This window comes from Hemibagrus wyckioides, linkage group LG03, assembly GCF_019097595.1.
Source record: "Hemibagrus wyckioides isolate EC202008001 linkage group LG03, SWU_Hwy_1.0, whole genome shotgun sequence".
NCBI lineage: Eukaryota > Metazoa > Chordata > Actinopteri > Siluriformes > Bagridae > Hemibagrus > Hemibagrus wyckioides.
Window position 1 is genome coordinate 17,494,456 of NC_080712.1, and position 72,089 is coordinate 17,566,544.

A 72,089-nucleotide genomic window follows, 5' to 3' on the forward strand; every position below is an offset into this window, starting at 1 on the left:
GTTAGACACTCAGATACGAATTAAAGCTTGATTAGAGCTGTAATGGATGATCTAAGTTGTTATTCTATGGATATCTTTGAGGTTTATAGAACATTTACTGTTGATGTTTATGAACCATTTGCTTTAAATTAAGTATCTTGAACTGGATCTGTGTATTACTAAGTTATTATTTGTAGTCATACCTGTGTTTCGGGCCATGCACACAGTCTAATCACTTAACTGAAGTCAAAAATGCTGCTTATGCAAAACCTATGCATACCTAACACTGCTTTTGCTGACTACAAAAGTAAATATTTAAATATTTATAAGTGTTAATAGATTTGCAATTTACATTTGTCTATGACCTCGAGGCATGAATCAGTGACATTTGAAATAATTGTTGTTATACTGATAATCTCCAAGGGAAAATAAGCCAAACCAGAGAGAAGACTTGAGCAAACGACTGTGTCAGCCTCCACGTATTTGTGCCCTGATTGCCGAAAGGAGTGCCTTAGGGTAGCCATTAGGCTCTGGACCATAAAAGAGTCAAATGCAGTGCTATTGCTAAAAAGTTAGCATGTAATGTAGCAACTTATCACCCAAGTGCTCCCTGTGGAGAAATACAGAGAGCAAGGCATTATGGGAAAATGAATAACACAAGCACACACCCACCTTAGGCAAAAGGCATCTCATCCCTAAGAGTTATTCTGCCAAGCTAAAAGGATCATATAGTAATGGATAGGCAGTGTCAGTGCCAGAAGAAGACATTGTGCTTGTTTGATACATCTAATAATGACATTTTATAGAGGAACTGAAAAGCATGTAATTTATTTTTTTCAATTTCAGCCATAATATATGCTGTCTCTGTCCTTTCCAAAAATATGCTATATACTAATAAATTGATATCCTCAAATTGGCAAGTGATATTAATCACAAGAAAAACTGTATTGAGCAAGTTGATCCTCGATGGTGCAAATGTGATTTGGAAGCATTTTCCCATTTTAGACCCTTTTGAAAGCAAGAAAGTAAAGATGCAAAGGAGGTTAGAATTAATTAAATGACACTAATACAGCACGGAATAGAGGACATGAGGTCAGAACAGTTTGTAAGGTCTGCTAGACAAATGGTGCAAGTCCCTGTGGGGAAGAGATTATGATGGGCTTGGTGTCAGTCAAAGAGCACAGCACAATAAGCTTTCTAAACAGAGGATTGTGCACCCCAAGGCAGTGTCGCCTCTGCTGCAGCCTTTCTGCCACAGCCACCCTCTAACAGAAGGACCGATGAAACCTGAAAAAAAAAAAAGAAGCCTGGCCTAGACTCAGATCTGTCGCAGCCCACCACTATTGTTGGCAAGCCTGAAAAAGTGCAAGAAGAAGGATGAGGCTTGAGGATATTCAGGAGCCAGTACCGGGTAGTTATGGAAGGGGCTGGTTTGTGCATGTTTGGGGAGGAGTGTGTTAAATAGCTCTTTTGCTGTTGTCCACATGGAAATGGAAAGGACCTAAAACTTCCTTTTCTGTCTGTTTCCCTGGAGAGTAAGAGAGGAAGCAGGCTGTAGGTTTACAAACTGCAGATTGAGTGGTAAGAGAAAGAGCATTTGAGGAGATTATGTAAAAAAGATTCTGAGTAAAATGGGTGGAGCAGTGAGTCAGACAAAGGCTAAAGAGGATACTGTGTTTAAATGGGAGAGAGAGAGAGAGAGAGAGAGAGAGAATAAAAGAAAGAAAGAAAGAAAGAAAGAAAGATAAGGATGGAATAGCATAAGTGAAACAAGAGAAAGAAAAAGGGAAGACTTTTTCCATCCTGGCAGACATTTTTTTCTGCCTCCTCAAACAGATGCTGAGGCAGATGGTGGCGAATTAACTGAAAATGAGAGAAGGAGGAATGAGAAAGCTCATGACTGGTCCAGAGAGGCAAGACATTAAAAAATAAGAATTAAAGTGTGTGCATGTGAGTGTGTATGTGTGTGTGTGAGTGCCATAAGTGATCGTATATACTTTCGCAAGTCAGTGGGTATATGTGTGTGTATGAGAGAGTAGGAGGTGGGCTTGTCCTGTTAAAATAGTAGCTCAGCTGGGAAAGAGAAAGAGGATGGGTGGAGAAGCTGTGCTCAAAGCTAGAGTGTGCAATAATAATCAGAAGCGTGAAATTACAAGTGTGATATTTGTGGGACCCCAGGGTGTGGTGTGGGGTCTCGCCTGGAGCTTGCCCGGCCTCCCATCACCATCACGTCATACTAGTCCACTATCAATAATCAGTAGAGTGATTCACCTGCACCATCATTTCCTGGGTCATACTAGCATCTCGGTGTAGCACCAGTGATGAAGCTCTTTAGTTTTACAACACATAAAAATATAACAACCAGTCTACTATATATAAATATACATCATTTATTAAAAACTGTCACATGTATATTCAAAAAAAACAATATATACATACATGCATCACTGTCCACTTTGTTAGGAACACCTGTACACATGTATATTCATGTAGTTATCTAATCAGCCACTCATGTGGCAGCAGCTCAATGCAAGTAATCATGCAGATACAAGTAAAAAGCTTAGTTAATGTTCACATCAAACATCAGAATGAAGAAAAATTGTAAAACTGTAACTTTGATTGTGGCATAGATGATGGTATAGAGAAAGGCAGGTTTGAGTAATTTATAAACTGCTGATCTCCTGGGATTTTCACACAGAGTCACTAGAGTCTATATACTATAGTTTATACAGAATGGTATGAAAAAAATGAGTTAGTGATAGTCCTTTGTGTGGAAACACCTTGTTTACAAGAGATGTCAGGAAGGATATAATAAGGAGATAATAACTCATATGATCACTCTTTATAACTGGGGTGAGCAGAAAAGCATCTCAGCATGCACAAAGCATCAGATCTTGGGGTGGATGGGCTACAAGACTGCAGAAGACCACACTTTCACTTAGCCAGGAACAGGAATGTGATGCTGTGAGCACTGAATTTCTAGTCTTCAACTAGACACGCAAGACTCGGTATATGAAAGTGAGAGTGCTGTGTATGAGGGTGAAGCTGCTCCAGATTGCTCAGGTCTCAGTGAGGCCCATATTTCCCCTGTAAACTGCTTAATGACAGAGTGAAAAGCGTTTGCTTTGCTCTTCTCTGACAGCATGTTGAGTGAATATAATCAGATACTGACCAGAGCTGTGTATTTTTACTTATTTGAAGAGACCGAGTATTAACAAAGTACGTGAGTCTGTGGTTAATTTTAGGACAATGGTTTTAAAATAGATTTCCTCAATATTTGCAGTGTATTGGAGAGATGTGAAGGTGAGTGAAATGAGTCTGTAGATGCTTTGATAGCTGATTCGATAGCTGTGGGGATGATGAGATATAGAGCTATAATGCCATATTCTGCATTAAAAGATAATAAGACTCTGTCATTTGGCTTTGATGTTTCAGGTCCCTCACAAAGACTCCCTCCAGTTTGGAAATACCAGGAGACTCATTGGGGACCTGCTGATTAAGTGCATATTATAACAACCATCTTATCAGACCCACAATGCATTCCTGGAGGCTGGCGATTTTCTCTGGGATTAATGCCAGTCGGGCACTTTCTCTGTGGATGTGCTGTCATCTCAGGGGTCTGAATGACTGCCACCCGCTCTCGTAATCACTTCATGAGCTCATTCCCCTCAGACTGTCACCACCATTTTGCTGATGGAGGCATCTTTCACACAGACGCGGCATGGAGCACTGGGGAAAGAGATACTAAATGAAGAGCATTAGGCTGCAAAAGCTGGACATCCTAACCCTGCTGGACCCCGTAGTCATATCTGTGTCTGTTCATGACGCAGGTGAGGAAAAGAGGAGAGAAAAATCTTTTAGATGCATAAAATGAATAAAACTAAGCAATAATCATCACAGCTATGAGGGTAACATGGACAAAAGAGGACAAGAGGGAAGCATTCAAATGTGCTATTCACAGGGCTGAATAGAGTTATAGCACATAGGCAGCAGAATATTCTTTGTCTTTGGACATGAAACCAACCCAGGCAGTGTTACAATCCCAGCACATGTCAGGAAAAAAATTGCTGTTTTTACATTTTTTTTGCCCATAAGGAATATGGATAACAAATGGAATATTTAGGCCTATTGTCTGATTTATTTCTTTTATTATCCACAAATATCAGGCAGGCAGTTTAAAGGATAGCTTGCCTCATTCCAGGCCCTCTCGCTGGGGGCCTGACAGCCTATCAACTCTTCGTGCATAAACAGGTCAGGATTGTCTGAGCATTCCAATATGTTCTACTTTAAGATTTCAGCATGCAGAATTTCTAAGTAGAGACCTGGGAAGCAAAATTGTTCCTTGAGGGAACAATGAAAGCCACTATTTCTGATGGGAAGTTTAATTGTTGAATGTCTAAAACAGGGGGGGAGATAAAATATTACTAATTGTTGAATAATTAATTCACTTCTATATCTATATCACATAAAATGTATGTGATATTGTCTTTATGTTTACATTATTTGTATACAGTATACTGGGGCAGAATGCATCCCTCATGGTTGTTTATGCTGATGGCACAGAGGGGCCCATAAGCTGTAAGTAATTGACCATTAATGAACTAAAAAACACTGCCCACTGAGGAATCCCCAAAAGGGCCCCTGAGAGAGCATGAGGCAATGAAGGGGTGTGGCTCCAAACCATTAATGTTGTCTTGGGACTACAATGAGATTTTAAATAGCCAATTAATAAGAGACATCACAGTGTTATGCAAATGACATGGCTGCTAGATGATGAGTCCACGAGTAATATGAATTGTGTAGAAAAAAATATACTGTGTATTCTTAATATGATTAAGTGATCCTTTACAAATGATCTAATCATCTGATTTTCTACACCAATTTGAACATCACAAAGAACCAACTATGGGTAAAACGGTATCAGATTTTACCTCCATTTTTATAATGGCTACATTGTGAAATGTATTTTATCATATATTGCTGCCATCTAAATGGCATGGTGTGTCCTTGAAGGCCAAATAATAAATGGTTCATCATTGGTGGCCAAATGGCAAGACAAATTTATGATCACTGATCTCCCTCATCATTACCACAAAGTACTCAGTAAAATTTCATCATAACTTTCAGGGAAATAAATAAATTTGGCTCTGTGACCTTGGAAAAAAAAAGCTGGGGCAATGATGATGGTCTCTCTATATTTCTATCACCTCGGTCACTCATCTCTTATTCGCCCCGTGTTTCCAAACACACCCCAGCTAAAGATAGTTATTCCACCTTGAAGCGCTCCCTACTCTGCCCCCAGAGAGGGCAGGTCTCCGTGCTGAGGCGCTCAGCACTGTCCAATCTCGGGCTCTGGCAGAGAAAGCAAAATGACAGCATAGGAATATGCAGTGAGCTTCACTTTAAATCAAGATAAAAGACAGAAATGGAAAATAATAGGGCGAACAAACCCCTGGACAGCTAGGTCCTCTAATGGAAACACATGGCTGAAGGCTGAGGTGTTGTCAGCAGCCCGCACCGTGACATTCCTTTTTGATAATCTGGCCTGCCATAAAATTAGAATAGCAAATATCTCCTGACAAAGATGCATGTTCCCCCTCTATTGTGCCATCATAAAAAACTCTGCTGGTGACTCCAAACGCCACAAACTTCAATTTAAATTTACAGCGCTGAGAAAGGAGAAGTGATATGCACTCAAAAATTTTAATAACCTATTAAGTTACGACTTCAATTTCATTTTATGAATATTTTCCTTGGGGAGCCCAGCTATCACCAGAGAAAGATAGAAATTTAAAAAAGATAAATAGTGCCATTAATCTACAACATTTCTCTTCCATTATCCTTGAAAATGAGGAGTTATTTTTGCTCAGATCTTCATGTAATTAGCTTCTTTCACTTGATTCACAAGCCAGAAAATGACCATGTTCAGAAAATTAAAAATTTGTCATTAAGTGGAATTTAACATAATACCATTTATCTTTATATATTCCCCAGCTGCCAAGCAGCAGCCTTGGAAGTTGATCAGACATCAGTGGCTGAAGCTTACATGGAACAACAGAGCAGCTCAAAACAAAGAGGGGATCCAGATTAGCTGTACATGCTCCTGCAGTCGAGTAAGATTTATGAGGATATTCGCAGAGAAATCCGCACACTATTAGCAAACAAATATGTGTGGGACAATGTGCTAGATATATATGCTTGATACCAATGCACTAGGAGCAGCATTGCAGAGGGCCGTTTAATATTTGAATACTTGAGTAACCTTAAGAAATGTTCTGAAATTACAGAAAAAAATAAAATAAATTAAACAGCATTGAGCCTAAGGCCAAACTGTAAATATAACAAAATATCATGGCAATATTTATTTGTATTATATGTGGAGTAAAATAATCTATGGTTTTAAAAAAAAAAAAAAAAAGATCATGGGATAATGATGGCTTGATGAAAATATCAAACCTTTAATGATTCAAATAAAGTGTTTTCTAGTGTATTATGAATCTTCCAAATGAAAGCTAATGTATGGAAGTTTTTAAAATCTAGTTATTGTTTGTCTCTTGGGCATTAAACACAAATTTGGTAGGAATATGACTATGGCGCTCACAGCAGGCTGCTCCATAATATCTAATGGGTCATCAAAGGGAATTGTTGGTGGAGAGCGACCATTTACTCAAATAGTTATGGTAAACCCCATGAGGTGTCACATGACTCATTACCACCAAGTACTTTGCTTAGTTATCGCACTCATACAGCTATTAGAAATGCAGGTTAAAATAGACTGACTCTTGGCAATCTTTTCTTTCTATTCAAAGCATGGTGTTAATACTGATTGTAATGAACTGATGCAATTCAAATCATCATAACCATAAAATGTACTGGTAGTATAGCTATAAATACAAGACCTCATTGTTCGACAGGTAAATTGGTGCCATTTCATTCCATCAAATTGTGATTTATGATTGTCAGCCAATACAGATTACACCATAAATACTGAAAATCTTGATGTAAAGGAAGAAGTGAAGTTAATCTCCATTCAATCTGCCTGTTTATCTGGGGGAAAACGAGCCTTGACTGGTGTTCAGTGCGAGTCCTCGGCGCTTATTCTAAATACAAATGAGCAGCAGAAATACTCTGGTACTTCAGGCCTGTTTTATTACCACTGTGGCACCTACGTGAGCGCTCCCCCAGAGGAAGCAAGCCTGGGTGTTCCACTGTAAAGCCTTCACAGCAAAGTGTTTTACACAAGCTCGTGTCACCCATGCCTGACTTGCTGAAAATTGCATAAAGGATCTAAAACAGTGGGACATTACTAGTAGATTTAAAGCTAATAAATTCATTTCATAATAATATGTGCAGCCACGCTGGTAATCAATCATGATGCAGAGTTCGCATTCTCCTGATGTGGGATTGAGCCACTGACCCCAATCAGCCCACGTGGCAAATATTTAGAATTACAGTGGGGAGTTGATTAATTTCACACATGCCCTGTTTGAATGGAAAGGAAAATGTGCAGGCTAAAATGGAGATTTAGCTGCACTACCCTGATGTGGGCCACTGATACAGATTTAGTGTGGGTGGACTTGTTCAAGACTGAGGTAGGAAGGCTCTCCGTCATAATTCAGGGAGCAATTTTCATGTGTTGTGTCTCAGCACGTGGCGCAAACTCCATTATATTCTTAAACAGAAGCAATTCTATGAGACCTTTGCCTACTTTTGTAGCTAATTTAATCTGTGAAAATATATGATATATGTCAGGGTATCTTTTATTATTTATTTTCCATTGTGAATTTCCGAACACAGACTATTTTATTATTATGGTATTATTAAAAGAAATACTTATAGGCATAAAGAAATACAACAAACCTTTAAAACATAACTTTTTGTAAGAACAACTCCACCTACTTTCCAAGGCTCCAGAATGATTGAGATGAATGGAACATCCGATGTTTGGTCCTATTTACATTTTGGCTGCAGAAAATGGATTTTGATTTTTGTCACAGCTGCTGACCTTTTCAGGGCCTATTCAAGAAGCACTGAAAAATACATTCAAATTAAATCACAATATTAAAAGGCAGTAGATTTGGTATAACTAAAAATTTCTTCCATAGTTCAAAATGTTATTTCTAGCTTTGTTATTTTTTACATTGATTCAAATGTTTACAAACGATTCTCAGATTTCCAAAAATTATATTTAGATACTTATAGCCAGATCTCCACAACTTTTATTTAGTCCTGTTTAAGAAATATTATTCAGTTAAGGACACACAAATACATCTACACATATCTACAAAATAACAGTGTGCTACTTACATGCTACTCACATCGATTCAGCTCCCGGGGGCCCAAACCAATTTCTCTTGTTCTCAGCGCGTCTCCATGCCTGAACCTGCAACAGCCATCAAACCCATTAATCCATCCACCGAAGATGACTATGACTGATTTGGCCGCCAAACAATCAATTTGTATCTCTCTCACTCCCCCACTCACTCCCTTTCTTTTGTGGATGAACCAAATATCATGAAAAAGTGTCAGCGGTAACAGTTTCACAACAGAGAGGTAATAGAGTAATAAGGCAATCAGCACTTGACCTTGGAAGACAACTAATTCATCTGTCCATCTATCTTAATTATTTCACTTTTCAAAGCAGCAGGAAAGAGAAACTGTACGTCATTCATCCTTCTGGGGCAAACCCACATTTTCACAGTTGTTGGCTTTGTAGTCTACTGTTTTCTGGACTACTCTGGAGGAATGGAACATGCATAGAAAAGGAGACTAGCTCTACAAATTGAAGTATGTTCATTAGCATACCCAGCTTACCTAGCAACTACATCAAAAAGCATTTTTGCAATTAAATATGATCTATATTCTATATTGTAATAAAAAATATGGACTTTGGCACTAAATAATGACAATACCACAATATCATCTAACAACACCTCTATGAGCCAGTAGATGCTCAGAAGCAATTCCATTGTGGCTCATCAGGCTTCTGTCACTGGAAGAACATGAGGCCCAAAATCCTGCCTGAATAGTGAGGAGCAGAAGGTAGGGTCGGCCATGTCTGGGAAAAGCAGCAGAGGAACATTTGTCAACAGAGAGTGACAAAAAAGGAGGGGGGTTGTGCTCCATGCTATTCAGAGACAATTTGTAAGCACGGCTGTTGAAGTCAGGCCAAAGACTGGCGAACAGCTGGAGCCCCACCATGATTGATAAACGTGGGCCCCAAGAACTTCATTTCGATGTGAATGAAGACAAAAGCTCGACAATGTTCAGCGAGTGTGTAATGTTAGCGTCATTAAGTGGCAACTCTGGACATGCCCTGGTCCTCAGATGGGTTAGTGGGGGATGCCACGAGGGAGGTCAAGACCCATGCTAATTACCATTTTACGACAAAATGGTCTTTGTAGCTTAGCAATTATTGATTTATCTCTTAGGGAAGATCATTATAGAGTAGATAGAGTGGAAGACTGGATTTATCTGTTGTTCAAAGTGCAGCAGAGAGTTGAGTTTTACTCAGTTTCAGATCGCAGACATTCCATACACTGTCTTTGACTAAAGAAGCACCACTGACTCTATTCTCTTTGAGAAGAACGATTGTCAGGATTCATCTTCTCTGTGGACAACCTGCCAGTGAAGCATATGTAAGATCAAGTGGTAAAGTTAAATACTTGGTATTTTAGTATTTACAAAAATTTGCTCAATAATGCTATGTAACCATTAGTGACTGTTATTTGCTATGAGCCATGGATCTGTATTTCGGATTATGGGTTAAAATATAACGTAATGTTAAGAAATACTTAAAAGTGTGTGAAGTGTCAGCTGAATTCTTCTCTCTTGCAGCCAGTATTCCAGGGACATCCATGATGACCCTAAGAAGGAGGTCAAGCAGTTACAGAAGATGAATGGAAAAGTGAAGAGATGAACGAATTAATGTATGAATGAATGAAAAATGTAATTCATTCAGTCATTGATTTTATGATTCAGTCATTGAGTTCATTAAATCCAAATCATTGTGATATCTGGAAAGGAAGGAGACAGTTATGTGTGTAATGGAAAGTCACCCAAGCTTAGCCCAATCAAACTGCTCTGGGAGGAGTTGGACCAAAATTAGGATCGAGAGAGACAAACAAGCTCCACAAACATCATGCCCAGCAAAAGGTACAGAACAGTATCTCTGAAAACCAGGAGAACTCCCTGCTACTGATGTTTCTTGTATTAGTGTATAGATTTTTTAATATTGTCCCAAATAGGTACACACTAGGTAGTACCCCCCTTTGCTCTCAGAACAGTATCCATTTTCTTGCATGGATTCAACAAGGTGTTAGAACCATTTTTATTTATTTACTTATTTATTTATTTATTTATTTATTTATTTTGATTCATGTTGATATGATTGCATCACATTTGTGCTGCAAACCTCCCATTCTGTCACATCCCAACTGGATTAAGGTCTGGTGACTGGGGAAGCAACCGAAGTACACTGAAGACATTGACATGTTCATGGATCCAGTTTGCGATGATTTGTACATTGTAACACTGAGATTTATCATGCTGAAAGCAGCCATTATGAGATGGGTAAATTGTGGCCATAAAGGGATATACATGGTCGGCAACAATACACAAATAGACTATGGCATTCGCATGATGCCTGATTGGTATTAAGGGGTGCAAAGTGTGCCAAAAAAACATTATCCACTCTATTACACAACCACCTGCCTGAACTCTTGATACGTCAGGTTGGGTTTGTGGATTCTTGCTGCTGATGGCAACTTCTGACCCTAAAATCTACACATTGCAGCAGAACTTAATCAAAACATGTAATGTTTCTTCAATCTTCAACTGTCAAGTTTGGGTGAGCCAGTGCCCAGTGTAGACTCTGGGCAGTAGTTAGTGTTTATTCTTGTTGCTGGCCAACAGGAATGGAACCCAAAGCAGTCTTCTATTGTTCTAAGGCATCTTCCGCAAGTTTTAACATGTCATTTTGCCTCATAACCAGATAGATAGATAGATAGATAGATAGATAGATAGATAGATAGATAGATAGATAGATAGATAGATAGATAGATAGATAGATAGATAGATAGATAGATAGATAGATAGATAATTCAGTGTAAAGTCTAGATTCCATTGTGCATGAACATCATAGAATATACTGCAATCTTCAAACCAACCTGTCTGGCAACAACAATGATGCCATGGTTAGATTACATTCTTCCCCATTCTGATCTATTATATGAACAGCAACTGAAGCTCTTGAACTATAGTTGCATGATTTTATGCATTTACTGCTGAAACATGATTGTATAATAGCATGAATGAGCAGGTGTATTCAGTCTTCCTAATAAAGTGGCCAGTGATTGTACATGTTATGTAGGTAATCATGGTTAATCTATAATGCGTTATGTTTTAGCAAAGACCAACAATGGTCAGTTATTAATACCCTTTTTTAAAAGACAGGTGTCCATAAACTTACTCAGTGTATGAGTTTCATCTTTTCTGTGTTTAAATGGTGAAGAGCAGGACATCAATAGAGGTGTCACCTGGTTTATTGACAAAGAGACAAACCTTGTTGGCCCATTGCCTCTGTGTCAAAGCCATTTGCCTATTTTGTGACCCATGGAAGACCAGGTCACTGAAGCATTTTCTCATGGTTGATATTATTGACAGTATTTACTACTTACGGGATACCTGCTATATCAATTATATTAATTCTAAAATCCACACAATCCATCAAAACATAATCAATATTAAAACAATAATGCCTTAAAACATGCCTTTTCACTAAACACCAATTCACTGTAGCCTTGTCCAACACAATGGTAATGGAAATGTTCGGAACTCTGTGTCTGATTCACAAAAATCTCTTTAGCTCAGTCACATTTAAAGCTTAAGTTCAAAAACAATAAACTAAGCTAGAAAATATCTATATTTGCCAAACCCACAAAAACATCTCATTCAGTCTGAAAGCAGCAAAAACCGGATACATCTGTCTATGATCTATTAAAAAGCTGGGTACATCAAGGACCCACGGAGCAAATGGAAAAGTTTTCAGTCACTAAGTAAAATTTATAGCAGTGTCTGGAGTCTGTAAAAATTGAGGATTGTTCTATTTTAATTCTGCAACTCAATTTCAGACATCCTTACTGCGACAAAGTGGATAGCTAGGCCATCCATCCAGCAATACTTGGACGAATTTCAGCTGCCATGGTTCACAATGAATGAGTGAATACTGATGAACATGAAAGATCTACAGGGGCAATCTCTTTCCCCTCTTTGGCAGAGCAGGGGAGGAGAAGCCGCCACTACAATCCCAAGGGAGGAGTGCACCTCTCTCAATATTCAGAATATTCGGGATGAAGTTCAGAGAGAGATATCAATCTCACTTTGAAGTGCTGGGTCTTCATTTGTTTGTGAGAGATGTGAGGTGTTCACCAGATGACTGTGCCAATTCTTCAAAAGCCACTTACAGTAGCTACACACCCCACAGCATCTGCCTTTGTTGCCTAGGCTCATAGGTTCCTCTCAATCCAAGTAGAAAGGCCGTGATTGAACCTATGCTCCTATTTTATGTGTCAGTTTGTCAACAAACCATGTTCTGGCTTTTCACAATAACTGTGTAAGTCAATTTGTGGCTCTGCTTGAAATGTAATTATTAGAAACTACTTAATAGCATATACGTAAAATAACTTAGATAATGTAAAATTCAACAAAAATCAACACAATCTGCTTGTCATTATGATCGCCATTATGTCCTTTAGCTAATGGTGATTAATAATAATCAACATCCTAGCTTCTCACGAATGTAAATATCACTGAGGTATAAAATATCTAAGAAAAAAATAGTAAAAAGATTTTACATTATCTTGTGTTTAGACGATGTCTGTCAAACAGGACTTGCCTTCATTCTTACAATATTACTCACAAATGGACAAAAGTGCACTGCAAAAAATGTACATTTTAACAAGTGAAAGTCTTTGTGAGTAGTATCTTTGTAAAATAATTTTTATTGAGACAGGTTTAACAATCATACATGCTGTTTAAAATAATCTCATAATAAGAACTGTTAGATGAGTGTACCCATGTTCGAGATATTTTCACTTGCTAAAATATTATTTTTATTTCAGTGCATGACAGCTAAAAGCATATGTTGTGCTAAACATGTTTAATAGCTATTTGTGCATGTTGCATCTCTGTTGTGCAGTGAGTCCTGGGCATCCTGAATCCTGAAGAAGACCAAAAATGACATAATGTGGCAAAATAATTACTCATGCTCTGGATAATCTCCCATTCCAATGAGTTTCTGTGCTTTCTGCTGTTATTCACTGAGCAGCAACCCACTAGCCTTTACAGACACACATCTGTCAATTTACTTCTTATTTTCTGACACTTTTCTCCACAATGGGTTCTCTCATAGTGACATTACAAGCACGTGTGTAAGGACCCCGGCTGCGGTTTTAGCAGGGCAATGGCCCGTACCAGCCTCTCTGTGAGTTTGTTTATAAGGGGAGTTCTCACAGCCACCGGGTTGAGCCTGGTTTACCAACGCTATTGATTGCAGGTGATGTGCTGGATAAAGTCCATCTGACCTCTAAGAGGACTTAAATACATCATTGTCCAGGAGAAGAACCTCAGGAGACCTGTTGACCACAGTTTCTCTCTCTCTTTCTTTCTTTCTTTCTTTCTTTCTTTCTTTTTCTCTCTCAAACACACACATAACCACACAAAAGACATTATTTTGTTACAGGCATTGGAAACATTTTTACAGATATCCTCACTTTTATACATAGCAACATACTGTATATTCAATATTATTGTATATTCATATTAATATTCATATGAATTAGCTGTATAATATAATATAATATAATATAATATAATATAATATAATATAATATAATATAATATAATATAATGAAATATAATGAAATATAAAATTTTAATAGCTATTTTTATTTCAGTTGTTGAATTATTTTGGTATGAACAGAACGTAAGGGCAACATGCTTATAAAATCTGTCAGATGCATTAATGCAGTATTGTTCAGCTCTTCTCTTTGTATTCTCTTGAATACTAATTAGATTTCTTAATATGCAATCATGTTACCATTCAGGCTAATTTGTGCACCATGCATCTTTGTTTTCAAACACACCTTTGAGCAATTGATGGAAATCCAATGAGACATACGCTTACCTGCCATGAAACTACCTCAACTGCTGTCGACATGTTCCAGGGACTGGGGGAAGAACATTTCAAATTAATTTACATCAGACCCCTTGTAAGTATTCACTTCTGTAAACAAACATTTTAATGTGCTGTAATTAATTAAATCTGCCAAGCCACTCTCCTCTTTTCATTGATCATTCGTGACTTTACATTCTTAGACTATGGCAGCTATTTCCTAAAATAAACTAGGAGTGGGGCAGCTTTCTGTAATGCTGGATTGCCGTGACACATTCTCCTCATAATTTAAAATAATAATTTATGACTTCTGTTGAATGTCAGAGTTGCAAATATAATGTTCTGCAAAAATATAGTTTTAGATCATGAAAACAACAAAATCTTATTAATATCAAAACAATAGACTATAGTTTTCCAGTAACATTAAAAAAAAACTTCTTTTATGACACTGGAAGATAGAGCATGTAGGTTTTGGCTGGGTTGAGAGCTGAAAAGCCTCCTCTGCTTTTGGCTCATTCACCACGAGCCCTAAGCAGGCATGGCTGCCCCTCATCATGAAGAATAATGTTTGGCCTGGCAGACCATTAGGGATGCTAATTTTTGCTGGCTTTGTGATGTCACTTCTGATATCCATGCAATCTGGAGGGGCTTGCCCACTTCGGACGTGTTGCCTGGTTTGCCAGGCTCCATCCCGAGACCAAGCCACAGCTCCAGCAGTCCAGATCAGCCCTGCTTTCCCTGCTAATGAGCAGCGATGTTGGGGATCTCCACATGGACCACGTTGCACGGATAACCATGCAACAGCATCACCTGACGTTCCGCGTGTGAGTGAGCGCAGCATGCGGCGTGACAGATGTTCGGCAGTGAGCGGGCTATCAGAGGGAGATCAGAGGCACAGATACCAACAACCCCCTGTGTAATTCACCTTTGGCTTGCACTCATCTATCCAAAGCAGTTTAGTATGGTACTACTCTATCTAATGTTGTGTTTAGACAGCAGGTTTAAGTGCACAATACATCAGGCACAGTTATTGTGCTCTATTTTCACATAAGCTTTTTGAAAAAAAATAATCATGTTTATTTGATTTTGCCACTCAAACTGAAAGGAAAGGATATATCTTTAAATGCATACATCTGAAGGATTTAACTACTGTAGTATTTTAATGTATTAGGTATGGTGTAGAACTACAACACATTTAATATTAAATTATATTAACTTATATTAATATTACATTGCAAATGATTATGCACCATTTCCAAAACACAATGAAGCAAAAAGACATTTTAAATTTTTTTCATCTTTCATTACTTCTTTCTATTTTAACTCAAGGGAGCAGGATAGAACTGAGTGTGTTTGAGATCTCATTTGTACTATAGACACATCTACTTTAGTAGTCACAGTGATTGCTTACAGAGAGCCCTTCTCCTGTGTGAGAATTAAAGAATTAAGTCGGCCTATTGAGTAACACTGCACAGTGAAGAGTGATTATTATATGTAACATAACACACACCACTGTAATTTCGGCGGAGAGCAATGCTATCCAGGTGAGCTCTCTATAGAGTCCATGCAAATCCGGAAAAAAAAGTCAAAAAGTCAATTACACTAGCAGCTCAAGCGTGTGCCATTCAAAACAGCTGATGTTTTATTGAAGAGGTCCTTTAATTCAGCCCTGTTAGTGCTTTCATGAAATCTAGTGCTGAGCACCTTCTCTAGAGCGCTGGTGTCAGATGACCAGCTAGTGCCCAAAAAATAATTCTCAGGTGGTCTTCCATGCTCCAGTGGCCTGCCCATTACCCCCACCTATAACCACTCACAGAGCGCATCAAAGAAACCTCTAAGCATATCCAACTAGAATAACCCTGGGTCAGCCTCAGACATATACAGTAGCATCAGACCATAACAATATTTTAAAATCATTTTATTCTACATGATATTTATCCATATACAAAGTGTTGGTTCTCACTGTTTATTAGGAAGTGCAAACTCATTAAGACACAGCATGACTAAGAAAACAGCCATTAATTACAATTACAATAAAGGATCAGGTGTAGAAGCTCTACTCATTTGACCAGTGTGGGGAAAGGGGGGAAAAGTATGCCCTAATAACTTGACTGGAAATACTTTGGTTCAACTTTTAATAGTTTGCAGTAGTAATGAATGTCAGATTTCCTTGTATTATTTTAGTTTATTGTGAACGAAACATCATAAACTTTGTCATTATTTGAAATATGATGTTTGGATTTGCATCAGAGAAGACACAGAGCAGCTAAAACGAATGCCATGCTGTCACTACAGTATGATTTGAGAAAAGGAGCATCTACATCTGCATATAGAGCTAATGGAGGCATTGCCTTGAGTATGTAATGGAGACAGCTTATTTTTTTTCCATGTGATTATCCTAACAGTGCTTTCTTTTATACAAATGTAAATGGGCTGCTCAGAAGCTCCCCCTCCCACTCTCTTTCTCTCTCCCTCTCTTCCATCTGCCAGACAATAGTTTTTAATCTTTAATCCATGAGCAACCATTGAACACCAGCGAATTGCAAATTACAGATGTTTTACTGTCTCAGCTATTTTTTTCGCTCCTGTTTTGCTTTCCAGCTTCCCACTGTCACTCAGTGTCTCGCACATATCCTGTGCCATCATGGCACCATATGACACTGTCATCATTTGGTAATTAAACCCGTACTGGCTTTAAATATGAAAAGCTGGCAAGGGGAGATGAGTTGATGGGGCTTGCTGGTGTGGGGACCAGATTTCACGAAGCAGTCCAGATTTCCGCAGGGAGAATTTTGTACTTTTGTTCCATTATTTATTATGTCTTTCTAATGTAGTGTGCTCACTATTTTTTCAGCTCATCTCTAATCGGTATAACAGCTTTCTTTCTGGTTTTTAAAAAAATACCATTTGTCTTGAATTTTCTATATGTATCATTTTAAAAAAATAATCCTTTCAAGCAGGTTTACATTCCCATTAATGTTGCCTGATCTTTGGTACATCTTTCTAAGTATAAACTCAAACCTTATAGCTTTTGTAAAAATCTAACTATGACAGAAAAGACATTGACATTTGCTGTTCATTCTTTCCAAAAATAGAGGGAAGATAAATGATGAGTAGCATATTCAGAGGGTGTAGGGACCTGCTGTGCCCTTCTTTGGGGAAGAAGGGAGGGTGAAACTTATTTAACATTAAATGCTGCAGGAATTGGGACAAGTTTAAAGTCTCTGTGAAGAGAAATAACGGTTGGGATGTCTGAGGGGGTTGGATTGTACTGCAGCATTGCTCCATTAATCCACCCAGCCTTTGCTTTGGGAGACAGTGTGTAGTGTAAGCGCTGACCAGCGTAATGGACTATGCAATAAAACTCCAACACACACCATAATCAGCCTCTCCCTGAGTTTTCAATCTAGCCTCACACTGACTTCAGTCACAACGCCCAGGCCAAATGGACTTAACAAGAGAAATCTCACATCCATTACGGATACTCCAACTGCCTTTATTGCCAATCAAATAGCCCTGTTCAGATCACTCCTCAGGCTTCTCCCGTATGTCAGTCTCCACTGCCAGTGCTAAGCAGTGTGTGTAAGGGAGGTTCATTGTGCCCTGTTATGGCTTCTATAGATCAAACTCACTGTTTCTATGATTATTACACCACTGAACATGACCGGCAGTGCTCACAAGGGTATGATCTGAGGAATACAGCAAGCTGTAGATTTAAGAAATAGATTAAATCACCCACGTAAATATCACTAAGACATGCTGGCAAATGGATGCAAAAGAGAGCCATTTTTTCCCACTAGGCCTATATATTCACTTTTATAATTGGCTCAGTATAAGTCAGTAGTATATTTTAGAAATAATCTTAAAAATATCCACATTAACAAAGTGCACGGAAATAATTTTCCAAATGAAGAGTCAATTCTCTTAAATGAAAAAGCTGAAACTGTACACCTTGCCCAGTATGCGTTCGTCTGAAATTGGTGTGTGTCATGACATGAGGTGCCTGCAGAAGGTCGTTGCTCTCCATATTGTGGACATGTAAGTGGAAGCTGTTTCCTGTCTGCTTTAGACAGAGGCAGCTGGGTTGAGACTGCCTCAGGGGCTAATCCACAAACACATACATGCATCCACTTAAATTGACACATATTACATTGACACTGAAACATTGTTGTCTAAAATATACTAAAACACATACTACAAACAATGAAGTCTTCCCATAAAAAGGTAAATATACCTGTTTATTACTGTTATATAACACACACAAAAAAACTATATTCTCTGAAATGTATAGGCTACAGTACAGAAACTTAAATGACTGCCAGGTTGTATAGTATTAATTTTTATTTTTGTATGAATATTTATTTATTTATCTATTTATTTATTTATTTATTTGCCTCACCATTTGGTTTTGCGGTCTGTTAGTATCCTTAGAGGTCAATTTTAATATGAACAATGTATTTTACAAATTGTAGACAACTTAATTTTAGTAAGAATGTTTTATATATATACATGGAACTGAGAAAGAAAGAAATTTAAAACATATACAATGTTCATCCCTTTTGCACGTGCAAAAATAATAGTTGGAATGAAGTGCCATCTCTGGTTCATTTTGTTGAACGCACAGTTGGTCCTACCGACAAACGAATAAAGCTGAAGATCTACCCGGTTTCCCGTTTAAGTTATAGCTGACTGAAATGGTGAAACGCTACCTATGCGAGGAGAACAGTCCATAACAGTCTGCACTAAAGTGGCACACATAAAATCATGTTTTGAGCGATATGTTTGAGATGTTTGAGACGCGCAGATGAACCGAAAGCTCACCAAAGAGTTTAACAGCGCGCGCTAATACAGATAAAGGCTGCTAACTGGAACATGAACGCACGAGCAACTTATAAAAACGCGATAATACAATATCCAGAAGAACGGCAGAGCGTGGTGAAGCTATAAAATTCCGCATTAAATTATTATAGCCTCTATATCTCCTATTTAACAAACATTTTGTGAGAGTTCCGAATATCTAAAACCACTGAATATCCACAAAGCACAAAAATGTGGCTACTGGTGACAACGAACTCATTTTTGTAATTTCATTCGCAGTATCTTGACTGCTTTAATTAGGCCTAAACAGCACATTAATTCCTAATGACACGTTGCCCTGTCTTTATGATTCCAAGAATGTGGACCATAGGCAAAGACGAGGCTTACATCAGATAAAATAAATGACAGAGAAATAATTATTCTACCTGACTCTCGCGGTCTCGCAAGAAAACTAATCTGTAGTTGCCTCGAGAATCTAAAAAACAAAAAAAAATGTACTAAATATGAACTATATTTATAAGTGTGGGATTACAACAAGGCCTGCATGAGCGAATAAATTGCATTAGCAAAAGAAATGAATTCACTTTGCACGTGCATGCATGTACATGCATATATGCATTATTAATTAAAGCAATCTTTACTTGATTTTCCTGCTTTGCTAAACAGCATTATATTTGTCAATCATGATCAACTGTGACATTTTAAACTTACACCCTAAGTGAATTATCCATTTATCCTCAGTGGTGAATTACAGTGCCCCTTCTGGCCAAGGAGAAGTTTATTTTCAAATCATTCACTAATTCACTCAAATCAGCCTCCTGCAAAACAAACAAAACGACACGTAGTACGCCTACGTGTAAAAAAGTATTTTAAGTTGATTTTTATGTTGAGATTAAATGCTTTTTATTTAATGTAAGATGTTTCCTGGTATAAGGAACACAATTTCGTTTTTGGACACCAAAAAGCAAGTATTAAGGTGGTATTAAAGCAGGCAATACCATCCATTAAATTTAAGAGCACCAAAGAATACACTTAGAAAAACACACAAAAAAAAACATATATATTATATGAGATCTTTGATTATTTCGATATCTGTGACTCAATTTAAATCTATCAAATGAATTTAAGCCTCAATGGACACATTTTGGGATTGCTTTCCTACACTCTGTAGACAATTACATAAATAATAATAATAATAATAATAATAATAATAATAATAATAATAATAATAATAGCAGCAATAATAACCCATAACCACATAATAATTTATATGTTCTAAAAAAAAGTTCTATAGTTCAGAGGCCTTCTAGGAAGCTAAAATCCCTCGATAATTCCACGAACACCTTGAAGATTTATATATTTTTTTAAGTATAATAATAATTATTGTGCACTCTAACCATCCTTCCAGGACATATCAGCATCTTTGCTATTAAAATGACAAAATACTTGTGATTAAATACTTAAAAATACTTAGTGTATTATTTAATACACACTTTAAGAATTATATTTCGTAATCCCGCTATAGCCAAACTTTTAAGTGTTTAAGAGAACATCTGAACCTATTCTTTAAATCAAAACCCAGGTCCGTACAAAACAAGTTTATAGCGATGTGGTATTTATAAGTGAATCATCTGGTTATCATTAAAAGCGCCATTATATGAGGTGGGTGAGTGAAGTGGACCCTCCTACTGAGCACAGGTTCACCTCGAGGTGCAGCCAATGAGAAACACGGCTCCGTTAACTTCGCCACCTTGCCTTGAACTTTCTTACTCAAACTTTTCCAAACTTATTACACCTCATAATATGTCAATACACAACAGTACACAACATATATAATGCAAACAAAAATAACTCAGGTCTACATACGGCAGAAATAATCATGAATATTCATTGCTATTAGTCCTACCTTTCAGTCTCCCACAAGGGCAAAAGCCCTGCGAGCTGCTCTTAGCATATCCTCTTAGAACACGATTTTACTTCCAGTTTTGTTCTTTCTTTTTATATCATACCTGAAACGCTTTATTTGCTGTGATTGCTATTTCTCTCCTTTATCAGTCCTCAGTGCACTGAAGCAGAGGTCGCTGTCCTTCTTTTCGTTGTTGCCGTCTAAAACCGTTTAGTTTTGGATGATCGCTCAAATGGTGTGGCAGGCAGCGGGGAGAGGCAGCTCGCCCAGCCGGGGAGAGAGCGCACAGGGCCGGACACAGCCAGTGGGCTGCACCGCCCGTACGGACCATTAGACAGAGGAAAGGCATAGCTCAGAGACCTGCTCGATCAGGTAAGTGCCGCGTTTCTTTCTCTCGTTTCCTAAATGCTCTCTCCTGAGTGTTTAGGATATCTGTGCTAGGTGAGTCTCGTTCAGTTGGCCAGTACAAGTACTTTTAAAATGTTATAGTGAGTAAAACTGAACGCACCTTTCTAAGGCTGGCGGGTCTCTTCATGCGGTCCATTTCAAGTTCTTTTGCGTTTACCTCAGAACAAGCCCCGGTAAATCCGAAACATTGTATATTCAGAAAAATTAGATTAAAACCAGGACATGTGGCCTGGCTGATGTTAACACAATATTTATATTTATGATTATTATCATTATTATTATTATTATTAATAATAATAATAATAATAATAATAATAATAATAATAACAATAATAATAATAATAATGACATCAGCAATAAATCATATTATTATTGTTATTATTATTATTAGAATTTTACATAATATTAGTGACATTCAATATTGTAATTAATATTATGTTATATCAGTCAGTTAATTGAAAACATAGATCACATGCTAATTTACCTTTCCATTTTGGGTGTAAATGGGAAGATCAATGAAAAACACTTGTAATGATCTAATTAATTATGGCAAAATTAAAAGCAAGTACAAAATCAATCTCTGATGGTGGCGAGGATAGAATTAAATTGATGGTCCATCTGTTCACCCTATAGACAACATGAATAGGCAATCTAAGGAGGCAGCTGATATGATGGCGCAGGGGAGGCCGTCCTGCTGTTTGTCAGAAAACAGCAAAACATTTGGATACCACACACAGCTGAAGAGAGTGATGCACAGCCTCGTAGGCACTGACACTACACTCGGATAAACTAGAAGAGAAATCCATTTATATATATATATATATATATATATATATATATATATATATATATATATATATATATATATATATATATATATATATATATTCACCTATAACAAGTGAATATTATTATTATTGTTATTATTATTAATAAATATTAATAATAGCAGTAGTAGTAGAAGTAGTGGTACATTAGATATATAGTAATATTGGCATAAGCAACATATATTTAATACACATTTTGATTAGTTTTCAATATCTCCAGTTACGTCATCTCTACTGTAACTGTCGTTTTGACCATTTTTGCATAATATTGTAAAATATTAATACACAAATGGCTTATGATGAATTATGTGTGGTTTATTCATCACTTGCTGTGAAGGTGTCTACAGCGGGGTCTATCCTGCACCGGTCTGCTGAAGTAAATATCGATTGGTGACGTCGCCATAATATGGTCTGTTATTAAGGTGAATGGTAACAGAGCACATACTTCCAGATATGACAGGAAACGGGTGTCTCTCTTCCTCACTGCAGGTTCATTACTGTTCACATGGCTGACTGCTGCTAACGAACTTATACGGCATACTAAAGATACTCAAGGCAGGGCAGCACAAGGTGCATCTCGGATATTGACACCCCTCCCCCCACCCACCCCCACCATATAAACGAATTATCTCTGCCTCTCTCTTATAATAATAATAATAATAATAATAATAATAATAATAATAATAATAGGTACTGATCAAATCTATTATCACCTTGCTGATTACATGTCATCCCCACACTGGTTGCAGAAGTCAAGAAGTGAGATTTATCACATTTTCTGCCTAATTGTGTCTGACAGAAGAGATCTGATCTCATCAGGAACACTAACGGTCAGACTAACCTGAGACAGGGCGCCGTGAGAGAAAGGGGAAAACATGCATAATCTTGCGACATCAGTGCCATATTTCTGCCCTGGGAAAGTTTCAATATCTTTACTATGCTAAGTCTACTACAGTATGATCAGTTGCAATTAGTTTTTCTTCCATTTAACACGGGAAGTAAGTAATACACTAAAGTTGAGCGGAGGCGAAAAGCAGGGGTCTTGCGGGGAAATAAAAGCAGCTTTAGGGGAAATGTGTAGTGGAGTGTGAAATTACAGCCCATGGTGTTACATATTGTACCAGAAGCTCCCTCCAAAAACACTAACAAAAAGAAGAATCGTCCGCAAATTTAGCCGCAAGGCACAACACAACATGGCCTCCTGTTCTTTTAGCCCAATCCATATCGGCCACAAAGCACACAGAGGCTAAATGAAATGCCTTTTTCTCCAACAGTCACCTACAGTTCAGTCATTTCTTACTTATCATTAAATGGATAGACTACTGCAGTCACAAGTGATAAATATGTAGGCTATATATTTTTCTGTAATGCTACAGTTATATTACATTTTTCATGTCGCTACGTGTTTAACGTGAATATAGCTATCACAATAACATGTCACACGAATAATATAATGGATCTACCACTACTACTACTACTACTACTACTACTACTACTACTAATAATAATAATAATAATGATAAACATTATTATTATTATTATTATTATTATTATTATTATTATTATTATTATTAGATTAATAATAATAAGACAAACAAAAACGCTGGTTTCACAAAAAACATTTTGCTAAAACAACTGACAGATCAGTCGTGCTTATTACAAATTGTTTAACAGCATTTAATTTATTTTTATTAGCAATGAGAAAATATTTTAGATTATTATAACTTTTTACATAGTCGGGTATAAATAGCTCTCAAACCCTAATAACTTCGCAACATGCTTTATTGCTGTACTGCTGTGAGTAAATGTGCTCAAGAAGAGTGAGTGAATTCCTATGACAAAACGTTAAAGTGACAGTTAAATTTCGTTGCCTACAATTATTCATTCGTATAAAATTATTATTATTATTATTATTATTATTATTATTATTATTATTAATAATAATAATAATAATAATAATAATAATAAAGAGTATGTTTATAGTGCAATAGAGTACAGTATAAGAACAAATGTATAGTATAGGCCTCTCCACAAAACAAAAAATAAAATGGTAAAATAACTAGAGATATAAATGGACTTGAAATTCTTCTATTCTTATGTTAATAACTCACAATATAATGAATGAATAAGCAGTATCAACAACATATTTGGGTCTTTGAAAAAGGTTGTATTATATGTATGTTGTTGCTGGCACGGTCATTAAAATAATTTAGTAGAATTTCAACCAGAAATAAAGCTGGCACAGCGCTACAGAAAGTATTTCCTGGAAGTTTAAAACTCTAGCCCGCCACTATCAGGCTTGCCATGTGCGGCTTTTTAACAACATAAGCGACCTACCTAAAAAACCCATACCACACAGCGCCATCTACAGAGCTGTGTCCAAAATAACACCCTACACGAAGCCCTCAAAAACTATCTACACATCACATATCAAGCACTGGGGAACCAACATTGTCAACTAATAGAGGTAAAGACAACACAAATAATAACAAAGACACCTGAAACGTGAAATCAGGTCAAATTCGTTAGTCGAGAATTTATTTGTCTGCTTTGTAAAAGGCAAAAGGATTTGCTTATCATTCATGTAAATATCTGAATGGAAAAATCAGAATCCACTCCATGACCGGGGGCCAAACAAAAACTAAACCTGACGTTAGCTTTGGTCATTAAAGAAACTGAAATGATGTTAGAGCAATGCTAAAGCAGAGTGAATATCACAGTATTGTGATTCGGCCTTTAGCACAGTTAATTTCCTAAGATAATAATTTTTCATGCACGTGGGAATCATCAGCGACGCGAACGGATTTTGTTGTACGAAATGTTTAAAACAAAATCACAGCAATTGGACTTGCTGCTATTATCATTTCCTCTTCCTTATCTTTTAATTTCCTCGATTTCCCAACCCGAAGTCACTCATTTTCCTGTTTGCATCCCTCCCTTTCCCGAAGTGTCAGACGGAGAGACCTCCTCATTTGGGCTTCGGCTTTTTTGCGTTGGCGAATCACAAAGTGTTGGAATCTATTGCCTTTGTCTGACAAGTCATCCATCTCTATGCGAGGGGGGATATGGGGAGGAGGAGGAGGAGAAGGTGGAGGAGGAGGAAGGTGGGGGGTGCGGTGGACTGCAGCTTTTAGAAACACACACACACCGGGAAGAGGGCTTTCATTCTCAGCCCAAAGCTTCTAACAGGCACATCCCATTCTTACAGAGAGGGGGACCGCTAGAGACACTCGCAGTGTCCATGTTTTTCCGTGTCATCCCCGCACATAGCCTGCGTGACTCGTAACACCAGAAACGCGTTGCTGATATATCGAAGGGAATTTTTTTTACACTGCTGTACGTTGAGGAACGGACACTTGGACGCGACGCAAAGCAAATTGGCAGCGCCTCTAAAAAAACGTTCCTCTAAAATATGTGGCCAACAAGCATCCACTGAACGACCAGTTACGCGCAAATTGCTGCGAAAAGATTTTTTGTTCGCTTTTTAAGACAAGTGACGGACATGATCTGCAATCCAAACTCGTTTTACCCCTGAAGGAACTGAAGCGAGAATAACTTGAAGAAGTTCTCCAGCGAGCCGCCGGCTCTGAAGCTCTAAACGGACAGCAGCAGTTTTCTAACCCGCATTGAAAGCTGCATAATCGAGGCGAGACGGCGACCTCAGTCGATTATCTCTCCTTCCTTTGCTATCCCATGGATATTCACTGCAAGGCAGACCCATTCACGGCGATGCACCGTAAGTATAAGATTTGTTTTTGCTATTTCTTCCAAATTTCCTTACTTCGTAAAGAAAAAAAAGAGAGAAGAAAATAGAAAGCTTCCTGCTATGTATTGTATGTAGTGCAAGAACTTGCAAGACACATGCAAGCTTCAGTATGCGTCTGTCATCAAATTATTTATTAATGACAAAATTGAGTAATATGTGCATAAGTTAAAGTATATGGAAAATAACAAAAAATAATAATTACTTATACAATTAATAAACAGTCCTACCGTAAATCGCAAAATATTTCTAGAGATAATCTGCCATATTGGCGCTTATGTTATCCCATATTGAGTAGCAGTAGATGAAGTTGGACAAAAAGTCGATGAAATTCCACACAATAAAATAGCTTGTATTAATTAGACCCAGCAACAATTACTGTTTAACTTGTTCAGCATTTAGCTGGCTTTGTAAGGTATAATGTAAACCAAAAAAATTAGGCCTACGGTTTACAGCAATAAGCATATTAAACGTGATGACTTAAAATGGCTAAAATGAAAAATATGCTGCTACATGCCGTATAAACGGAATAGCATTTTTATTTGGATATTTCTAAGATTATTAAATGTCAGGGGAAATGGTATTTATATTAGTAAAATGCTATGTTTTTTTCTAATTACGTGGAGAAGTGAAAATGTAAGAAATGGCTAGAAAAATGCAAGAAATTAGTAAAATAAAGATAGCAGAAATTCCTTTAACTAATAATGTTAATAACAGACATACGCTCAATAAAAGAGTAAAGTTGCTATTATCGGTAGTTATTATTATTATTATTATTATTTTATTTTGAATACGAACGCCCAATTTAAATAATTAATTCTTGTTTTGCAGTTGCTTTTCTGTGGTTGTAATATGAGTTATCAAAGATCTTTTTAATTATTTACAATAATTGTGCAAGGAAAATTAAACAGCCTGAAACGTAATCTATGCGACATGTGTTTGGCTGCAATGGAATAGTAGAGGAAAATACTACCTAACTCGCTGTTGGGTTATGCAGAGAGTAGCAAATATCTTTATCAGTTTTGTGCGATCTGGAGAAAGGACAACAATGTTGTAAGGTCATTTTGCTATGGATTCCTGTATTTAGCGATTATATATTCTAACATAGAAATAAGGTACCAATGCACTGAGACCACGAACATCACAACAATCGCCTATAATAATAATAATAATAATAATAATAATAATAATAATAATGATCATAATAATAATAATAATAATAATAATAATAATAATAATAATAATATTTGGGGCAAACGAGAGTTGAGTACAAATACAACATATGATGTCAACTATCTAAGAATATTTTTGTCAGTTAATCTGTGGGATTTACATCCATCTAAAATAAGGAATAGACTGAAATTGTTTAAGCACGAATTATTTCAATTGGTCAATAATACTGGACTGGTTTGTTCTGATTATCTCACCGTGAGTATGTGGACATGAAGATAATTTTGACTAGCATTTTAAGTATGCTGCACGAATTGTTTATAGGTTCTGATTTGTCTGTATATGTGAGCGCGTGCGGATGTGTGTGTAAAGAGGCAGAGAGAGAGAGAGAGAGATGTAGAGAGTAAAGTGAGAGTGACTGTGTAGGCTACAATGCAGCGTGTCTTCTATATGTATGTAATGTTACGCTGTTGTGTGTGTGTGCTGTTGTCTCCCACATAGGGCATGGGGGTGTGAACCAGCTCGGAGGGGTGTTTGTGAACGGCAGACCCCTACCTGACGTGGTTCGGCAGAGGATCGTGGAGCTGGCACACCAAGGGGTCAGGCCGTGTGACATCTCTAGACAGCTCCGGGTCAGCCATGGCTGTGTCAGCAAAATTCTCGGCAGGTAGGGCAAAAATAAGAAGTCCCACTGAAATCAAACCTTCAGGGCGCCATTGAGTTATTATGCCATTTCTGTCAGACACCTAGGCCTGTTCCTCAGTCTCTTTTTAAGACAAAATTTGAGGAGGCTGAGAAGTGCCCAGTCAAACATAATCCCAGCAACAACTACCGGATGTGTAATAAACAGTAACGAGTTTATTATTTCTTTACGTTGCTCCCCCTTGGTCAGATTATTTTGCTTTGATTGATAGCTAGTGCACTCGGGAGAGGATAATAAAATGTTTACTGGGAACGTTTTACATATGTATCTTTGAATTTTCTGAAATATTTTTTTTCAGCTATCAAAAGGATTTCACGAGGTATTTTGTTTTATACACTTGGAATGTTCGATACGATATGAAATATGAGTTATATATCCTGTTACCTTTGGCTGCATGGTATATCACCTTTAATGATGAAAAACCTTTTAATAATAATAATAATAAAATAATAGTAATAATAATAATAATAATAATAATAATAATAAACTTAGAATAACGTAAAATGTTCAAAGGCTGAAGTCATAAAAAAGCTTATTAGTACACTACAAATGTACTTTCGTAAATTATTGCTCCAAATGACTGGTAACACAAATGATTCAGACCATTTCCAGGGAATCATCACAAGCATTTTGATATAGTATACTTAATATGATATACAAAAATATATAATAATGATATATAATATGATACAAAAAACTTATAATAAGGCTATTGTAGGCGACTAATAGGTAAGCCGCGCGACTAAGAGTATTAGACATCTTATATTTTAACGACTAATTCCCCCTTCTTGTCTTGCAGATACTACGAAACTGGCAGTATTAAACCTGGAGTTATCGGCGGTTCCAAACCAAAAGTGGCCACTCCAAAAGTTGTGGATAAAATTGCAGAGTATAAGCGGCAGAACCCCACCATGTTCGCCTGGGAGATCAGAGACCGACTTCTTGCCGAAGGCGTCTGTGACAACGACACGGTTCCAAGCGTATCCTCCATCAACAGGTAAAAAAATAATTATACTTATATATATATATATATATATATATAACCAGCTTAATGCAGCTTGCTGAAAAAGCCGTAATTACTCATAATTACGCATTACATTTTAGAAATCTTCTCTCATCTATAACGCACAGTGATTAGCACCGTAATATCATAACTGCATTAACAAGGTCAAGTTTTCTTGCCAAACAAATTTGTATTGAAGCGTTGGAGCAGGAACAGCAGGGCAACATAGACGAAACTATTAGTCTACAGATTAACAGGTGTAAAAGTTTAGCAGCTACACAAACGTAGTCGTGGACACGGGCCTGGAAAAGTAATCACTCCGTTAAGAAAGATTCATCAGTAGTGAGTTGTTCATGATGGTCTCAGGCATGCAATTCAACGGCAGATCTGTGGTCCACAACGGCAAAGTCACATCTGTCCCGCTTAAACCCAAATCAATAACCTGTAAAAAGATCCAGTGGCGTCGGGAAACACACGGCCCCCTCGCTCAATACCGCATTACTGCTACAGGATCGCCTCCTTATTTCAGCAGGTTAGGAAATCTAGCAGTAACCTAGAGTGCGCCCAATATATATATATATATATATATATATATATATATATATATATATATATATATATATATATATGTCTGTGTGTGTGTGTGTGTGTGTGTGTGTGTGATTAATTTGTTGCATTTTTGTGCAATAAATAGTACACCCACAGCCTCATTATTTTTAGTGCGACAAATTAGTTTTAATTATTAAAGATGACGTCGTATGTGTTTAATCTTTTTCATTTAGATTATTAATATTTTATTTGTACAGTAGAAGGAAGGAAGGGAGGAATAAATAAACAAATAAATAAATAAGTAAGTAAGTAAGTAAGTAAGTAGGGAAAAAGGCGGAAATACCAGCCACCGGCGTTTTGCGCATGAATATTAATCTCGCCGCGAAACTAGCAGCAGCGTTAACCACTCGCTACTTATTCACTTTTTGCTCATTAAAACACAAAGGGCTAGAGAAAAAGTATCCCGAGTGAGCTGGGGAAAAAGCAGAAGTGTGTGGAAAGGCCTTGCTGCGAGCGCTAGTGCTGAACTTTGGTTAGGAGGCACTGTTCCAGAGAGGCGGCCAGCAGCATTACACTTTAATGAGCTGCACAGAGAGCATGGACCGAGCCGCACTGGATACTGCCGAGGAAAAAATGTATGAGTGCAAGAGAGACTGAAAAAAAAAATAATTTCATGCACCGTGACCTCTTAAAAGGGGAGATTTGAACTGTTCTTCACCCGGATGTGGTAAACTCTGAATTTGCATTAATGAATGACATCAAAAGAAGAACCATTTGTTTGTCTGGCTTTGAAAACGTTAACGATGGTTAACCAAATTTAATTAAATCTATCAATAATTTTGGTATATGACTATCCTACTATATTAGATCAAAAATGAACAAATAAAACTGATGGGTTTATTTTCCTATTTTTGTCACTGCTTCTTTAGTAATCAAAAATGTGATATATCCAGTGTAAAGCAATAAGCTGTACTGAAATTTTTTTTTGCAAATAATTACCACTGGACAAAACTTTGACATCAGACTTAATACTGCAAAGTTCAAAGTGATCCTGTCTTTATTTAAATGAAATGTTCATGTCCAATACTTCTACACGATTGACCTTAAACGAATAATTTCTACTAAACTTTCAAACAGGTGTCACTGTAGTGTGTCTGCATGTTCTGTAGTGTGAAACATGTTCGTCTCCAGAGTCGGGACATGACAGTTAACCCTCATGTTTTGAGTGGTTAGGTACTTGACCTCTGCTCCGTTGACATTAGAAGATGGCCGAGCTTTAAGCACAATTTCTCTGCATGAATTATTAAAGATTAGGCACATACTGGATGGACGCAGCGTCCGCCATGCAACCTAGACGCACCCTGATCCTAAGTGTCTTTCAGTTGTATTGATTGATATTTTCATATTTCTACAGGGAATTTCCAGCACCATGGCATGCCATTAATTCACTTTCTCAGATTGCTTATTCAATAGTAGGAACATAGATTCGAAATAAAGGCCTTGAATTTATATAGCTTGTTGAAGTCATGAGGTCAAATCATTGTTATGGTCAGATGTTAAAATTGAAATAAAATATAGATAGGTTTTTTTTTTTCTTGTTTTCACAACATGCTTGTTGATTTTGTCATTCTTGACAAAGGATAGACCACTGGTTAAGGCATCTTGAACAAATATATCAGAAGATAAATTATGCAAGTCACATAAATAAGAACTAAGAAAAAAATTGTACTCAGGGTAAGATTTTGTCTGTGGGAATAATAGTATTGCCTTGGCACATAAACATAAAATATGGCATTATGTATCAGATGAATTTGTTTTTATTCTGAATTTCCTATAAAATTAAATCTCATATATAATATCTGATTGCAAATCCCTGTATATATTTAGGGTTATAATGTGAAAACAAATAATATAAATGTGTGTGCAACACGGGATGGCAGCGCATGCTCTCAAAAGTGTGTGGCCCAGATTAAAGGCGTCAAATGTTGCAGTAGGCTTTTGTGAGGCAATGAGACACTATTGCTTTCCTGTCACATATAATTTATAGCCTACCATTTGCATCTATTCCCATCTACTATTAATTCACAACTTTTCTTTTTATCTCAAAGTCCCAATCAATAAGGCCTTATCCGCACTGCAATTCTAGATATTTGTGAATAATGTGAGAAAGTCTGATCAGGCAAGTCAGTAATGTCAGCCTACAAGCAATCTTGACTTCTTTAAAGGACCGGTTAAGCGATGGAGGGAGGATGACAGACAGAGGAACATAGATAGAGAGAGAAAGAGAGTGGGAGACAGATAGAGACAGCGAGACATTATTGAAGTTGAGGCCAGGTCAAGGCAGTGAAGCCCATCATTGAGGTGAATTGATGTGATTTCATGCTTTGTTTGCAAGATCATTCAGACCAAAGTGCAATGAAGACCTTCCCCCATATCACACCTTTGAGCTAGCAGGACTTTATCATATTTCTAAAACTGGGATCCTGTTTGATTGAATCTAGGCTCTCTAGGGTAGCCCCGACTCATCCTTAAATATTGACTTCATGACTGGCCCTAATGCCTTCAGATTGGTTGTTTGTGACAGAATCAGCTATCCTTATGGGAAGAGCTCAAGACAACACAAGAATTTTACCTGGTTGATCCTGGTTGATAACAGTCTTTATATAAAAATGAGTTTTGATGAGCACAATTGCTACATTTGTTAGAATATTAAGCAGATTCTATTTGCTTTAATAGGATAATAAGGACCAAAGTTCAGCAGCCCTTCCATCCTTCTCCAGACGGGACAGGAACTACCCTCACCTCAGCAGGACACACTATAGGTAAGATAGCTACTTAGCTTTTACAATATTATAGGAAGCATACTTTTTTTTGTTAAAAATTGCCCTTATGTTAAAAAATGGTTTCCTAGTGTTAAGCTTTATTCTGTGTTTTTTCCAGTGCCTAGCACAGCCTCCCCACCTGTATCAAGTGCTTCGAATGACCCGGTAGGCTCCTACTCCATCAACGGCATCCTTGGAATCCCTCGCTCCAACGGCGAAAAGAGAAAACGTGATGATGGTAAGAGACTGGATTATATTCTATTGCTTCTACTAAAACCAAAAAAACTTTTCTGGGCTTTTTGCTTTTGCTATGACTGGCCGCAATTTTAAAAACATATGCGGCAAGAACAGAAGGCGGTTATTTGATAGCACTTTAAAAAGCAGGCAGTAAAAGTGCAGATTGGACTGTGCCATTTAGCTGTTTGTGGAACTGAAGGTACCTTTTGCTATGTGAATGATGTGGTATGTCAGCGCCACCTAGAAAGTACACATATATTATGAGGCACTACGATTTCATAAGCACTCTGACAAGATAGTGCATAAGTAGTGTGCTGAGGAAATAACACATATACAGAACATGTGCACTCATCACCTTTTAACTGAATGAGTTGAAAGCAGTCGCTATAATAAAACAATAATGTATATATGCATTTTGCTAATAGTCTTTGGATTTCTAAGAATAACAATGAACAAAAAATTTTTTCACTAAGGATGTCTGTATTCGATGCATAAATGGACAACTGTAGTCAAACTACAGTCAACAAAACAAGTTACACAAATAAGGAACATGACCTGTACTAACATTTTCTCTCCTTTGAAAATGAGAGGGCACACACTGCTTAAGGCCTAATGGCTCATCGGCTCTCTAAAAAAAAAAAAAAAAGCTTTTGAAGGCTAGTGAATAAAGATCAGTGTGGTTCTGCGCCAAACAAGCACACAGACGCAGGAGTAGTTTAAGGGAGGGAGGGGGAAGTGGTTGGAAATGATCTCTTAAAACATTTATCAAAGCAGGCCTACTTGCTTCTTTTATGTTTCCATCTCTTTAGTTCTCTGGAGTGGCAACCACTTGGATGGGAGGAAAATAGGATATTGTAAGTTCTGTTAGCCCACCTTTTCTTTGCTTGCTCAATCATGGGCCACTCGACTCTGATCAAGTGGCCATGTGAGGGTGTGTGTATGTGTGTCTGGAGTCCCAGCTGAAGACAGAGCACAGATATGCCTAATGATATCTTTATGGAGAGCAGTTGGGATCGTATATATAAAGTCTGTGAAAACATGTCTGTTACAAATCACATTTGCTACACGGCTTGCTGAAGCTGTAGTGAGTTTTTTTTTTTCCACTGCTGCAAGGATGGATTGAGAGTGACTAGATTATCATATGAATGTTTAAATTGCAAGTGGTGATAGTTTGATTACATTTTGCTTAATTTTAGTGTCAAATGGAGTAGGGGGTGGGGGCAGGGTTAGGGTAATTGCTATGTAGAGCATTTGGCAATTTATAGTTTTCTTTGCTTAAATAATACTATATTCAATAATGGACATTCTATTACAACTACCACACAAGGAGTGAAGTAAATAATAACAGCGAGATTGATATTATATATATTTTTTGGATTAGTTCATTTTAGACTAATTCAAGTGTATTGAGATACGTTGCACTGAACACGTTATGGTGAGAGTGTAATATAGACCTCTTAGCTGTATTTTTTTTTTTTATTCTGTGCCAATTGTCCAGAAAGCTGTGAGTTATTTAAACTTAGCCCTTATTTCACACAGGGACATCAGGGAGGCTGCTCGACAGTCTGCGCTTGGTTTCAATTTCATAGCAGCACAGCAGCCTTGGGCTACCTGAGCCATATTTGGCTGAGTGCCGCAAGTCTCGCCTTCATTAGATGATGACATAACTGAAAATATGTTAATCTGATTTTGGGAGGATGGGGTAGTACAGCACGTTTTATGAAGCCCAAATGTAATAGGAACAAAAACTGGCTGATTTTGCAGAAAAAGTTTGTGCTTCGGGTTTTCTTTTAATAGTGCTGAAATTATGGTCATTTTACTGAGCATCAGGCCATTGCACTTGTTTTCAGATATAGATGCCAGTTTGCACTGCCCTTAAAAAAAAGCCTCCATTACAAGGGGATTGTGGAGATAATGTAGTGTGACATGCTTTATGTACACCAGGTTTTCATAAGGGGGATTTCAGGGACATAGGTGTCATAAGAGTCATTAATCTGCCATTTTCATGTGTTATTGCAAATTAGAAGTAGCATGTTAGATTCGCTAGCTATGGGTGATGTTAAGCATGGTGCAGAGGGGAAAAGGAAGGAGGGGGGGGTAACTCTGTGGATTAGCTCTTTGGTGGCAATAGCTCCTTGCACGTTGAACATAGTGACATTTAAGAGAATTTGCAATTCTGCCGAGAAAAGCTATTAATTCACAAATTAACATCCCAGTTTCTCTATCACGGATGCACAAGCTATTGAAAAGACAAAAGGAATAGCCTAAAGGGGAAGAGGGAGAGAGCTGCAGCCCTATCTTTGTAAAGATTGGTTTATATGTCTGCAAGCAGTGATACCAATTACACCAGCACACTGAGAATGCGCCTCAACCATATTGCTGCCTATGCAGGCCCCTCAATCCGTTGCTAAATTTATTTGTGTATCTCATTATGGAAAATAGAATGCCTGTCGTGCCAAATGCATTAATAGCAAAAGGGGGGAATTAAGTCTGTTCAGGCTTTTTCACTCATTCATTAATACCTCTATACCAGATATGACAAATGAGTGCACTAAGTTAATTACCAGCATGTAGTGTTCAGGAATGTATTGATATTATTATATGTTCCACCCACCCAAAGCAGTGGTTAGTTGATTGTGACCTTGTTATGCCTGATACGGAGGTTGGTATGACCCAAGCTGTCCTTCTGTCTTTTCCTTCAATATAAAAGCAGACTGGTAAACACAAGATGGTTAGGGAGTTTAAATGTTTGATGCTCCTTGTAATAAATTACCAACCAAAAAAATAGAAGTGAATGTTGAAGTTGTTGTGGGAGTGGACGAGCATGTGGGCCTATGAGAGAGAAATTAAAGTCGGGTGATTTAAAAGGCAAAGCAGTTTATTTATGTGACAAGATAAAGAGATTACATCCGCAAAGCCAATGCCATCATGGTCAAAGCATGCGAAAGCTTCACCACTTCTCTTTGTAGCTCATTTGTTCATTTGACAAGGACTGCTTTGAGAGTGAACGGCCCCAGCACACCTCAAATCCCCATGCTAAAATAGTTTGGCCTGCAGCTAGAATGCTTCAGCCTGTGCTTCTATTTCATGGCTTGTAAGATTCTATTGTGTCCATATGGATTCTACTCTAAAAAAAGGAATAGAAATGAAATACATCCAAACCAAGAAATGGATTGGCCTCTGTCTAGATCGAAAAAGAACATCCCACCGATCTCATCCCGATGATGGCCTCTGTATGAAAGAGAAAGCCCAGATTTGAGCGAGGCTGTAGAGCGTAACCATGAGAGAAGAAGGTGTCAGGGCTCCTTATCAAAGGACACAAAAGGTCTATGCCCTGCTCTGCTGATACATCTGCATTCAAGCAGACCGGCTCTGTCGTCTGCTGCCGGCCTGCTCACAAAATGACACCTCACAAATCTGCAGCATGGAAACATCTAAGGACAGGCTGGTTCGCTTGAAGAGGAATCATGTCAGAGAAAAGTCAATTATGGGCACTGATGCTGAGAATTAATGGTGCGCTGCATTACTCAGGTTTTAAAAGGAGCAAGAGTGGGGGAAAGAGAGCAAGCGGGAGAGTGAGTGAGAGGTTAAGAGAGAGGAAGATGCGTTTATTAATTGTGTTCCAGAACGTTGCGTCACATGAATGCGATGTGCTAAATGATGGCCTGGGTGTGAGTACAGTAGAAGATGTGTGATATGGGTGACAGGAGCAACCCACTCTGACAATAAGGGGGAGGAGGGGTAGACAGAGAGAGAGAGAAGACTCTCATTCCTCAGCCCACTGCCAGCCTGCTCAGCACAGCTAAATTGAATTAATAAAGCTTTTAAACATGCCGCAACATAACAGGAAATTAACAGCCCCGCTTGTGCTGCTGCTGCCACAACCAGCAGAAGCAGCAACATCTCTCTCTCTCACTCTCTCTCTCCTTCTCTCCTTTTCTTGTCTCTTATGATACAGTTATTTGCCGTGCAGCCTTTCCGCTTCATGGCCTTCATAAATAGGGGATTTTTTTCTCAAACTAAGTACAGCTGACATGGAAGGTGTGTTTGCCCCTTTGCTCAATTCCTTTCTCCTTCTCTTTCTCCTACTCCCTGGCATTATGTGCTTTTAGGTTTGTTCCCTCTAAAATTGATTTTTTTTTACGTGCAGGATATGTTTGGTTCAAACAGTTACACTTTTGCAGGAATCAAAATGATCTGAATCTGCAACCGTCATTCTGTCGTTTAACATAGCAATCGTAATGAACAAATCAGCCATGTCACCTCGGCTGGAAATAGAAAATAGAAAGCACTAAGTAAAAACGGGCAAACGATATTGTCAGTAATTCAAGGCCAAGAACAAACCTACTTTATGTTCCAAAAAGTCTCTTCCTCTCTGTCTGTCTCAAGCATGATGTTATCTGAAGTAAGCAGCAGATGAAAGCAAAAGGCACAATATCCCTCTGTTTACAGGATGTCACACTTGCCCTGGCTGCTCTATCTATCCATTTACCTACAAAAGCAAAAAATAAAAACATTAATTGGCAAACAATTTGAGCTACTGCTGTAACTGGTAGCCTTAAGGAATATTTTTAATATTTTTAATAAACTAAACTAAAATAAAATAAAATAAAAAATATTTAGAGCTTGTATTTTTGGTCTCACTATGTCAACTCTGAAATAAAAAAAAATGGAAAATTGAAGTACATTTTTTAATGCTAGCATTTAAAACATTTTAACATGCCTGTTGTCATTTTTTGTCTAGCTTAAGGAAAACCTAGATCTCTTATACTCTAATTTTATCTGAATGAGGCCCTGAGGAGGAGGAAGCCCAGGAGAGTAGTGTTTTATGGACTCTAGTTATCTGATCTGACAGAGCCGCAGTCCCATAGCACCAGAGTGCTAATGTAAGACCATGTCAAAACAAAAAAAAGTGTCCAAATGTGATCAATGTGGAACAACCACAGGGTAATCAGCAAACAACTGACACAGGGAAACAACACAATGGATTCTTCACCATGTCCTGTGCAGTTCCTTAGAGGTCAAAATTTGCACCCATTATTACATACTTTATTCTTTATATGTTAAGGCAGAAGGAGAACACTGAATCAATAACATGTAAGAACACAAATAGCTGACGTAACCTTGGTGTAGCTCAGATCTCCTCTAAATATTGTAATGTAGAGCAGCCCAGCCCCCCACAGCTCAAGCAGCAGTAATGTCCCCTGTGTCCAGCAGCAGCACTGCACGTTTTGGGCTTTTGAGTATGGGAAGCATGCTTTACCACAGTGAATGACACACGCTTGCTTATTGATCGCATTTTGCACTTAGCCTAGCTGATAGAAAGTAATTAATGACTCTATTTTCTTCTGTACCAAAGAGAACAATTGAGTTTTATACAGCAACAACACACGGTCATATGAAAAGGCCCCCAAGGGAGAGGTCCATAAGAAATGCTTGACCTCAAATATGGAATGATTCAAATAATGGCAGGAAAAAAAGCAATATGAAAACCATACATGCCACAAGAGGGATTAATAGGAGGGAGAAATATATTGCCTCATTCTAGATGCTACTTCACACAGAGAATCTCTCTCTCTCTCTCTCTCTCTCTCTCTCTCTCTCACACACACACACACACACACACACGCACACAGAAGAGAGCTCTCTATCACAGCTCTCTATGGATCCATTTCTCTCTGAAAGTCAGGTTCATCCTATGGCTTCAGCCATTGAAAAAAGGTCAAGCTGCCGGGTAGAATGGCAATAACACCTCTGAAATGGTACTATCAGTGGAACATGATTGATCAATTGAATTCCATAGCACAGAAAAATGTGGGATTAAGTAGAGTATTATACGCACAATGAGTTGAGGCATGATGTTCATTTCAAGTTCATTTCGCCTCCCTCTTGCCACCAGATCAGGCAATCAATAGGAGCCTTGCATATCATATATCACCACACTCACGCCGAGGAGAGAACATAATCTGCTGCAAATTTAGAATGACAGATTTGTAAGGGAGCTAAAGTCAGAGGCTGGGAGCTTGGGTGGCTACTGGCATGGCAGGCAGATTAGCTGGAGATTTTCAGAAACAAAACAAAGTGGTGGGAAAGCCAGTAAGGTACTTTTAGTAAGGTGATAAGGTCAGAAGCCAAAGGGAAACTGGCCATTTGTTTATAGACAGTGTATCTAAAAGAAATGCATAAGCTAGAAGTCAAGCAGTGTAATTGTATTCAGGCTGTAGCTGGCCTCCCATTTTTTTCCAGGGAAAAGCAATCTGAAAGTGAAAGCAGCATTACATTCTAAAGGAAATTGTGCCTTTAAATAATAGCACTCCATTTCCACCCGTCGTCGAATGAGAACAGTCCCCCTCCACCAGCTTATTGCTACAGCTCATACTAAAACACTTGGTCTTTCCAGCATGTTTTCACTGAAGGTAATCCATCAATTACTGTAGACCTACCACATGATGATGATGGTGCTGATGCTGGACCAGGAAGGGGAGGTGAAGGTGGAAGAGAAGAACAACTCTATCTTTCTCTCCTCCCATTTTTCCTTTCCCTCTCCTTCAATCTTAGACTCTCGTTCCCCTCTTCCCTTCCCCCTTCATGCTGCCTTTCCACAGCTATTAGGATCTGTTTGAGGCCAGTGCTGACTGAATTTGAACTGATATACACCAATCATTCATCCCTGCTCTCACTGCTGGTGCTGAGAGATGCACTAACCTGAGCTGTGAGGAAGGGGGAAGGGGTTGGGGGCCTGCTCCGAGGAGAAATAGGGCCATAATGACTCCTACTAGCATGTGGCCTTGTCTCTCTCTTCTCTCATAGATGGCTCAGATGGCTCTGGCCCAAACAGTGATTCTCAGGGTAGTGTGGAGAGTTTACGAAAGCACCTGAGGGCTGATGCCTTCACTCAGCAGCAGCTGGAGGCTCTGGACCGGGTGTTTGAGCGGCCATCGTACCCCGACGTCTTCCCAACATCAGAGCACATCAAGCCAGAGCAGGTCAGTACCAACAAAGCTAACTGGTAAATATCATGACATCAAACAAAAAATACAGGCAATGCAATGCCTATTTTGTATTAGCTCATAATCTATTATATTTACAAGATCAGCCAATGCTATGCTAGTGAAAGGATCTAAAAGAGAATGCGAAAAATGCAATTTTCATATTTGAAATACTGTTGTCAGCACTATACATATTTAGCAATTACCTAGATATAAATAACAGATCTGATGCTGATATCTTAGGAGCAAATGTTTTCCTGAATCTTTTATTTTATGCCATGATGCATAATGCTGACCAAAATACACATAACTATGTAACAAAATAAAGTAAATAAATCACAACAACAAATACTAGTCCAAGTCCATATAGGTTCCAGTACTGATATCGAGTATGATTACATGAATGATTACATTCTTAATTTCACCAGCTAACTAAGCACAGGGATATAAATTGTTTAAACTGATTTATAACCATTTACCACACAACTGAACACTTTTATAAAACTAGCCCTCATAATTCCATTGCCAAGTAATTTTCTGACAATCCTTTTAGCTGTCTTGTTCACAGCATAAACCTGCACAGGAAAACAGATTCATGTCTACCGTATACAAATACAATTACTTTAATACACTCTTTCATCCAAAACAACCCTAAAATATTGACCAATTTATAAAGACAAAATTTTATACTTTTTTCTCACATTAATTTGTTGTTGTTTTTTTAAAAAAAAAAAAAAACGGCACAGCTTTAAAATAAATAAAACACCAAAAACTAATTTACTGAAAAATACACTAGATATAATTTTGCTGTCTTAAAGATATTTTGATGAAACCTTTCGCTGAAATGTGTTTGAAAAATGTTAATAGTAACATTAATGCCCATGCATAACTTTATGTCTAAAATCATAATTCATTTTTTACATTTAAAATAAGTAGATTTTACTTTTTATTTTCATCCTTTGCTGTGAACCTCAGGGTAAATCTCTCATTTAAATTTGTTTAATACTTTTCATGGTCAATGCATATCATAAGTAATATTTGAATATTACAATATAGGAAAAATGAAGCACTTCTATGAGCTGCAAATTTTGAAAGCTGATACATTTTAAAACATTTTACTCACATTTCTACATAAAATCACAATGTTAATTAATTAATGAATTAACATTACAATATCTCTTGCAAATTCACATTTCAATTGTAATTTCAGTGAAAATTAAACTCATGTGACCTCATTTATAAGCCTCAGTTCATCAAGCCCAAGTACACCCAGATACACAGTTTATGCCTTGCTAAAATAATACAAGGGTCAAATCCTTTTATATCTTTTTTTATAAACAGCCGTCTCAGACTTAACCTTTATTTACTTTCAATAGACTATTAAACAACAAGCGACTATTAATTTTTCCCTTGAAACTCCAAGTGGATGCCTATAAAGCAAATGCTGTGGCCTTAATTGAGTTCATTTTAATTTCTCTCCAATCGTGGTGAATTACACTGGTGATAAATCAGGGGGACAGCCCTCACCCAGAGTACTGGGCCTAATTTGCAGCTAATTACAGAACTGATTTCTATTGGAAGATCAATACCAAAACGAATTGAAAATGACTTGCAGTCTTAAAGAGAACCCAAAAAAGGTATAAAAATAGCAAAGAAAGAGGTTAAGTGTGAGCAAAAAACAGTCCAGAAAAATCCCTTTTAATTCAGAAAAACATTAATCAGACCACATTCCCTTTTATTGGTTTCTTTTTGGCCTTCTTTTTAACTCCTGAAAGGGTGAAGCTATTAGCCAATGTCTGGGGTCTGAAGCAAGGCATTAAAAAGCCATTTTGGAACTGCTGAAGTCAATGGATTCACCCCTCCTACACTTCTGCCAGCCATTTGGTCATCCTTTTCAGATGGCTCTTCAGTTGCCCCACGCCCAACCTGCTCCTATCTGCATGATAAAATGGCCGTTGTGCATCTGAGGCCAGGCCGAATAGAGAGGAACATCCGCCACTGGCCCAGTGAACAGTTGTATCAGACAATTAGAGTTTATCTGGGATAGAGACAGACAAGGCTAGGGTCACGGCATTCCCCTTTGGGACACAGTCCCATTGAGATGCACAGATGCACAACCACATTCACACACACATGCAGAAACACACACCCAGAACACAAGATGAACACAGGAGCCGGAAGTCTCGTTTCATTGTGTGAGAGGTTTGATAAAAGCATTGTGATGTAAAGCTGATCATAAAGAGCATTTTTATAGATGTTTACTGATTCCACGGCTTATATTATGTTGTCATAGCCTAAATAACTAGGCCTATCCTAAAAATTACTGTCCTGACTAAAAAATAAAACCAATAAAATTGTTTAATGATCACACAATGTATATACACAGCTCGCGTATAGATCATTGTATCCAAAAACACAATTCGGCAACTAGAGCATGCATGTATTGTGCTCTCAAAATTATACAAATCTTTTTAATTGCTCTCGCTTACACGTCTATGTGTCATCGTTTCTTATTCCAAAGACAACAATTACAAACGGTTGGTTGTGGCTCTGAAAATGGGGCCACATGTTGGTAATCTAACAAAGCTCTTCCCTTGGCTGGTCATGGGGATGGCTGCAGTCAAGCACAAAGAGGCAGCTGACAGCCCTGCCTTTCAAGCTTCTCCAAATCCTACTCTCAGCCCTGCTCAAAAACCTAATGTATGCACTCACCATGCACATGGCCTCCCACCAAAATACACACACAGGCCTTTACAGTCTCGTTTCCTCTCCATGAGTAAGAGGAAGATACTACAGAATTTCAGTATCACTATATTTCAGATGCTCATTTTATAAAGCTGGTCAGTGGAGCAGTAGGTGGCTTAACTTAGATGTTTCCGGTGCCTTCCCTCGTGGTGCATTTCAATTTTATAATAGTGCAGAAAATGCCAGACTAAATATTGTGACTGGCAGCTCAGTAGCTATAGCAGTTTTACAACTGAACACCTCTGATAAAAATTTACAAAGTGAGCTTTGCTGTACACCTGTTTAAAATATACCCCCATTTGGCAGGCTAACGAATACTCACTACCAGCACTGAACCCCGGACTGGACGAGGTCAAGCCCAGCCTATCCACCAGCGCCAGCTCTGAACTGGGCTCCAGCGTTTCCCAGAGCTACCCAGTAGTGACAGGTAAGATAGCTGGGTTACCTGTCCTATTCTATCTTGCAGAGCTGGTACAAGGGCTTATAGTCATTGTCTGCCTTTTCTGATATGCATTGAGCTGTAAGGTGAGCTTCAGAAGTTGAGCTTGGGCTCTGTGAATCTGGTGTTTCTATCTAAAGTGGTCAGATTAGTGTGACCTGCTCTGACTGACAGTGTGACAGAATACCTCTCACTGCAGACAGGTGATGTTACGCGCATTACAGAGTGGGAATATTCGATTTGATGATTGGAGTGCTGACTGACAGTGTCAAGTACGTCACCATGCAGTAACTGGCATCTACCTTTTCTTTCGGAGGAACAGAAGATGAGAAAAAGAAGCCTTTTTTTGTAACGAAGGCTCTCTTTGGCTTGCGTTAGAGATTCCTGGTTAGGAACAGGGCTCTGTGTTTTGCTCTACAGTGCTGCAACCATCTCTCCCCCATCCTCCTTCTTGTATTCCGGTATGTAATGGGTAATGTCAGGCCGACTAATTGAAATATTGTTTCATTGTAGCTGGTGTTATTAGCTCGGAGAAGGTTAAGTTTACTGATAGCCAACTGTCGTGCTGAGATTAATATGCTGAGCTTTTAATAAAATTCACATAATTATGCAGGAGCCATCAAAGCCGATGAGTTCTGTGTGGGCGTAGGACAGGATGATTGAAAATAGCTGTGCCCCTTCTCAAATGATAGCCGGCCAGGGTTATGTGAAAAGAAAGGGCTTTTTGCGTCTCGGTAATATGTGGGAGGTAGGATTCCCTCCAGAAAGTTGGGCCCCTGGAGAAGAAAGGTGTGTTTTTGTCCTTTGTATGAAAGCAGTCTCGGTCTGGGAAGCACCCTCATGGCAGGTGGCCTTTCTTGCACCTGGGATGTGACTCCGCAGGGGGTCTCAGAGCAGACCACCTTACACTTCACCAAACAAACCCCACCTCATATATGCTTCTTTGTAATTAATGACAAAAGTATATGTTTACAGTCATTGAGTGTTTGGCAATGTTTTTCCTACAGTGAGAAAGAATGACTAGATGCTGCCAGAATTTAAAAACTGTTATGTGTATTCTCCAAAATGATATTGTAGTTATTTTCACCAGTAGGCATAAACATCTTCACTGGAAAGACTTGAGCATTAAGTGTTGGGCATGGTATTTTAAATGACTTTTGGCAGTAATAACTCAATTTATAATGCAGTGCCGAGCAAGTAATGTAGGGTTATATGCAATAACTGGATGTTCTAGCATGTGATAAACTCTGGAAATGGGTATAAGGACTAAGTTAAAAGAGGTGCTAAATTATCCTCAGCATTTACACTGAGAGCCAATTTAGAATAAATGACTCCCTGCCATTGGATAAAGCTGCAGATTATGGCCATTCGCTGCAATGTTTTCCTGAGCTAATTAAAATTCACGCTGTCATTGATCATGTTGATTTTATGTCACGAGATTTGCATAATCTATTAAAGATGAATGATTAATGAACTCTTCATTACAAAACAGAAATTGGAATTTTAAGAGCACAAGACGTAGAAGACACGGCTCCTTTCTGTTTGCTGTTTATCCTATTACTGCAAGGAATTAGCACTGCTGTTGCGTGTCTGTGAAAGGCAAGAAGCCCTGTTAGGTAGCTGAATTAATTCTTTGTAAAGTCAAAGTTTTAGAAACAGTGTGATGTCTGTTTTACACAACAGTTTTAGTAACATGTGAATTAATGTTGTAATGAAAGTACATAGTTCACACAGTGATAATAGTGATAGGTACAAACGCATACCAAATACTTAAATAGGTACAGATAATCCTGATGTGTGCTTAGTCACCGAAAATTTTCACTTCTGAGAACTAAGAAAATCCTTTACATCTAAGTTTAATAAATTAAGTAAAATATACTGCGTTTGTGATATTTTTGTCCTACTTTCTTATCGTTGCCCAAGAGGCTTACCTATATAAGTCATTCTCATTCCAATACTCATGCATTAACAGTAAGGGGAGAAAAAAAAACAAAGGCATGATTTATTCCAAGTTTGGAAAAAAGAATTTGGATGCTTTCCAGATATGACTTGTCTTTTATAAAAGCCGTTTTGCACATACCTCTGGAATGAATAGCCAGTGCACATTCTTAAGCGCCCTCCCTGCAGAGGCATATAATGGAAGTCTTCCTGGTGCCAGTGGGATGGCACTGAATAAATGGGCACCCCTCTGACCCACTGAAAACCTGAGCAGGTGCTGAAGGGATCTCCCTTGTTCAAAATCTCTTCAGAGAGATGGTAGGAGGAGGAGGTGGGGGTGAGGGCTCTGCCTGAAAGCAACACAGCTCCATGTCTGGAGTCTGTTTTTTTTTTTTTGTTTTTTTTATAAAAAAAAAAAAAGAAAAGAAAAAAAAAAGAAAAAAAAAGCATGGGGTAGAGGAAGGAGAAGTTAAAAGAAAAAGCAGCATATGCAGGCTGAGAGAAAGAAAAGGCTGCATTGTGCTGGCCTATGCTGCTGATGAGCTTCGCCTGAAATATATCCGCCAGAGAGCCATTTTTTAAGTGTGGCTTGGTATTCTCCAGTGAGCAGCAAACAACAGGCAGCCAGCTAGGCTCAGGCGCCTCATGTGTGGCCCTGTGACAAACTACCTGTGTCTCAGCTCAGCACAGCCCCGCCAGGCCCTGCTGCCCAAATTAATGCTTATTTCATCCTTACAGTGGCACACTAACCTTTGAGCACACATCTGATAACCAATGACTTTAGCACACATTTGGAAGTCAACTTTAATTGAACTTTCTTTGCTTTCAGTTGATTAAGACCTTTCAATATTATTATTTCTTGTGGGTCTGTGATAAAGTTCTAGATCCTTAACATTGCCCAGCATTCCCGGGATAAGCTCAGGACCCACAGTGACCCTGACCGTGATAAAGCGGTTACTAAAGATGAATAAATGAATGAATTTTAGGAGTTGTTATTGTTGTTTCAAACATGAAGGTGTCCCTGTCATTAAATATAATATATTGAATCCCCCTAAAGGCTCATGTGCAGGTGACTTTGCTGTAAATGCTGTTTTTTTCCCCTTAAAAAAAAAAGAAGAAAGAAAGAAAGAAAGTCAGTCCATGCCCCTCCCATCATGATCTGCACCCATGTGAAACGGTACAATGGAGAGAGACAGACATAGAGAACTCTATAGCTGGAGCTGATGTGATGTGTTTTGCTGAGAGAGAGCCTCAGTGCAGACCTGTGTTTATCTCCCATCTCAGTAATCAGGAGGCTGACAGCCTTCCCTTTTGCAGGCCTCGCTCGTCCACAGGACAATAAGCAACAGCACTTCTGATTAGTTTCAAAGTTCACTGATCTCGAACACTAAGCTTGGGTCAGTGTAGCTCCATGCCCTTGTTTGTCTGCCAACAGGAGAGCACAGTGTATGAAAACAGGAGGTCTAATTCCCCACAAAGCTTTTCTTTCCCTCTTGTTTATTGGCCTCTAAGGTTTTCGTCTTGAAAGTCAAGCTTTATGACCAACATCACGTTCGGTAAAATATAGTCATCAGAGCTGTTCGTTTTTATACCTCCTCTTAACCCTTTTTGTGTGAATGGCAGCAAAATTTTACATTCTCTAACAAGCTCTCTAGTAAAAAGCGGTGTTTATTATTCAGGTACGGTATGCAGATGTCACTGTTAGGTTAGATCCACTCAAAAGAAGAAAATCTGCCATTGATTTGTGCGGGAAAGGGGCCAGTTAAGTTGCCTTATTTCCTACCGTTAGGTCTAAAAGGGTTATCAGGGTTGCATCTGACATAAAGGAGACTTTATCTTAATGAGGGATTCTGTGCACACAGCTTGGTTGTAAAACAACAATAGTTGGGAAGCAGCTAATGAGGCTATCATGGAGCCGTGAGAGCCCTCCCAACAGGCCAGGCCAATATAACAGAGCAGGATGTTAAAGAAGATGAGTAAGAGAGAGAGAGAGAGAGAGAGAGAGAGAGTGGAATGAGAGAATGGATTGTTTAAGTTGCAAAAGCAAATCCACTGTGCTGAATAAGAAAGAACAAGTCTCACCAAACAGAAGGTATTAATTTTCATGTTCCGAATGGAAATATTTGTTATGATTTGTAGAAGCCTTTTTAATGTGCTTGTACTATTTTCCTACAACTAAACCTTGGGGAAATATGCCTGATATTTGTATCTGATTGATCTGGGAGGATTACTGTTAGTTGGTGACATTATTTTAGAGCTACAATATACACAGAAACCTCTAATTTGTCCAAAAAAACTGCTTTCCAATAATGTGAATGGCAATTACAAGTCATTTGTCAAAATTTGTTCTATAATAATTCTTGTTGCGTAGATTTATTAGAAGGCTTTTGTTTCCAAAATTAGATATATTCTATGCATTTGCTGTTGCACAGTAAAAAAGAAAAAACAAAAAAACCCTGCACTACATCTGTGCTGGGAACAAGAGTTATCTCTAACCTGACACTTTGCATTTGACTCAAAGAAAAAGCCCAAGGGTTTTGACGGAGAAAGATACATCTGGCTCTTTAAAGTAAAGAAAGCTCTTTACGCTCTGGGATTTACATTCACAAGGTGCAAGAGATGACCACATTAGATTCCATTCGGTTAACAATGTGCGTTTAAGGTATCGCCAGGGTGATCATGTGTGGATCAGTCGCCCCTACACAGTGTTACAGTGAACTGTGTCTTATACGGTGTGTGTGCTTTACATACTAACTTGCCAACTCATCCACCCCCCCCCCACACACACACACATACTTTGTATCATAAACTTAAATTAAACAAATTGCTTACATTTTTTAGAACAGTTAACCAGAGAAGTCATAGAGCTTTCAAGTTTTATAAACTTCCAAATTGGCCATTCTGGAAACAGGAATATTAGATACTGAGTTATTTTATTTTATAGAAAAGATATTTTAAATTGCGATATACTGCATTACACATTATCGTCATAGTCAAACAACTCGCATCTTTCTTCTTTTGTTTTGTTGGTTTTGATTGAGTGCTTCCATTCTCATCATCCGTCATTCATCTTTTTTTTCCCCTGCATGGGTGTGCCTGTGCATTGTCTGATTGTGTGTGTGGCTTTTGTTTTGTTTCTTCACCCTGGCAGAATCCCATTCCTCCACGGTGTGTGTTAAGCAAGAGCCGCACGAGGCTTCGCTGGCTCCTTTCACCCCCTCTTCACTTGCAGCTTCGGGGCTAGCGGAACTGTTGCCCTTCCAGCCCGGTGTGTCAGTAGACGCCTCCACCCCCTGCTACGGTGCCTATGGCCACCATGGCCCCAGCTACGGCCAGTACGCAAGCCAGCCTATTATAGCAGGTACAACCCCATGAGAGCGAGAAAGAGAGAGAGACAAAAAAATATCATTGTACCCTGCGCTGGTTGGGGGGAGACAGCTACTGTCCTACTCTAGCCCAGAGCTACTACTGTAGCCACCATAAAACATAAATGGTTTTATCTAATGTATTTTTTTATGTTAGGAAAGTCTAAAGATAGACCTTCACATCTTGCTTCAGATCTACTTTACCAAATATTGTGTGTGTGTGTGTGTGTGTGTGTGTGAGAGAGAGAGTGAGTGAGTGAGAGACAGACAGACAGACAGACAGACATAGAGAGAGTACCTTTCACGTTCATTATCTTCAAATAGCAGATTTTTATCTTCAAAAAAGCACAAAACCCTCTTTATCACTTTTCTACATATTATCAGTTTTCTTATTGAAGGACTCATTGACCTTGATGTATAGATGGGAAGAAACAGACTAAATATACAAGAAAGAAAACAAATCATTTACAGAATACAGCAATAAGATTATCAATAATCAAACTAAACAACAACAATGCTGATAATAGTAATAATAAGAATAAGAAGAACAACAACCGACATTGTTTATCCTTGTTTTTAGTGCTTCATTTCATTTTTGATTGCTCAGCCTGTCCTTCCCTCATGCTTCTTGTGCACACTGAATGACTAGATTCCTGTAGCCCGAGGCTGTGCTGCATTCAGCATGCAGGTTTAAGCGACTATGCTCTCAGAGAGTTTGGAATTTCAATCTCATCTGATCTGCTCATTTTCTTTATGGTCAGACCATCCTGTGTCTCAGGGAGACAGTGCTAAAAAGAGAGCACTGATGATCATTAGGTTCATTTCACTACATTTGCTTCACTCTGAAAGCTGCTCCCCTGTATCCTGATCATTATTGTAATTACAACGTTCTGATTAGGATTTGCCCACAGGATCTTTAAATTTGTAGCTGATTTATTTTGCGTACACTCAACAACAAACCTAGGCAACTGTGATTATTCGTGAAACAACGTATAGTCATTTCACATCAGGAACTTTAATGAAGAATAGTATCTTAGCTTTAAAAAACTACTCAGGAAAAAGATACAGTTAGGAATCAGTCAATAACTATGTCAGTCTATTAGGTGTAAATCATGCTCATTTTAGACACTATTATTATTATTATTATTATTATTATTATTATTATTTAAAAAAATCTATATTTTATAACTAATTTCAGTTATGTAAAAGTAGCCTTAAAGACTACTGTGTTAGAATGTCATTAAATCAACATAATCTCACACTTGTAAATTTATAACTGGTTGGAACACATCATCCTTATTTACATTAAACAGAATGAAATGTAATCACATTGATTGAATGGCCATTTTTTTATGACGGTCAGTGAGCAGTTTTGACTTTAGACTCTTGTTGCCTAATTACAGCTAAATCTGAGGGAATGTGTTCCTACATAACCATCATTGGCCCTCATGCTAACAAAGACAGAGGCCCTGCACAGGTCTGCATGTCCCCGAATCAGCTTTTCTGCCAGGAGAGCTGACCGTAACCCCCAATTACAATGTTGAAAGTGGAAGCCAAGTGTGTTTCTAGTCCTCAGCTGTCCTTCGGTATGGGCTCTGACAAATAACAGGGTTCAGTTCTGTTCATCCATGTCACTTCAGCGTGAGTAAAAACTGGCTGTCAGTGTTGCTCTGTGAAATTTGAAGGCTCAAATGATCTAGGAAGAATGAAAAGCTGTGGAGGTGCTTTTGCGTTCTGCTGTGTAAGCAGTTTTTGAGTGGTAAAGTGGAGATAAGATGACTTTTGCCCACAACGTGGTTTACCAGTAATGAGTTTTGGACCATATAGCCTTCTTTTTTGTCTTTTCAATCATCTATGGCTGAGTTGTTGGCATTCTCTTTGATAAGTGATGAGATTTAGATTGTAGCATTATTAGTGATTAGCATTACTGCCATTGTGTAAAAGGAGGAGAAATGTTTTGACATGATTGAAAGTATTATTATTATTATTATTATTATTATTATTATTATTATTATTATTATTATTATTATGCGTAAGGTTGCATATCTTGCCAGTGTGTTACTTTATCACTCTTGGAACCTTAGGGCACTTTTCCAGTTTATTTTATGCACCATAAACTTTACTGTGAATACTATACAGTCCACACCAGCCTATGACTTACCCCAAGCTTATATCAGCCAGCAATTGGATTTTGCTTGTAAAATACACAAAAAAATATATCTGGCTCGGTCTCAGAACTGCTTTTACATTCTTCAACCCCTTTCTTTCAGGTCGAGACATGGCCAGCACGACTCTCCCAGGTTACCCTCCTCACGTCCCCCCCACTGGACAAGGCAGCTACCCCACCTCAACACTTGCTGGAATGGTTCCTGGTAAGTCATATTACTGGTTTTATGAGGCTGTTAAGTTTAAGCGAGCTCATAATATTTTCAGTCAGTAGTCCTCACCAATGACCATCTTCAGCAAACCTGACTTCATTCCAAACCAATATAAAGTTCTTAAAGAAATGTTTGATAGCCTTACTTTTAAAATTCTGCTGAGGCTGACAACTAAAATAAAGTGTCAGGTAAAAAATCATACTGACGGCTTGTATTGCTAGAATAATGCTAACAATGTTAAGTACAGTGAGAATAGGCCATGTAGTGAGTAATGACAGTAAGGACATGTAATTGACCTGTAAGCAAGCATCAGGCCGCTTATTGGATGTGCAGGAGCAAATTAGCACTACTCAATAAGCGATCAAGGCACAGGATATAGGACAGTTCCTCTCAGTTCCACACGGGTTCCAATGCTCATTACCCGCCGCCCCCCCAGTGTTCTCACGGACCATCGATAAACAGGGCTCTCTTGCCCCAGCCTCCAGTGCTGCAGAGCGTATCTCTTTCCCCCTCTACTTAACCTGCAGTTCAGGTTCACAGCAAACAGTTAAGGGTCACAAAACAGCGGGCAGGAAGGCCTGTAAATATTTAAATCACTATCTCTCTCAGGGACCCAGCTTGAGTTTCACTGCCAGCCACCAGGACAGGATGCAATCTGGCAACAGTGTGGTGCCCTCTCCCCAAACAGCACACACAAACACAGATACAAACATACACTTACCACAACATCCATTCTTTACACTACAAGGCCAGACAGAGCTCAGCTCCATATTTAAAAAAAACAAAACAATTCTTTTCACACTTTACCCTGAGTGTAGGAATAAGACCAGCTGAAAATCTGTCTCACAGCATCTGCAATGACATCTGCAGAGACAGTGAAACATTAAAAGACAAATATTTTACATCAAACACAAAAGGATTCTTGCTACGGTCACTGTTGAGTGCTTCAGCCTGATTCAGTCTCAACAGGATTGCCCAGCTTGCAAACATGAATACATTTTGCAGGACAAATTTAATTCAGTGACAGGATTCATTTGTTGGGCAAACATATCTTTATAGGTACATCAAATATGTCTTCATCAAAGATTCATTTTCACTGGTCACACACACACAAAGAAATCCTCTTAAATCCAGAAGGCATGGGTTTAATGTGCGCTCCTATTTATCTGCTCCCAGAACAACTAAGATTTAGTGACAGACCCCAAAACACTGTTAAAGCAAAAGCCATTCCTCACCAGCTTCATATAAACCCCAGCCTTTATTGTCTCATAAAAGAAAGAAACGTGGGGACCAACAGCATTGCTCACTGACACACTCATGACTGCTCTCCAAAAGTCTAGGCTATATAAAGGAGAATGAATGTGAACGAAAATGAGTCCATTGGGGATATTTTGGAAGTCAAAGTTTGTTAAACAAAAAAAAAAACTAGAGGACAGAAGCAGTTAAAGAAATAATTCTTAAATAATTCAATATTCTCAAAATATTGAAGATGATTAGTACTATGGAAAAATGTTTTGACTATTTGACTAAAACTATTTAAAAACTATTTGGTGCAGATCTGCATATCTTACACTGTGATTTGTCCTGTTTTGTTTTTTAGGAAGCGATTTTTCTGGAAACCCCTATTCCCATCCACAATACACAACCTACAATGAAGCTTGGAGGTTCAGCAACCCTGCACTATTAAGTGAGTATTAACACTACTTGGATTTTTATTTCAGGATTTCAACATGGGTTCGATTGTTTGATAATTTAAGCAGATGTCATCTTGAGTTCATTTTAATTCACAGATTAGTATTATCTAGATTGTAACTGAAGTTATTTCCTAAGGAGATAAAGATGATACCTTACCTCTAAAACAATTACTCAGTGTCATTGCCTTGCATAACGATAGCTGATTTTGATTTGAATTGAGACTGTATTCTCTCCTGCTTTAGAGCGGGCCTGTACGTTACGTTGGTTGTTTTCAAACGGTCTTCTGTTAACTTCCAGGTTCCCCTTATTATTATAGTGCCGCGTCCCGGGGCTCGGCCCCTCCCACTGCTGCCACTGCCTATGACCGCCACTAGTTACCATGGCAACCACGTCACTCTGCAGCAACACAACCATGACCCACGTATCGCACCAGTTTGAACAGTGTTACGGTCCAACGTGGACATTCAGCGTGGCTCCACCATCTTCAGTTTTGCGGGGTCAGACTGAGATTAGGAGGGTCAAACAGCCGTGAATTTCCCCTCCTGCAATTTCCTTGATGCCCCCCACTTCAATCATCGATGTCTGAGCCCCTGTTTTTCAACTCGCTGAACAATGACTGTAAAATTTCCGTAAAGACTCTGAAAGATTATACAAAATCTATATATATTATAAGATATAAAACAAGACAAACCGTGTGAAAAATACAAAAGTTATCACGTGATTTTTTTTTTTTTTTTTTGTCGTTGTTGTTTGTTTCTTTTTTCATCAATCATTGCATTCCTTTACATGACGTACGTAGTACCATCAACAAAGGATTAAAAAAGGCAATTTGGGATCGTCCTTTGCCAGTGTCTAAACCTCTCATGGACAGCTCAGTTATGCAAGAGGTGCAGTTATAGGAAAGACAAGCACTGCAGTGGAAAGCATCAGCTCAAAAGCTCTATTGTAACGACCAGTTCAATAATCAGATGTTGTGATGATATCAAAAGGCTTACATCATGTGCTATGAGACACAATCATTTGTACAAGTCTGAAGTAAGAATAAAAAGGTAACGAATGGCCTGAGGACAAATGAATTTCTTGAGTTACAGTTTAAAATTGGACAATTTCTCCCTTTTTGTTACATTTTCACGATTATGACAGGTTTCTGTTCAGGTGCTACATCATAACCAACATCATGCTTTGCTCCTTTTTGCACTATTTAATTACAAAAATTTTTATGAGGTCAGTGAGCAAGCAACGTTTGTCCAATGATTATGTATAAACATGTAAAACTTCCTTCTATATTGGACGAAACAACAGAAAATATTGATACCTTTAACTATTGCTTACCTAACTCATATAAACTGTTTTCTTTCTGTTCATGTTCTATGAATGTTAAGAATAACAGCAACATGTTATCTTATGACATATTACTGGGCCATTGTCATCTGTACTAAACAGAGTGTAACTGTTAAATTATTTTTGATCATTTTTACATAAACCTACTGCTCATGTTAAACAGAAGATTGTTCTCGACTCTCATGTCAACATGCGTTACGCTCCTAGTACTGCCTTACAACTTTTTAAAGATGTGGGTGAAAACTGGCTCCAGTCCTGAGAGGTAGATATGCAAGTAACACAGCTTTTGTGTATTTATTAGATCAATGTTTCTAGGTGGGACATTTCAATCCGTGAAAAAAAAAACAAAAAACGAAAACATCCATTCCATCATCTCCTGAAAATGTAAAGTGAATGTACTTTTACCACATTTTGCCAAAGACTTAGTTTGATATTTAATATTTTATTTGCAGTATCTGTATGCATTAATAAAGCAGTATTATGTTTTAATAGTAGTCAACACTGATTCTATGTGGTAATGTTAAACAAAACACAAAGCTCCATCAGCTGCACATTACAGTGTACACACACAAGGTGTATTCCGTTAGTCAATGTTACGTCATTTGCAACAAATTGCTGCTTTGTAGAATTTGTGTATAATGTGAAGACAATTCTTCAATGTGTATATAAGATCATCTACATCTGACCATTGCAGTATCGTAGTAATTTACTGATTTCATTTGTAGATATGCAAATTGAAAGGGAAAAAAAAAAAAAAAAAGAAGATTACATACATTTGTGTCTTAGATGTTGTGCTTGGAACAAAAGTGCAACAAAAATTGAAACCTGTCAATTATTACTGTGGGTTTCAAAATGCTACCCATCACATGTATGACTGGTTGTATGTTTGGTTCAGTTTTTCTTGACTTGTTCATATTTTTTTAAGTCGCTATGCAAATGAAGTAAATGGCTTTCTGTATTCTCTTTTACTTCTGTGTTCAATTTTCCATCTAATTCCAGATGATCCATCCATCTCTTACTGATGATGATGATGATGACCCTGTATAAATTACAGTTATGTTTTAAGTTTGCCTGGTTTTGTGGGCTGTTTTCACAAGTTGTCCAACTATGACCCTTGCTCAATAATTTCAAATGCAGCAAAAATACAACCTGTGATTAATCTTCTCAACACAGTGACCTGGAGGTGATTATGACATAGCAGAATGGAGAAACAATACAATTTCAGACTCTTTACACACACACACACAAAACACACACACACTCCAAAATACACAAATCATTATGGCAACCGAGACAATAACAATTACAAATAAAAGTGTGTATGTCATTACAATGAAAAGGTAAAAAAAAAAATTGTCGTCTCACATAGAAACAAAGACATATTTTGTCCTACTCGTTGCACCCTGTATTCATTTTTTTGTCTTTTTTTAAAAGGCAGAAATGATCTGCATCAGCAGAGCAAGGTAGAGGGCATGGTCTTTCTCCTGTTGTTAAGACGATGTGTCATGGACATAATTTCTGATGGAAACTAAAGCCATGTGGCCTCGACCGTTGCTCTGATCCACTTCTGTCCGATTCCTTTTTTTGTGCACATGAGAAATAAATTTTTTGTATGTCAACACTTTTGAGTCGTAGTTTTTTTAATAACAGCTTTTAAATCACACTGGGTACGTGTGTTACTAGTATCCAAATTAAGAGAGAGAGAGAAAGAGAGAGAGAGAGAGAGAGAGAGAGAGAAAGCACAGGGCCATTTACATACATAAACATATATACAGATAGATAGATAGATAGATAGATAGATAGATAGATAGATAGATAGATAGATAGATAGATAGATAGATAGATAGATAGATAGATAGATATGTACACAATTCAGTTCTGCGAAAGTGAATAAATGAGAGAGAGAGAGAGAGCGATATGTAATGATGCTTCAAGTTTCCTTTGCAGTAGACCACTGCTTGCTCCTCTCGTCCAGGCAGTCTCACCCCGCTGTAATTCAATTGCTCTGCCTATTGTTTATTTCATGGATCCCCTGTGAAGCATCAAAAGCTGGTGTTCTGTCAGCCTCTTACTGTCGTATATGTTTGTCATTCAGGCCTTGTTAAAATAAGGAAAAGAAGCCTCGCCTCCACTCTTCCCCCAGCTGAGAATTCCCAGTGGTAAAATTATTCCATTTAGATGGAAACTTTTTTTTCCTCACTACCCTGTCTAAATTGGCATATCTGCCTCTTTTGCTGAAACCAATAAACTGTGAACCTGAATGCATCTGTCAATCAGGCTCATCTTCACTTTAGCATGCCAGATGACAACAAGGGAGAGGGGAAAAAAAAGAAGCCGAACGGAATCAGCTGATTGGCTCTCATCAGCAAGGCATTACAAAAAGCACCTGTCATCCTGCAGGCTCCTCAAACCCAGTCAGGGGGCCCGAGCCCTGTACTGCTGCGCTTCGACAAACAGCTCCACACACACTTACTCTCCAACACCAACTCTCATAGTTACTTATTGCTTTGCCTAATTCCACCAGTAATTCTGTGACTCATTCAAAAATCATGCTATTTTATTATATTACTTATTATTATTGTTAATTTACTACTTATATTGTTTAATTTATTAGTTAAATAATAATATTTGAATCTTTTGTTTGTTTCACATAATATTACTGTTACATTTATTACGGTCAAAATTGATGACAATTTTGTCAAACAATGCATTTTACTACACAATATGTTAACTACACAATAATACTATAAACTATTCAAGGCTAATCATTACCAAGTATTGCTTTGAGACACACATCAATACTACAAATGTTCAGAAGACCAGTACACTCACACACTAAACATTTACAGTTACAACACAGTGCACATTTGACTTGATTAATCTAACCACTTTATGCACACCAGCTACCAGTTGACAAGGCAGCGTGACACAACCTAAATCCCACCAAGCATTATCAGAAATGGTAATAGCATGGAAAATGTGTCCATGTACATTTTATGTAAATGTCTGTCGGTGATAAAGGTTTGATGACACATTATTTCGAACACAGCAAAGAACATGGCTAGTCTATGAAAGCTTAACATAGAGTGAGCATCCCTATCTGTCACGAGGTTTAACCTCAGAGAGAGGAGGGCTTTCAGAGGAGTGGCAGTGGACAAGTTCAGCGGCAAGTCCTGTCAACTGCAAACATGCTCATCATCATCATCTGTGTCATTTTTGATGCTGGGGAGGGGAAAGGCCAACCCAGGGCTGCCAATCAAATCCCCCTCATTAGGAACAGTGCTAATTATGAAATTTTATGAGAGGTCTAGTAATGAATTTATTCATTATGGGGTTCCTTTTGGATATTGACCCTGCCATTAAGACTATGAACAATGGTGAACTTCAGTTTTAAGTATCGAGTACAATGATTAAAATGATTACAGCTTCAACCTAACTAAAAAAAAAACATTTTAAGTTTTTATGAACTGATAAAACTTACTTACTATTTACTGTATTGTTTGTTTTCATAGTCTAAATTAATAGTAACAAAATATAATTATAGGGTCTTATAGCTTGTAAGAAATCTCCTTTTTCTCTTTTCCAAAACACCCATTATTTTCTACATAAACACAATAGTAACATAATATTGCAAAATAATAAAACTATTACAGTCTAAGAAGTATTATTATACAACAGATTTTTGAAAATTAAAAAATAACATTGACCAAAAGATCCTACATAGGCTCCTCTCGGTTTGTCCAACATACAGCTGATTGCATCTCTTACAGGAGAAACAGTAAACAACTCCTGCAATGGTGCATGAAAAGGGACGGGTGTCAAAAAACGATTCTTCAGGACCTAAGCCTTAGGCAAGTGCAAAGAACACAAAGATGCATGTGAAGCATTTCTACATAGAAAAATATTCTCGAAAGAGCAGTAAACATTGTGCAATTTTATCAGACAATGGCTGGTAGGTTTTTCTAAGCAGTTTGGAGAAGCTACCATGATTCTTCTGGAGACTTTCACTGTCAAACTTACTTCTGTTATTGCTGGTAACATATGTTCCTTTTTTACTGACATACCAGCATTACTCTGTTTCTTGACATTACATTTCTTTTTTGTTGTTGTTGAAAAAGTAGTGTTTGGAAATCCAAAATGCTTTTGTCCTGAAGTCATGAAATAAATACAATAATATATCTATAACAAAAAGTATATTTAAAAAATATCTGCACACTCTTTAACACAGTACAATAAATACACAAATATCCATCACAGTGTATAGCTTTCATTAATTTAGCCTTATGTCACATATATATTATTTAATTAGGTGTGGCAGTGTAGGCTATAAATTATAATAGTATGCTCCACTTTAGTCTGCCTCCCCACTGTTTGGAGCTTGATGTCAGTGAAGCTGCAAGTCTCTCCTGATGGCTGCTCCGTAATTATGAGGTCATTTTTAGCCGAGCTGTGTGAGCCCATCCAGGAGACAGTTACATAAGTTGGTGAGCTTCCTAATGAGCGAGCAGTGATTGACTTAACAGTGTAAAAAGATCGGCTTGGGTGGCGCTGAGGCACTGCAGAGTTCAGCTCTGGCTCTAAACAATGGGGTGGTTTTATTAGTTATATTATTAGCACAGGAACATTATCAAATCTGGCTTGATCTGAGACCTGGTGCCTCATCCCTGCCAAATCTGGCCACTTCCATTGGCAGACAAAACTCATTTTCTTTCAGCAGCTAAATGATTGCATCTAATGGCTATTGTGCGGCACATCATGTAATTAAGAACCAATGCAATCTGCCTTATGTCACATAAGGAGGCAGCAGTAGAACTCATATTATCTAAGATGGAAACATTGTTTTAAGTTGACTGTCTAATCAAGCAGAGATCTCCATAAAACTGAAAAGGGGGTTTGTTTATTTGTAAGTCAGCAGCACCCTAGACATGCAAGAAAGAAGAAAATACACACACTCACACAGTCATATTACAAACAATGTACGAGAATCCAATCAATTACAGGGCATCATGCACACTCATCCATTTACACCTTTGGGAAATTTAGCATAGCCGCTATCTACTACTAGCTTATTTTTGGAAGCTGGGAGAAAAAACAGAGAACCCAGAGGAAAACAATGTAAGAGAAACTACATACATATATCTGATCTCAGGATCAAACCATAGACCCTGAAGGTGTGAGGTGGGAACCCTGCCCACTGTGCCATCCCCTTTACGCTTATATCATTTACAGTACTCATGGTTGCTCACTCAGGATCATTATGCATTATAAGGGTTACAAAGTGAGATGAAGGGACATAGAAGAGTGACGGAGAGATAGAGCAGAAGCACAAACCCCCATTTCCCTTTTCTCCTAACCCCAAACCTCTCCCTGGCTTCCCTGGCTCCTCTGTCTCTCTCTCTCTCTCTCTCTCTCTCTCTCTCTCTCTCTCTCTCTCTCTCTCTCTCTGTCTCTCTCCACCCCCTACCCTTCCCCAACACCCAGTCACTGTCAGGCCAAACACATGATGAATTGCCCTGTCAACAGAATTCATTCAGGGACCAATTAATTCAGCAGAAATGAACTAGAGCCATCAGTCGCTGAAAAACTCAGCGCGAAGAGAGCAAAGTGGCTTACTTCGGAAAACGGAATGAGAGAGGGAGGAGGGAGGCACAGAGAAAGAGGAAGAAAGGAAGAGAGAGAGTGCGTAGTGGAAGTTAGTCTGACAGAAATTGGTCATTTAATGCTTTAGCGCACTGGAGACAGCCCCTGTCATACAGGAAGGCATGGCAGGGCTCCCCTGGTGCTTTATTTATTAATTATCCAAAGCAGCAAGGGGCATTTAACTGTCTCACTCCAGGCCTGTCAACCTGACTTCTTGTCATTTCCTTACCATAAACAGATTCTTTAACACCACACCGAGGTTAATAAAACAGTTTCCAAACTGAAAAAATTCCATCATTTACAAAATGTGCATTTCTGGTAGCATATAATCACTAATGATAATTTATTGTTACTCTTAATCGGTACCAAGGATTGAGTCCATCTTGATGAAGTTGTTTGGATAACCTTCTTCGAGACTATCAGTATTTTCTTGTTCAACTGAATGAAATCATTTGTGAAGTACAGAAATACTAAGACAACATCGGTGGTATAAAATCCTCCAGCGGAATACTTTTGAATGACAGAACACTACTGTACCTCCCCAAGCCTTCAAGATGTGTAACAGGCATGGCCAGGCTCTGCATAGCACTATCCAGGCGTATCTACATATCTTAATTGAGCAGACTATAAATAAGCAGTAAAAAACTCACATCAGTTTACAGCCCTATTTACAATACTGTCAAGAATAGAGCTGTAGGATTCTCCACATACTCATTACTAGAACAGTAACATAAAATGTAGAATGGATTCAGTTCTTATGTACCTCTAACTCATAAAAAAAAAAAATCATCATCACGGTACCAAATTAGCCCAAGCAAGGATCTGGAGCAGCGCAAACTAATTAAGGTGTTGTGTGATTTTTGGGCTGGCGATCAAGCGGCTGCTGCTTCATCCCACTGGTAATTATGATGTCCATATGGTCAATGCAAAGCTATCTAAGCAGGGGAAATACTATCAGGCTGCCTCTGCCACAGCTCAGCCAAAACTTTGATCATCTCCATTGTAGAGGTCCTGATCAGTGGGCTGAATTATTGATGGAGCCTTTTCTTGAGCAGAGCTCTGGAGCTGCTCTAAGAGGAGGCTAGAGACAAGCAGCTGGGAGGCAGCGTCTCCTCATGAGCCTGTCCTGCAATCCTCTCCTCCAGCAGCAACTGAAACTCGAGGCTCTTTCCACTGTGACGCTGTCTTCTGAGTAAAGACGCTCGAACCTTGGATGGCCTTCCATGGTTGTCAATTGAATAAAAAAGGTTGTGGTGTGCCTGCCAAAAGAGACTCACATCTATTCATAATGGACATCCAATAGGACAACGCCATAGCATGTACTTTAGACTTGACAACATGTTCAGAAAAATGGCAGCACAGTACATAAGTGAGCATGTACTATATTTAGGCTGTGATCAACAATATTTCAAGTCATGTCTTAGTTTCCAGGTACCTTGTTAAAGAACTTAATTGCTTGACAGCTCCTGTCTCACAGTGTGTGTGTGTGTGTGTGTGTGTGTTTTAATACTGCAGAACTTAACTTCTACACTAAAAAAATAATTAACTACATAATATGAGTTTGGAGGGGGTACATTTAAGCCCACTCTGGCCTGTACCGGTCAGCCTCTTTCAATCCACACTCCACTGCAGCCCACTGTTTATCTCCTCAGCCTTAAACCTGATAGACAACACTGGCATCCAAGCTGAGTGAATCTGACAAATGAAATAGAGAAGCTAACAGAGAAGAAAAAGGTGCTTAGGTAAACTGTCTTTGCTGAAGTACTCGCCTGAGTCAGACTCACATGCTGTGTTTAAAGCTGACTTGTTTTCTTGGGCGAGCTAAAGAACCGGAGCACGAGTATGTCAGTAAGTAAACATGCTGCACTCGAGGCCAGGCAAATAACAAGCTCTGAAACAGAATGTACATCTCAGTCAGTGTATGAAACTGAATATTACAATGATGGAAGCTGGAAATACTTGGGCATTACGATTAACTGTTATTTTCTGGCTTATATGTATCTAGACCTTAAAGACATCAAGGGATCATCTGAATGTAGTGATCTTTTCAGAACAATGTTTACATTTCCAAATACAATCTTTTTACATATAATTTAACAAATATGAGAAATAGTGCTCAGCTCAGTCTAAGCAGAGAAATTAACCTAACCCTCTCAACCTCCTCTATTATTTTTTACCACTGCTCTTGGGAACCGATTAAGTTTTTTTTTTTAGCACACACATACTTTCACCAGTCCAAGTATCTCTTTATTTCTCAAGCTACAGTAAATGGAAAAATGAGTAGAGAGGCAGATAAGAAGATGTGCAGCAGAATATAATTAATTAAATGAGACTAATTAGGAACATGAGAGCAGGTGCCAGGCTATGGGCTGACAGCACAGACAGCGAGACAACATGAGAGGGAGAGAGAGAGAGAGAGAGAGAGAGAGAGAGAAAGAGAGAGAGAGAAAGAGAGAGAGAGAAGGGGGAGGGAGAAAACACTCGGTTAAGGGGTGTAACATGACAGGAAGAGGGACAAAACAACTTTCTGCATTTTGTCATGTGAAACCCCACAGGAATACATATGACAGAAACCGTGGACCCTAGCACTGTGGGGGTCTTTCCTTTGTCTGAGACAGATTATTTTTTTTTGGCAATTGGAAGTTTGCATAAGTGCAAGATTTCCCCCCCTAATTATTTCAGCATATGCTCAGCACTGGTGGCAGCATAAATTGAGAGTAATTTTTTAATTTTTTTTTCTCCCTTTTCTGCCACTGTTTTAGGGAAAAGAATCAAGCTTACACCCCCCCCCCCCCCCTCTGAAGAGCTTAAATGAGACTTCATATTTAAAAATCAAGATGACAATATTTACTGCTTCATATACCTGTAAATTCAATTAAACATGCTGTGTTTCCAGCAATAGTTGAGATGGATGCATTTACAATGACGCTGTAGTACGGTTACTGCGTAACTATACTATATACACTATTTCCGGTACTTAGAAATAATTTTATTATATATTAAGTGACAATTTTTACTGAGCCCATGTCTGAATCCCTGAAAAAGTCAGGCTGGATACTACCTTTTTTTCCCTTTTTTATTTTTTTTTTTTATTATTATTTATTTATTTTATTTTATTTTATTTTTTACTTTTGAGCACCCTGATAATAGTGAAACTGTACAGAATAATCACTATGTGAGAACTGAAGTTTTTGCAATTGTACTGTAAATGATCATTGATGCTAAGATACAAAAATGTACTGAACAATGAATATAGGATTCTAATCATTTCTAACAATATATAATAACAATGGCCACCAGCAGTATTTTAACATTTCGCGTTATGTGTTTGTAACTGGAGGAAATTATGATACTATGATTCTCTCTCTCTCTCTCTCTCTCTCTCTGTCTGCCTGGCATAAAATAGGAGGTCAAAGAGTTATTTCTGCTAGAAATCAAATGGATTCATTAAACCACCTCATCCACTTGTGTTATTGGTTTACTAGAGATTAGGTTAATCATGACTGACCACCCTCATCAAATAAAATGCCACATTTCTCATTCGGCTGCTAAAACAATCCGCTGCATGTTTTGCTAACAACATATTCTGCAAGATTTGAAAGGTTGTAGCTTTTGTATCACAATCTGTCTGCAGAAAATAGCAGGGTAAAAGTCATCCAATTAAGCCTCCCATGCACCTACCTATTCAAAGAAACATATCTGCACAACCTGTAGGAGGTATGAGTATAAGGAAGTGGCTTCATCCTCATTCCTTTTATTCCCAAACAGGTTATAAGTGTGACGTGTGACAAATATAATGAGGTTAAAATCGCTTGCCTGGGTCAATGGAACAAACACTAACCAACTTGAGAGAGTGCTTATCTCAAACTACAAGACTTTTCTGCACTATATTTATCCAGGTTTTTATATAGTATATGAACCACAGCAAGAAATTTTATTTAGACTAACAGCTGCCCTCAACTCACAGTAAGAAGCATTTCAAACAATAGCAAAAAAAAGTGCTAGTGCAGTCAGTCTTGTGCAGAGAGCCTTTTCTTTTTTCTTTCTAAACTCTCTCTTGAAAAAGCACAAGAGGCAGTTTGAAGAGCTTGGTGTTGAGAGTCAAGATGCTGCCAAGAGGACAGCTCAATATTTCGTCTGAGCTCAGCTGTCAATGGGCCAAAAGTGAAAGTCCGAGACAGAGAGGCCGAGCATTTTTAATTATCTCCAGCCAAAGCCGACTGTGCATCATCATTAGAGAAACTAAGTAGCAGTGGTCACTGACTCAGGTAGTGGTAAACGGCACAATTAACAGCCTGAGGGGGGAGAACTATATTCAATTTGAAAGCCTTCTCTCTTAATCCATCTCCCCTGATCATGGCCTGTGCTGAGCTATGGACTTTTACATTCAATTACATTAAGTTAATTCAAGCTAAGAAGTCAACATTTTAATCAGGACCTGACAATCTAAAGTGAAATTCTAATGTTGAGAAAACTTTAGTGATAATGCATACAAATATAAGACAGGGGATTTACTTAGTCAACACGCTCAACACACAGACGGAACGGAAAGTTTGTACTGGGCTGCTAAAGATTTTGAAACATTAAGTGAAACCAGAACAACTCGGCTTGAGCATAATATTTAAAATATGAATTTCTAGTAAATTCATTTGGTGGTATTTTTTTTTCTATGATGCAATAAATTATTGCTGCAATGTTTTTCCAGGGTACACAAAATATGTTCAAAAACATGGAGGGGGAAAAAAAGCTTTTTCTCACCATAATTAACTGCAAGGTCTAAGAACAGTCTAAGAGCTTTTACATGTGCAGGTTTTATTGCTTGTTTCTTAATTTTGAAAAACCTAAATGGACAGTGTTCCACAGAACACACTACCTTTGTTCGTGAGAGAGTGAAGATCCCTAGAATTTATATTAGTATACAACACACAAATCATACACATATGCCCTATAACACGACAGTGTTTAATTTAATACTCAATTAACCACAATATAAAACTGAACACGGCCCAGTGTATCATCCGGTTGAATCAGTACAAGAACTATTTTTGTAAAGTTTTTATAGTGGTTGTAAGCACTATACTGTCTTCTTTGCATTTTTGCTTGCTAAAGTGTCTTAAACATGAAGTGACCCTGAAAGCCCATCCTGATTAACAAGGAAATTCAGAGCATTCTCCACATAATCAGACTGGACAGAGGTTAGAACAGCTCAATATAGGAGATAACCACTCTTTGATCCAAACAGCCATGCAGAACCTGGCAGCAGCAGATTCAGAAAATGTTCTGTCAGGGACTTTGGATTTAAATTTGACCTTGTTAGCCTCATAGGGATGAGAGGGAGAGGGACAGTAGTGTAATGTAATACAGTTTGCTGTTACTAAATACGTATATTAACAAACTTCTGATATCTACAGAAGAGGACATAAATGAAATAGGGGAGATCATAGCAAGAATATAGGAAGATCATAGCAAGAATATCCCCTGCTAAAAAAAAAAAATGTTGTACTTACTGGCAGCATCCTATATGAGTGCACTGTAATGGAGAAATTATATAATTAAACTTGCTGCTTAAAATCATGCACAGCATTTCTGTGACAAGGGCCTTCACTCTCCTACGCTGAGATGTAGTCTCTCATAACTAAGGACTTATTTCCCTCTAGAGCTAAATGTAAAATGTATTCATAGACAAAGAATGTTAATCCTTTTAGTCTAATGAAGAAGCGTGTCTCTAATTAATATATGCCTTTTAATCAGACATGCTGACATTCAGGAAGACACTGCCAGGCTTCCCTCTGCTCAAAGAGTCTGTGTTAATTGTTCAGATATCGGCAGTGCCATCCAAATCCCTTGGACCTTTCAATTATCCAGAGGGAGCCACTGCTAGGATTTCCTCCATCTTGACCCTTTAGTGAAACAGGCTTTTTGTATCCTTGCCATTCTCCAGCAGAGCTTCTTTCACTAGTACACCTCAGGGGCAGTCGTCAGCTATTGCTGTTGATTTTCATTAATTTAAAGACACTAAATTCGCCAGTTTGGTGCTCACCCTTCTCTCCCAGGCAGCCAGAGAGCAGTGCACTCCCTTTTGGCTCCTGGCAGCTAAATTAAATGGAGTCTGCCCGATTGCTGGAAATCACAGGGCTGGGTGATAAAGCAATTAAGCCCCTCTAATTCTTTAGCCAGGAAAGGGTCGGCTCAGGCCTAGGAGATAATTAACTATATATAATGAAATCCCTTTGTTGCCTCTTTTTTTTATTCGATTTTTGTTTCCTGGTGCTGCTCACTACATAAGAGTGCAGGTCTGTGAGGCAAGGGTCTCCCCTCTCGTAGGTTGTCCAGCAGATGAAAACAGATCTTTAGTTAATAGGCTCTCTATGGACAGATGAAGTCTATTAGAAGGTTAATTTGAAAATGAATGGAGGGACTAAAAGAGAGGGAGAAAGGCCACAGAGAGAGCCAGCACACAGAGGCTTGAACATATATGTCCACTTCAATTCTGCACTCAGTTTAGAGAGATTTTTACCTCATGAAATATAAATAAAATGTAATAGATCGCCCTAAGAATGATGACAAATGACATTCCTTTATTTTTAAAACCATAGATTTAACAGCTACATATGCTATTCTTATAATTGTTCTCTGACAAATCATATAATGTTTGTGTTCCACTGAAGATTAACACAGTTTTGCCCATAATATGCTATAAATTGCCACAATTTGGGATTCCTACTTAGCATTAGTCCTAAACTTCCAGGGAGCCATATAAAAAAAACAGCAAAGCATTGTTCAAATGCATGGCACCACCCTGCCTCCTATTTCCATTTTTTTCCCACTGCCCAGGAAAATATGATCCGAGCTCATTGGTGTGTGTATAATGAGGGGGTTACGGTGAGCTGAGAGAGGTCATGTAATTCTCTGTACCGGGGGACAGGATTTTTGGGGGAGTTGGCTGAGCACTCCTGCTCTGTGATGCATACACTCAAATGTGCCGGTGACGACCCTTCCAAATCCAAGGTCCGATTTAGGCATTGCCAGCATTAAACGCAGTCGGACTGTATCAATTTCTTCAGCTATACATATATTTTCCCCTACCAAAAACTAGAAACGATGCTACATGAATAATGCATGAAGTAGAAAAAAACATGCAATATGGAGTTTCATCATGGATAGTGTGAACAGGACTACGAAATGAAATAAAAAAATTTGATGCATGCTATTTTATTTTAGAGTTTAAACCATGAAGAGAATTTTGCATTACTTTCCTGTGTACTGGAACTTCATATTTTCATACAGCGAGAGATTAGAGTATGTCTACAACATGATCCCAAACTTCATTAAGTAAGGCCAGTTCATCGGTGGAGCCTCTCAGACGTGGGAGCAGCCCTCCCGCTGCAGAGGTCACTGGCATTAGCATATCATTTGGAAATATAGCCAACCATTGAGGGTAAGTTTCCCAAAGGAGGACTGCTTGGGCGTCCCTATGGGCCTGAGATGCCACATCAGTCCAGTGTTAACTATCGCCACTTAATTATGATAAAGACACATATTTGCCCCCTATTTAAATACCCTGTATCGTCAACACTCCTTTGCCTTTTGACCACCTGACCTCTTAGAAAAGCTACATCCATCATCTACCTCCTCACCCTACATCATTGCAAATCATTACACCCCCCCCAGCAGTGAGGTGGCCACATGCGACCATGGACAGGATTAGGGATAATCTGTTAAAGTGATCAATCATCTCTTGTGGTTCTCTTATATGAAGCTCTGATTGGACTATTAGATGTTTAAGGACTAGGATGAGTGGACCAATCCACAGAGACTCGACATATCTCAAATCCACTCCCTCTGAGCTAAAACTACTGAACTCACATTAACACTTTAGCATGAGGGTTTATAAGTATACAATAAATTTGGGTACAGGCTTATAAACTCAGCTTGAACTGAAATGATTTTTCAAATTGATCCCAGTTTCTCTCTTTGTAATAAATTGTAACACAGGAATTACTGTATAATAATGGTATTATTTTTGCCTACCAGTGAGATACACACACACACACACAAATTCAAGCCAATTATGAGTGAGGTAGACGTCATCCATGTGAAAAAGAAGCCACCCCTCCCTCCTGTGTTCTCCAAGCCGAAGATGAGCCAGTGACCCCTCTTGGTTTGCAAAACTAGTGCAGCGCTCTAACCCGAGGGCATGTGTTGTCATGCAAGTGAGATAAGTTTATTTTGCGAGCGGCCGGCATTTGTTCCGTCAGCAGGTGTGGGCTCTGGACCCTAAGCATGAGCAGTGGGGAGCCCAGCTCAGCACCTGCAGTGCTAGTGAGGTGGCTACGGAGATGCTTTGGCCGCAGCCCAAATATCTGCCTCTACCTTCTGTGCTGAGCCCAGCCTAGGGAAAGCAGGAGGAAGCAATATTGTGGAACAAATGTCCTCTAATGTGAGCCTGCTGGTTGGAGGCTCCGGTGGGGCCTGGAGTCGCTTTGCCCCCATTTACCCTTCACGCAGACCGGCCGGTGCTACTGTGGAGGTAAAGTTAAAGGCATGCTAATGCTGTGGGGACTTCCAGATGCTCCCTGGCCCTGATACTGCCATCCAGCAACAAACAGGTGCTGACAGCCTGGGCCAGATACCAATATATGATGATGGCCAAATACCAATATTTTCCAAGAGGTGCAAGTAAATGTGAAAGTGCTGTAGGTATCAATGAGGAAAGTTTTTTGGACAGTTTCACATTATATATCATATTAAATTTCCATCTATATATATATATATATATATATATATATATATATATATATATATATATATATATATATATATATATATATATATATATACACACACACACACACACACACAAGGAAATATATATATTTCCTAATACATCAATTTCCTAGCCAAAGTGACTAAGGACCGTGCCTGAAAATGTGAAAAGTATTGTGAAAAGGAAAGAGCTCCTTATCAGCACAGCAGTAAAACTGATCTTTGAAGTTTGTTTTTATGTCTCTCTGTAGAACAACAGTAATTACAAAGACAACACAAGACTGCTAATGTTTGCCCTGTGAGAGACAAGCTTCTGATGGTGGAAATGTGTTTGTTTGCCTGCTGTTTTGTGTTGCTTTGTGATTTGAGATTTAAAAGATAACAGAATGTCTGGCATAGTTCTTGGCAAATTGGTTGGATAGATAAATTTAGTTCAGCATGAAGGCAATAGCAAAAATAATTTAAATTGTTGTATTTCACCCTTTCATAAAAAGAATTTTTTACAAAACCAAATGTCTAAAAATACAAATTTAATGGCTTAATTATTTCATTTGGGAACAAGAGTTATGCAGCAAAATGTTTATTCCAATAATTTCACTGGGAATAAAAATTTGCTCTCTAGTCTTTGCTATCTAGAGATATAATTTTTCCCCTGTATTGCTTATTTAAAATTTTAATTTATCGAAAGTGCATACTTAAAAGACCCTAAATTATTTTATAGTGAAGCAGAAAGGATGATGTTCAACAATCTTTGCAATACTACTGACACACTTAAAAAAATAAGACACCATATGTGAATAAATAATATATAAAAACTGTAAAGGATTTTTTATTTTTTTTTAACATATTTTTAGTGCTAGTTTGATTTTTGCTAAGATTGCATGAAGGTACACTACATTTGATAAACCTTGTGTGCAGAACATCACTAAACATAATCCCTGTACTTTAATATAAGACCAGTGTTGTGGGCTGTGCTATTGGCAGAATTTTTAAAATAATTTTCCTGATCACTGGCCTCACTATCAATTGGAACACTTCCATCTGCATTACTGTGCTCTGTAAGAGAGAGTAATACAAACTGAACGGAGCTTATCTCATGTGATTGGAATTTACTTTTAGTCTTCCAAAAATGACTTTCCATTTTTATGTGATTCGTTTAAAACGTGTGCAATTAAAAGTTGCAAATGCATGAAAGCAAACCAAGTATAGTTGAAGTCAAAAGCCAGAAAAAGAGAGTGAGTCATAGGGGAGTGAGAAAGGCAGCAGTCTGTCTGGAAGAGTTTACTGATCTGCGGATTGTTGTCTCGTGTCTGGATGGGCGGCTTGTGTCTCAAATGAGCAGTCTGGGGCAAGGCGGCACAACAGAGGGAGTGATAACCATAGCAACAGCCCAGTCCCCAGCTGTCACGCCGTAGTGGAGATGGGTGCTGTGAGCACGGAGACCACTTAACCTCGGCCGCACTTCAACTTAGGGGAGTCAAGATGCTGCTCAAATCTCCACAGAACTCCACTTAATATGGAGACAATGGGGCTCCTGAACAGACAAAGAATGCCTTTGAAAGCAACAATGAATAAATGAGCTACACTAGACTTCTTCATGTACATGTACCGCCTTATCAGTATCTCAAACGTCACCTTTCCAAATGAAGCAAGAGGAAACCAAGGGCTGTGCTTGGTTAAGCTTTCAATAAGGTTCACATCACATATTCATTAGGATTCATGAAAATCACCAACATCCTTTTTATTTGTCCCAGCCAAGAATGACCTTCATTTCGATGTGCTCGAACCTATTCAACAGACAGCAATGGGAATATAGCTCTTTCAGTTTCCAAGCACACCAAGAAATGGGTGCTTGACTGCTGCAGTATTCAATTACTGACCTGCATTCAGTATGGGTAACTACGTAACTAAGGTCAAGCCCACCCATAATTGACAGCATGCATAATGTCAGCAATAATAATTTCAATTCAAAGCGCTACCCAACCCAGACAGAGTCCAACATCAGCTTGATGCTATAAAGAATGGGATGTCAGGACAATAACCAAGAAGCCATACACTGATCTCATTTGCATATGATAAAGCACTGATTTTGAACACAGTCACAAACAAGATGAACCCAATTTGATTTGATACACTCACAATGTACTGGGCTGTAGTTTGCCTATGTTTTTTGCTCAGATGTCTCTTTTAGGCTATACCTCCACAATACATAAGTCTAAATGCGGCTTCTGAACTACACAGTTGCTTGTGAGCATCTACAACAGCTTATCCATGCCCATGTATTATGAATTCTTGCCATACTTTGTGCAGTCCTAGAGAAAGGCAACCTTTTTGAATCCTATCCAAAATGTGCATAAGCCATTTGTTTTCCAAATGCATGTTTGCATGATTAATGCAGCGTAAACAATGCCAATAAACCAAATTCATAACATATGACTTTTTAGGGATCGCAAGGTTATGGGCACCAATTTGAATATGACACTATGATGCATAAGCATTTTGTGGTATGTCATAAATAGCAATTGGTATTTATCCCAATTTGGAACTAAGCAAAGCCAGCCCCCCCCTCTGAGAAGGTCATCTCCATATTAACATGAGCGAGCAATACTCAGATGAGTAACGATCCATTCCAAATGACGGCGTTTGTTTCTAATGACCACTTCAACCGGGCTTGCCTCATGGAAACTTGCTGTATTGCTACACATCAGTGAGGACAGTACTGTTATCAGTTCAGCCATCTGCTAAATCAGTCACATGTACAATAAACAAGTGAAAAGCTGTGTACAATATGTGAACAAATATAAGGTAGTGGCTCTGAGTGCTGTTACATACTCAGGAATAAGACCCAATCCTACTATTATTTTCTAGTACTATTTGTGTTTCATTTAATTTTTTCCTTGTTCAATAGTGTATGAAAGTATGTAAAAATGTAGGTAATACATTTTGGGATGATTTATTCTACATTTTCATTTAAATGGAAAACATTTTACAAGTGATTACCTTAGATTGACCCAATCTTCAGATAAGGCACTCAATAAATTATTATTCATATAAATTGTACAAAATAATCAATTAGAAGGAATATGTAGTGACATTAAGAATAAGAGTTAGGCAAGATATCTGACACTCAAAGACAACTCTCTATATATTAAAAACCACCTAAAGTATATCACCGTATTACAGTATATATAAGGTGTTGAAAGCAGAACTTTTTTTTTTATTCTAGCTAGCTAGATAGATAGACAGACTTTATTGATCCCATGAGGGAAATTCTTGGAAATTTAATATCTGCATTCTCAGGAATATCACCACCAGCATCCATTCCTAAGAGGTGATAAATTTACTAGAAAAATAAATATATATCCAATATTAAAGCACAGAGCTCCACAGAGGTGAAATACTCTGTATGCATGAGCGTTTGCATCCTAAATCGTCGTTTGACATCCAAAAAAGGGATCAGTGTGGCATGGGTATTGAATACAAAGTAAAACATACAGTAGACTGAAGGTCTTGTCAATATGAGATCTGTCAACAAGAGCTTTCTCTGTTCTTTTGTTTGTGTGACTGTGTGTGTGTGTGCGTGCGTGTCATCCTCGCGGTGACAAACATTGGCAGTGACAGAGGTCAGACGGGATGGCCTGTTGTTTTGAAAAGGAAAGCTTGGCATTGTCCCCTGTAGCCTCCTCAGGCTAGGAGGCATGCTCTAATCAGGATCCCTCCTCTGCTGACGGCTGTGGAGGAGCAAGCCGCAGCCTCCAGTCATCCTCTGGGACCTTTCAATGGGCTTTAGAGGCCAAATGAGGTGCAAGTCTATTAAAAGGGAGTTTGAGTGCAGATTCCTGGCCCACTGGGGGTCTCTGACGTATCATTCAGGTGCAGTTAATTTCTGTTTAGTCAACAATGCACAGACACGAGCACTATAGTGGGAACCAGACAGGGTGATGGCGGAGGTTCCCAAATGTGAACCAAATAAAAGACTAGAGGTTTGAAAACATTCTCCATTATAGTTAAAAACAGTAAGAACAGGGCATCATTAAATGTGAATTTCATTTTATTTCACGTCTGGGTTGAGTAAAACACTGACAGGGCACTGGCCCTTTTTTTTGTATTGGGTTTTTTTTTGGTTAAGGGTGGTTAGGCTTTTCTATTCATATTAATAAAAAAAATTTTAAAGGTAATCTTTCTTATACAAATACAAATCATTCACTCAAACACTACTTAAAGATTATCAATTACTTAATTGAAAAAGAAAATATAATTAGTATAAGTATAAATATTATCACACAATTAGGAATGAAGGAAGACCACGGTTTCTACTGCTTGGCTATATGCATGCTGAAATATAATGATTTAACAAAGATTTCACTCTACATGCCCAAAAATAAAGCTTTCAAATCTTTTTAAAAACCTTGCCATTTTATACAAACAGGAAACA

General features: G+C 38.3%; 1 protein-coding gene and 1 long non-coding RNA gene across 18 annotated transcripts; one reads left to right on the forward strand and one right to left on the reverse strand.

Moving 5' to 3' along the window:
* Positions 1-2,387: 2,387 nt before the first annotated feature.
* Positions 2,388-20,998, reverse strand: LOC131350961 (uncharacterized). Of its 2 annotated transcripts, none has more exons than XR_009204323.1 (5): positions 20,877-20,998; positions 14,165-14,207; positions 8,287-8,362; positions 7,879-8,009; positions 2,388-3,708 (listed from the first exon to the last, which is right to left on the reverse strand). It is a non-coding gene; the product is annotated as an uncharacterized LOC131350961 (long non-coding RNA). The 2 variants fall into 2 exon arrangements; XR_009204322.1 differs by having other exon boundaries at positions 8,287-9,845.
* On the forward strand, positions 20,886-53,737 carry pax2a (paired box 2a). 16 transcript variants are annotated; one of them, XM_058385989.1, is made up of 13 exons: positions 20,886-21,248; positions 25,060-25,847; positions 27,534-27,711; positions 28,547-28,744; positions 32,036-32,121; positions 32,240-32,359; positions 33,168-33,212; positions 39,169-39,344; positions 42,399-42,519; positions 47,621-47,830; positions 50,105-50,206; positions 51,813-51,899; positions 52,224-53,737. In XM_058385989.1, exons 2-13 carry the CDS (start codon positions 25,805-25,807, stop codon positions 52,343-52,345), a joined length of 1,488 nt encoding a protein of 495 aa, XP_058241972.1. In that variant the 5' UTR covers positions 20,886-21,248; positions 25,060-25,804; the 3' UTR covers positions 52,346-53,737. The 16 variants fall into 16 exon arrangements, with proteins under 16 accessions (XP_058241972.1, XP_058241973.1, XP_058241974.1 ...); XM_058385990.1 differs by having other exon boundaries at positions 25,649-25,847; XM_058385991.1 differs by having other exon boundaries at positions 20,889-21,248; positions 27,546-27,711.
* The last annotated feature ends 18,352 nt before the right edge of the window (positions 53,738-72,089 follow it).

Excerpts from the sequence above, each read along its gene's own strand:
- pax2a (XM_058385989.1), top strand. The coding sequence starts at position 25,805 with ATGGATATTCACTGCAAGGCAGACCCATTCACGGCGATGCACC. Across the intron at positions 27,712-28,546 it reads GTCAGCAAAATTCTCGGCAG|ATACTACGAAACTGGCAGTA; the intron begins GTAGGGCAAAAA and ends CTTGTCTTGCAG. Across the intron at positions 42,520-47,620 it reads GAGCTACCCAGTAGTGACAG|AATCCCATTCCTCCACGGTG; the intron begins GTAAGATAGCTG and ends TCACCCTGGCAG.